General features: G+C 33.1%; 3 protein-coding genes across 3 annotated transcripts in view; 1 reads left to right on the top strand and 2 right to left on the bottom strand.

The window, feature by feature from the left end:
• LOC132732160 (uncharacterized) overlaps positions 1-13,106 on the bottom strand; it is a gene marked incomplete at its 3' end in the record, with an annotated part of 63,234 nt that extends 50,128 nt beyond the window's left edge. The window contains exons 1-8 of the mRNA XM_060718529.1: positions 12,956-13,106; positions 12,511-12,692; positions 12,082-12,205; positions 10,699-10,847; positions 10,330-10,463; positions 9,514-9,667; positions 8,601-8,763; positions 8,204-8,316 (exon numbers count right to left, since the gene is read on the bottom strand). Of these exons, the coding sequence (XP_060574512.1) occupies positions 8,204-8,316; positions 8,601-8,763; positions 9,514-9,667; positions 10,330-10,463; positions 10,699-10,847; positions 12,082-12,205; positions 12,511-12,692; positions 12,956-13,006 (1,070 nt within the window). The remainder of the gene's footprint in view (positions 1-8,203; positions 8,317-8,600; positions 8,764-9,513; positions 9,668-10,329; positions 10,464-10,698; positions 10,848-12,081; positions 12,206-12,510; positions 12,693-12,955) is intronic.
• Positions 13,107-24,456: 11,350 nt separating this feature from the next.
• LOC132732164 (HMG box-containing protein 1-like) lies at positions 24,457-62,998 on the bottom strand. Its single transcript, XM_060718532.1, has 13 exons — positions 62,937-62,998; positions 52,377-52,597; positions 51,187-51,296; positions 49,156-49,330; positions 43,459-43,599; positions 41,776-41,909; positions 40,489-40,600; positions 38,371-38,522; positions 36,984-37,122; positions 33,934-33,988; positions 32,881-33,049; positions 29,569-29,716; positions 24,457-27,092 (listed from the first exon to the last, which is right to left on the bottom strand). The coding sequence occupies exons 1-12, from the start codon at positions 62,949-62,951 to the stop codon at positions 29,571-29,573; spliced, it is 1,569 nt and encodes a 522-aa protein (XP_060574515.1). The 5' UTR covers positions 62,952-62,998; the 3' UTR covers positions 24,457-27,092; positions 29,569-29,570.
• A 4,745-nt stretch (positions 62,999-67,743) lies between these two features.
• On the top strand, positions 67,744-69,645 carry LOC132732159 (uncharacterized). The gene is made up of 2 exons (XM_060718527.1): positions 67,744-67,755; positions 68,308-69,645. Exons 1-2 carry the CDS (start codon positions 67,744-67,746, stop codon positions 69,643-69,645), a joined length of 1,350 nt encoding a protein of 449 aa, XP_060574510.1.
• Positions 69,646-72,089: the final 2,444 nt, after the last annotated feature.

The raw sequence follows: 72,089 nt of genomic DNA, 5'->3' as shown, positions 1-72,089 counted from the left end.
GATTCATGGTAAACGTTTCAGGTTTCAGCTAAACAACAAGTGCCAATCGATAGCACATACCCTAAGCTTCAATACTATATAGGTGTACAAAAATACCCAGGGGGGGTAAGGGGGGTTATGCTAGCCTAGCGTCTATATATTAATACATATTTTATGACTAAGATCTTGCTATGACATCTAAATAAATAGGAGAAACTTGTATATGCTTATGGACAAGATAGTAATTCTGCTTTCTGAAGTTTACCTTCCGGATCACGGCAGAAATCCCTAGAATCCCTAAAGAAAGACCAAAACGGCAAAATTGAAAATGTTGCAGGCTCAGTTTGATTGAGCCTGTTCTAGTGCAAACTACCTTGAACGCCTCCTAGCACCGACTGAAGCAGAATTCAATATTTTAACATAAAATGGTATTTTTTTTTTAATTTAGAAACAATCCGCAGATGTGTTCATGATGCCGTAATGATGCAACCTTCAATGTGACACTTTCGTGCCATTCCATGAAAATCGGGATATGGTCCCCAAGTAATAGAAAGCGTGTGCCCGAAACGAGAAAACAATGGGCGGAACTAAACAAAAGTGGAATTTTGAAAGTGGGTCAGAGGTTATGAAGCCTGTATATCACAGATTAAACGTCAAAAGACAAAGTTGAAAAGCAGGCAACATATCCTAAGGGTGATTCAACATTATTCAAGTAGGAATATTGGAACAACCCAACTAGAAAATGCCAAATAGTTAAAACTAAAAATACTACAAACAACAATAATGTTGTGCTGAACGATCTTTAAGGATCAGAAATATTACATATCTGATTGAATGTACGTACGGGGCGACTTTTTACAGCCTCGACGTGGCACAAAGCCACTTTCAATTTACCAGAGCACATTTCTGCCATCGCATAAATTCTGGACAGGCTGTCAAGCAGTTATCCAGTACTAGATGTTTTTACTTTTTTCATTGAACTGTTATTACTTTTGTGCATCCCATAGTACAGGTCAGGTCAAGTGTGAAAGGCCATAGAAAGTAACCTGCATAGTCCGGGGTTCAAAGTTCGTTCCACCAAGTGAGTTTACCGGATGGATTTTCGGATAAGGTATGTTTGTACATTTATATATAATAGTAACTTTAAACAGCCATAATTTTGTTTTTGAATGATCAAAGAGACATACACATAATATAATACCAGTACTTCAAATAGTTTAACAAAAATAAAAATTATATCCAAATAAGTAATTTTCTTTTCTTTAAAACCTGCCTTTACATAAATAACGCCAATACCACTCATGTTCATCATTTGTACAAAGGTGATATAAAGCCCAATGGAGTTATGCAGTGAGCCAAATATCTATGCTCTGCACGTTGTGCGTTTACAGGAAGACTTTCAAGACATGTTTATGTACATGTGATTTTAGTGCCTTCCCCACGCTCATGGGTAGAGCCATTTTATTACACCAGGGTAATGCTCTATATACGCCCAAAAGATTTCGGCGCATATTGTTCTGCATCTGGGCGTCCACCCATCCGTCTTTTAGCAGTCTGTATTTTTTTAACCAGTGGAAGGACATTTAAATTGCTTGGCAGAATTTTAACCATAATGAGAAAATGTGCAGACCGCAGATTTGGGTTTCCTCGGGACAAGATCAAGGTCATACTGACTCATTCAAAATCCTTATAAAAATAATTATACGTGATTTTGTTACTATACACAAAGAAGAAAAAAAATCGGTGATAAACTGCCAATTACCACTGGTTAGGGGCTACATGTATATGTGGCTGTATATTTTCTCCCTCGTTAATAATTATTTTCAAGTCAACAATAATAACGCATTTTACTGATATTTTCCGTTTTAAAATGTTTTCTTTTCATATTGTTTGATTTTATTAACCTGTCAATTCCATACTCATTATACGGTCAATGCACAGAATATATTAATATTCGATAAATGTTCGGTAAATTCCGTGAGATGTACGCAGTAAGATGTGATAAAATTATCTAGTTGCTATGACTTAGTTACACTGACCGTTATAGCGCAATAGGGTAAACCACGGGTATATAATATCTTGTAAGATCGAGAGAGTGTATGTCCAGGGTTTTTTTCTTATACATAACAATTTACAAATTTTTTGAAGTTATGGTTGTTCTGTTTTTAATATGTTTTGCACTATTTTATAAACACTATATTTTTGTATATAACATTGTTTAAGAATTGATACTGAAAATTCATTCGGATTATAATCAATAAATGTATTTTCAGTGCCGTAAAATACAATACAAAATGTGACAATATTCAGTGTTTCTTAGTTGTTTCATATCCGTGTAAACAATTTTGCAAGCGCTTGACCATTTTCTTTAAAATATACCTAAAAATAAAGACAGAATAAGTCTAAAATGAATGTCAAAAGGAAGGATCGAACCTCGGATCTCTCATACATTAGGTAATCACTTAACCGACTGTGCTATTGCGGAAGTTACGAGAACTAACAGTAAGCTAGTGGGAGTTTTCCAAGCGTTAGTGATATACTCCATATTAATTCTCGTAAAATAAACGGACACAACCGAAGTGGGATCGAATATTTAAATGAGTGCCATAATGTATTCATTATTGACAGGTCAATAAAATCAGACTATATAATGCTATAATAATATCATAACATACACTACAATCTTATTAAATAAAAATAGTGGCCAAATACGAACTCATGTGACATACTCACAGCCTATCATCTGCGAGCTTTCGTGATTTTGAAATCGATGTGGTTTTACCAATACTGAGTAGGTATTTTCGCGATTTCGAGAACAAACATGTAATGGCGTTGTCCGTATAGCCGACAAACAATCTTGCCCATTAAAAATTGACTATTTTCTTCAAGTTTTTTTTGTTAAAGATTACTTCAAACATTTTTTTTTCGAACAAAAATCAACAATTTGTTATTATTTCTTTTGTTCAATATTATTTTTATCTTAGCAACAGCAGGGTGCGAAATCGAACAGCGTTATACGAAAACCGGCACCGGAAGTAATCTGCGCTTGAAAAAATAGCATTAGTGATCTTCCTTATTTTGTCTTGCTAGAATCTAAATGAAGTCGTTTTTGAGGCAAAAACATTAACAACTTTTGTGGTCTTCGCATCAAAATACGCATCAAAACTCAAAATCGGTGTTAAATAGCCAATAACCACCGCTCAGACCGATATTATTTCTTAATTACGATTATATACTACATGTATTGATTTATTAATATATTTCCTCTCAATATATATACAAGTTAAATGTTGATGCTGCACATCAAAGACGCCGCCAAATGATGTGAACAGTCACAGGTAATGTACAAAATCAGAATTGAAAATCGTTCTCTATTACAGTTGAATATCCGAAGCACTAATCAATTTTTTAACCATGTTCTTGGTATGTGTCTGAAATTCTGAAATGTTTGTCTGGTCGAAGCAAAATGAAGTGGATAACAAAAGAAGTTGAAATGATTGGTAAACTTAAAATTAATTCAAGACAATATGTGCCGAGAATGTGTCCATTTAGATCTTCGTGCGAATTGCATAATGTTCAAATGATTTTGAGGACGAACTGTCTGTTATTTTACAAATAGCGAAATTATGTCTGTAATATCAAATAATAGTTATGAATAAATTTATATATATAATCAATTCTTTGTTACGTATTGTTTACTTATGTATAAAAGATTAAACTACTTGAATTTACAAAAAATTGCATATTCGCCTTGTATCTAGGTTTGGGACCACTAAATGTAAAAAAAAAATCTACGCAAAAGAGAAGAATCGTCGGGCACAGAATCCTTTAAAAAATTGTGATACGTTTTAAAATGAACGTACTTTTTTCACTCAGTTGATCTGTTTTATAAATTAAATATTTTCATGTCACACACGTTTTGCCTGTTTTGCAAAAAAATATTTCCGATGGGTCCGTAGCGCCAAAATAATCTCCGTTGCGTATTTTAATGATACCTCTTGTTCCCTGTCCAAATTTGGTTCCCGTCATTAGACTATAGACGGGTATGTGTTGAGTAGAACTGCCGCTCTGATAGTGGGCAAGGTTTAGGCTGTTTGATAATTCGTCAAGTTATATTGATCATAATTGTCCCACCCCGTCAACGAAGACTAAATGCTAGCATATTAAATTTGGCGAGTAAGCAGTATCACTCAAGTCGTCACCTCTCTTTAGAACGATTGACTATAGACTGGCTCATTGGCACGTTATTTATTAGGTAGATAAAAATAGGTAATAAAGAATATGATATTCAAACATGACACTATCACTTCAGTTAAACGTTTATTTTAATCCCTTAAAGCTCTATGACATGTTGTTCACCAGAAAAGCTATTTGTATTAGAAAATTTTGAAAACAATGTACGGAAGAGCATTAGTGCCAGGTGTATGTTTTTTATTAACTCGAAATTTCGAGTTAGTGAAATTTCGAGTTACTAACTCGAAATTTCGACTTACTAACTCGAAATTTCGAGTTAGTGAAATTTCGAGTTACTTATCTCGAAATTTCGAGTTAGTAACTCAAAATTTCGACTTACTAACCCGAAATTTCGACTTATTAACTCGAAATTTCGACATACTAACTCGAAATTTCGAGTTACTTATCTCGAAATTTCGCCTTAGTAACTCGAAATTTCGACTTAGTAACTCGAAATTTCGACTTACATTGCACGACTTTCATTGGTTGCGGGTGAAAGCACGGATTGAATTCAAGATACTTTCTTTCTTGTGTCGCTGTTGCACATTGACAGAGCACCTTAAACATTTATTTAACAGAACAATTTAATAGGGTCAAATTGTCCACACATACTGAACATATCCTTCGCTTTTTTGTGGAGGGGGGTGTAAAATCAAACACATTTCCGTGTTAACCGGGTGTTTCTTTTTCTTAAGCACACATACAACCATCATGTGGAGAAACAACAAGTCCAAAACCCACCCTATTGTAAACTGTGCAATATCATGTGTTAAATAAGTTTTAAATGGCGTATATACGCCAGTTAGTCTGTCACGTTTCTTTATACTTATAATGTTTTTGTAACATTATTCATTATTTACTAATACTTTGATTCATATTGTGTTGATAAAAGTTGATAAAAGTGGAACTTGTTGTTATATATATGTTGGGAATAATATAAAAGCATCCGATTTTACAAGAAATATAGTCAGTCCAACAATTTTGACAAAGGCCTCAGCACGCCCTATTTTGTCCACGCCGCGATACTTTCCTCAGATGTCCCACACGTGAAGTATAGGATCGGTTTTTTTACAGGGATGAGAAGAATATGATTAGTGAAAAGATATGTTCGAACAGATGGGATACAATACATCGTCTGAAGAACGCCTGAACGTACAAATTAAAGGAAGCCTTGTATTTTTTTAGGTCGGATGTGTACATGCCATTACTAAGTTTAAGTTAAAGTTCAATAGTTTTTGTCCAGGCACCCGTTTCTTCATCTCTATCGTTCAAAGGCACTGCCTACTATATCTTATACCATCTAACTAACAACTTTGGCCATTCTTGTAATGTTAATAAGTCGAAATTTCGAGTTACTAAGTCGAAATTTCGAGATAAGTAACTCGAAATTTAGAGTTAGTAAGTCGAAATTTCGAGTTACTAAGTCGAAATTTCGAGTTACTTACTCGAAATTTCGAGATAAGTAAGTCGAAATTTCGAGTTAGTAACTCGAAATTTCGAGTTAGTAACTCGAAATTTCGAGTTAATAAAAAACATACACCTGGTACTAATGCTCTTCCGTAACAATGTGATTTTGTTAAAACAAAAAAAATGCACAAAATCAAGTCTAAAATTTTTACCATTGCTATACGGACAAATGCATATCTACTATACGCGCGTGCACGCGCCGTCTAATAATGTGTAATCAAATGGGCAGACAACCGTTCAACCGTCGACAGTCGTGTACTAGTCGTACTAGTATATACATGTCGGTGTAAAAAACATAATTTACGGACGGTAAATATTCATCTATTTCTAACATATCCCAACTTTGATCGAGTAAATCAATGTTATTGACTCTTAGTCAACATCTAAAGGAGTATGCTAACAAATACATGTATCTGACCCTGTGCTAGCTTTACTTTAGGTGATATTTGAATAATCACACTTTACGATTAGAAGCGGCATTTTTTTAGTCACAAAAACATACATTTTCTCATGATAATAAATCATTTTAAGATACGATTCGTAATCGACAACATTTCGTCATTAAATATTCCAAACCATACCTTCAAAAATGATTTTATTTTAAAGATATAGGGCATTTAAGTTTGAATGTCTTCAAAATTTGAGTAACGTCATCAACCGTTCGCCTCTTTTTAATGATAACATCGACATCCACTCATCAGCAAGAATGAATAACGCTGAAAACCGTTTAACGAGTCAATTTTTCAGGACTTTTGTGCTATAGTAACTAGGAAAGAGTAAAGCTTTTTTGTTCATTTAAAATATTCATTTATTCATGGTACTTTCTAATGGACTTCATGCTTACGAAATCCATCTAATCTTCAATGATTTTTAAATTATCCGCCATATAAAATGATTTATTTTACAGCATATAAATTATTTTACAGCATACAAATTAATTTAAAGTAAGTAAGTAGGTAGGTAGGTACGTAGGTAGGTATCGACCTCGGCAAAACGCGAAAATTTGTATTCGCGAATATAAATTGGGTTACAGTATACCGTGATACGAGCAAGTCAAGATATGCTCTGTGCTGATCTCACTGTGCTGATCTCAGTACAATTAAGTAATAGAAAGAGCACCGAAACACGAGGCTAACTGATGAATGAATTGGCACCAGGACGCTTCCGTAGAAAGAACACCAAAACACTCGGCAATCTGATTTGACAGGCTTTTTTATCTCCTACGTAGGAGTTTATTTTTTTATAGAACATTATGAATTGGCACCAGGACGCTTCCGTATCTTTCTCTTTTGTATCATAGTAAAACATAAAAACACGTTCCCTGTTGTCACAATTTTAAACCCCGGGAAAAAGTAACCAATGATCGAGCATCTGAATATGATATTTCTGCCGCTTTCCCTTTCTCTGCCGTCACAATATGTAAACCCCAGCAAAAATGAGCCAATCAACGGGCATGATCTGGAGTGCGGGTAACTGATACCTGCACTCCAGTTACCGCACTGTGCATGTATATGTATACGATTTAACCCTGACACATTTTCAACAGAAAGGTCTCCAAACTATGATACAATATATATTATCTGTCAAAAAGTTTTGATTTCCGAGATACAGAGCGGACACGAAATTTTCAAATTTATCTATTATGACTAATTGTGGATTTGACTTTGTCCCGAGAAAACCAAAACCTGCGTACTGTATATCGTCTCATAGTGTTTCATCTTTTTTTTTTTGCTAAGTAGTTTGAACTTCTAACAATCGGTTTAAAAATATAGGGACATTCATCTTCTTTCAGACGGACGGGCGGACTGCCAAGTGCATAACACTATACACCACAATTCGAACCTGAAAAAATAAATCAGCTGATATTCAACATCAAACTTTGTCAGAACATCCATATAAACTTTGCACGTTGTAGTAAGGCAGAGCTCTCCTCAGTGATCCTGCTGATGTGAAGGTAATTTTTGTTTCAAATCCAGTTATATCCAGTATATAAATCGTTTGGCCACTTAAGTTCGACATAAGTGAAGGAGTTTTATCAATATCTTATACAGAACTGGTATTTCTATACAATTCATTTCTTAAAGGACCTCCATCTTAAAAACATAAAATTTTAATTTCTCACAGAGATCAACTTGGGTACTTAAAACAGAAAGGTATATAAAAGGTAATAAAAAAAATATAAACTTAGACGTACTTTGACAGGCACATGGTTGTGCTAGTTTCTGAGTCCGATTGAGTGAAAAGCGTTGCAACGCTTTTCAATTTTGGGTTATTTCTTTTTCAGAATGAGAATAATTATATAAGATGCACATTAGTTATTGGTTTAGACATACCTACATGTAATTGGAGAATAATCTCGAAAAATTATTTCCAGTCCAGTCATGTCAAAAAAACTCAGTGGAGTCCCCCTAATATATCCACAATCTTGTTACTTTAATTCTTTAGAGTTAGTTTCTCTATAGCTTATATTCATACGGCTGTACGAAGCTATCACATTAAAATCAAATTATTGTTTTATTCTCACCCATTAGACTGTGCTTTCAAGCAAATTTGTATATGTACATTGCAGCCATTGTGTCCACATGACGTTGAGGGATCATGATAATGTATCGGTCTCAACATAACAAGTATCATCGCCTGAAAAACAAGTTTTTATCATTGAATTTACTGTTTTCCTAAAACTTATTTAGAAACCTTCAAAATTTGAAAATATAGTCAGAGTTTTGAAAATTGTTAAAAACATGTATTAATATTTACATTAATTATCACTATGAATGAAAAAGAATAAAATATAGTATGTTCTATGTTTTGGTTATTCAATATAACTGATTGTTATCTTATTCTTGAGGCTGTGAATTATCTAATATGTTCACTATCAAGGATGTTAATTTTGATCTGATTTATTGAAATGGTGGTCATACCCCTCTTGCTAGTTGTTGATGAACTGTTGGAACAAGTAAAGGAAAGTTCGGAAAATATCTTCTCAAAGCTGTTTTATTTATTAGGCTCAGCAGATAGATATGTGTATTGAACAGTAAGCTGCTTACAGTTTTGTTATCACACTCTGCTTTAAATTCTAATGTCCTGAAATTATCAAATTGATATTGTTAAAATTATAGAATTACTGATTTGTTTAACAGAATGATGCATAACCAAGGCAATTAAACACTGAATATTATACATAAAAGTGTTAACTTTAATTTTTATAAGGCAATAATTAATATGAATTGTTATTTATACAATTAATTATTAATTGACGAATAAAAAGTTTGTCTTTGTCTTGATCATTAATTATCATGACAATGTATGAATTAACTTGAAATGCGGAAAAATTGATCTATTTTATCTATTAAGTTTATAGTCTTAAATCGCAGGAATGTTATGCATATACATTATTTTCCTTTATATGTTTGAATATTATAATATATTTTTGTTTTCTAGCTTATTAAAAGGCTTCATCACATAAACCGCGGCGCAGGGTTGTAATAATATACAATTATTGACTAGTGAGCCATTGAATATGATGTGATATTCACCGGAAGATGACATATTGACCGAGGCTAACCTTGAGGTTAGACAAACTTTAACAACAATATAGGCCAAAACAACCTTATCTGCTGGATAGACTCCAGTAGTTCGAACTCATTTATTCGCCTCTTACGATCACGCAGAGATAAAACCTTAAAGGCAACCCTTCAGTCACAATAATTTTGTCCTAATATATGTGATCAGAATGTATTTAATTAGTTCATTATAGTTACTTGTACTAAAAACAATACAATAAGAAAAAATAGGCTTATGTTTATATTACATAAGAACAATTAAACAACATACCCTTCCATATTAAAACGTAAAATTTCAACATTCACCTCGTGTGCATCTGAACAGATTTCATGGAGAAAAAATTGTGATAAAAGCTGTCGTATGTACGGAGGAGTAAAATTCTCAGGTCCATAAGATCCAGGAGTAAGTTTAAATGTTGATACGTCTTTAATATAAATAAATTATACTTTTATAACAGAGTACATGTAACTACGTAGCAAAGTATCATTTTAAAATCACAAATATATATGTGTCTTAACAGTCATCAGATGGTAATGTATTAAAAAAGTAAACTTGGTTATATCATATACTGTCACGTGGTTTTGTCGTCAATTTATAGTTTAACATCGGATAAATAAATCGTGTTTATGTAGTATTCGAACTTATATAGCTTATAAAAGACTCATTTTAAGACCATTTAAACAATGAGGCTATCAGAGGTTGAATATACAGAAAGAAATATTTTAATGTGAAATACCTATTATGAATTGTAAACAGTACGACACATCGTAGGAACATTTTAAATTAGCAACAAAAAGACTACAAAAGACTAGTGTAGCAAGGCATTTATGGCATAGTTGTTAAATGTTGTATTTTTAGTATTCAATAAGTTGTCGCTTTTTTCTAATAGTGTAATTGATTATGTTGTTCCAGTAATAGACCAGGTTTATGAATTGTAGGATTTGTCAGATTTATTTAACGTAACTTTGTTTATTACAACATGGTATTTTGTTTCAAGTTATGAAACTTGCAAATAATGATATAGTTTTAAATAATCATGGCATGAATAATTTGTTTGAGAAAAAAAGCTTGTCTGTTTTTGCTTACCATTTCTGCTACAAGACTGTAGTAAAGTATGGCCGTTATTCTTTGTACAAATACTATATTGTTGAGTACATTGACTGCTACAGTCAGGACCATAGTACCCGTCTTGACACCATATTCGTATACCAATGTCTAGACTTTATACATAATGTAAACATATACAAGAACACGGTAATTAAGGAATTAGTTTAAATATACCAATAAAAATTGATATGTAAATCCTGTCCCTTTTCAGCAGACCTTTTATAATGTAACGAACTTTTTTTAGTATATGTATAAACAATTGTAAGATATAGATAACAATAAAGAAAATTTGAAAAACGCGAGAGCCTTGAGATGTAAGTCAAAAGAATAGTGAGGAAAATGATATACCTGACATATCTTTTAAATGACAACACTTGGGGAAATGAACTTTCATAGTTGGTATCAGCACGTAAAGCAATAGTTGATGTAAAAGTATCAACAAGCTCGTTATTGTGGCCATCTTTATCCATCACATTTGCAACATATTCTAGAGAGCTCTGTGTGGACAAAATATGTGTTTCAGGTAAATATATCATGAGGAATTCAATAAATTATATTATTACCCCTCACTTTTTTCGTAATGTTAATTTCCCATAGGCCTCTGGGAGTTATTCTTACTGTTAATGCAAGTGTACCACGTGACTAAGAATTTTGTACTGTTACATAAATTATGTAACAGTATTTTTTAACAGTATAAAGTCTGGTCACGTGGTCTATTTTCAAATAAAATGGCCGCCATTTTTTTCTCGGTTCATTGTTATTTTCGACGATAGGGCATCGCCGAAGTAACTATGACTCTCATAAAATAAAGTTCTTTGCACCCTAGAGTTCTTTTCGCGTATAAAATATAGTCAAAAAGTAAACATCCGTTTTCAACGGAACTAATTGTAATGTGAATAATTTTGTGTCAAACTGGAACATGCAGACGATTAAAGCATGCAACAAAAGATTATTTAACAATTTTAACCAGTGAAACGTTACAGATAGAGTTGGTGGACAAACATCTAGGATACCATCGTTATTTTCTAAATGCACTTTGTCAAAAACCATTTGAAGAATATTCTGGATACAAAAAGATCAGATTTCACTGATCATAACCTCATAAATGGGTTAGTGTTTTGTTTTCTAAATAAAACACAGCTTATTGTATGTTTATGACTGGTAGATATTATCACTAGTCTTGAGAAGAACAGCTTCTCAAGTAGACCTACAGTACACTTAAAACTTGCAAGGTAAGGACAGTTTAGTTGTTGCATCTCTTGGTTTATTTTTGTTACAGTTAGATTTAGTTGACAAATTCAGATCATCACAGTATTTTGTTCGGGGTAATAAAATAAATAACACATGGGTTTGTGGGTAACAGACTACGCCTACGCTACGCCTCGGGTAACAGTAGTTTCCTCGGGATAATATTTTTACTGTTACCCACAAACCCATGTGCTATTTATATACTGTTCTTTTAATTGAATTAAATAAAACAAATAGTAAAACGCAGAGATTATTCCTCTCTGGCGTGGGTTCGATCCCCGGGAGATGCTTTGGTAGTTTAGCGCGGAGGAAGGTAGTCTAGTACTGGTGTAACTCTCCAGGAACGATGGTTAGGAAACTACCCGCCTATATGACTGAAATACTGTTGGGAACAGGCGTAAAATAATGAAACAAACAAACAAAGCAGAGATTATATCAGGAAAGAAACAAAGAAAGAATTATTTAATGAGTAAAATATCATACCGATTGCCAATGATCCCATGTTATAAAATGTATAACAGTGTTGTCAAAGGAAGTCCCGAACGAGGCTTTGTTGTTGAGAACACTTGTTGTTATACTTGGACCTATGCATTTTCCACTTCTGATACTGTAAAAAACATATTTTTTCATTATATCAAATTATTGATTTCTCTCAGTTTATTAAACATGACAACATCAAAACTTAATGTAACAACTAGACATAATTATGATGTAAACGATAAATTTGCTTTGCTTTTAACATGAACTTGATTTTATATCGCAACTAACCTAAAATGTGAAATAAACTTTTCTTTTTGAAATCTCTAAATTTTTATTGCACGATGAACAAAGACAAAAAGGCATATTTGTTTTATGACACAATATTTAAAATTAATTATTTTGTTTATTCTAAAGAAATGGTAGAAGTCTTACCCGCCAATGCAAAACACAAAGAGTGAGTCACAAGTATCAGTTGTGCTACATGTAGGGATAGTCCCTCTATCACAACATTTCCTTTGTGAATGTATGTCCATACCATGGAATGATGTCCCCAGTGGATTGTCATATTGTAAAATTTGTACTTGGATATTTACGTGACCATCCGCATTTATTGCCTACAAGTAAACATAAAATGACTATGAAGTAAATTAAAAACATATTGTTATTATAAGTGTTTCAAGAAAATACTAATTGATAAGATGATTTTGTAACCGATTATAATTGTCTTGCGTTTTATCATTAGACATGTAATTCACAGCGTTTAAACTTTTATTGTCATTGAGGAATGTCTGTGTAACTTAGCGTCCGATGTCAGTTTGTTCTTTCATCGCAAACTGGTTTTAAGATTATCTTTATTCTAAAAACTGATTTTCTTTACCTGAACAAGTTGTAAAAGTAAAAATCCTTTTAATATGAAGTTGTTTGCCATGCTATCATCCTTTGTCGGTGAAAGTTGGAAATTAACTTTCAAACATTTGATTGTGCATACAACATGTATTCAACTGCGCTGTTAAAATTATCAAACTGTGATAATAATTGAGATAAAAATTGATAACTGAATTAGATTGTAAAGAGCTGTAATAACCGAGACTCCTTACAACATTTTAATGGGTATTGCACTCACCGACAGAAAAAGACTCTTTTTTCATGTAGAGGCTGTTTATCGAAATACCATGAACCGTAACTGAAATACACATATTTCAGACAGATAAGGCTGCGGATCGGCAATGTGTTGGTAAAATCAGCATATAATTATTTCATATCATTATATAAGATAGACAATATATACATATACATATATATTCCTGGTTGTATTTTGAAAACAATATAATGTCGAAGGATGATGGATTGTAAAGATTACATTATAAATCTTGGGTAAGTATGTATCGGTCTGAATATATCAACATGACAATCAGATTTCCTGCAATAATAACACAATACTGAGTCTCTGTCTTGGAACTGTTCTCTTTATATCCCTTTAAGTGTAAGTGACGAAGCTATCATGTTAAAGAATTTATAATACGCAGAATTGTTTTGTAAGGGTTTATATAACGTATGACTGAATAAATACATAATGAACTTAACAATTGACATTTCAATTATAAATAAACACAGAATTATATTTGAGTATCAACTCAAACAATCAACAAATGTATTTACACAACTATAACATAGAATAAGATAAAATTAAGATTAAATTTTAAATTTCGAATTGCATATTGACCTTATTTGAACTGCACATATTATGCACGTTAATTGACACTAAACGCACGTTTTCTAAGATTGATACATTATCAAGTTTACACATATCTGAGAGATTTAGATTTGTACCAATCATTCAACGATTGTTTTCGTGTACAAAAAATATACAATTGTTCTGTTCTTGTTCTGTTGTTTCAAATATCTATTTCAAGAAATTAACTTTATTTTGCTACACATTTTAAAAAATCGAAATATTCATAATTTTACAAAGAGTTTTTAATATATATCAAATAATCAAAGCTGTAATGCATTGGTGAATATATCATCAAGGTAATAACACTTACTTACAATTAGAATATTTAACTTTATGTAGGAAATCAAAAATGCTTCACAGATGACGTAATAATATTAAAATCTCTAAAAACAATCAGTCGTTAGTATGTAAAGAAATGCTAGGCCTCCTTAAATATTACATAGATATTATACAATCTTTATAGTTATCAAATATATTTCGTCACAATACTTGTATTATGTATGCATGGCTAAATAGATACAAAACATGTATATTAAAGCCTTGGACTTCTTTTTCTATAAGTATCTCGCATACATGGATCCCAGTGAACGCTGATTCCATCCTTTGGAGAAGCTAAACTTTCTCCTTGACAATTGATCTCAATCATTGAATCTAATGATTATCTGTCTCTCACTTACAGAAGCTCGAATTGATGAATTGATCCCCCCGAGATGCCGTGGTCCGTAATAATTTATATGTGGTCATGTTAACATATATTTGTTCGACAAGACGTGTTTTATCATTGTTTTGATGAAGTAAAGTATAGTCTTGACAACATCTGTAAAAATTATTGTTTGGATTTTAAAAAAGAATACTTCCAAAATGTTTGTATGAAATAAAAATGGCAATCAATTGCCTTAAAGCGAGTGGGGCATGATCAAAGTCATTGCTAAACGGATAAAACCCTACTTCAAACAGCAAAATAATATTTTGTTCCGGAACATTTTATTCTGTTTATGTACATTATTCATGTGTGTTAAATAACAGAGATATTATATGTTACAACTTTTTCGGTAATCAGTCATATAATAATGGAGCTAATTTGATTTTACTGTTGATACATTTTTATAAAAATATTTCATAAGATATAGATTTATACCCTTTAATTCGATCTTATAACCCCGATGGTTGGATGGCCAAATACACAGAAAAAACATTGCTGTTAATAATTGAGACACGCCAGTATTACGCTAACCGCCGTTTCATCAGCATTTTAATGGCATGCCAAAAGATGGATTTTTAAATTTATATCAGTTACAGAGCAGGCATAAAATAAGTCAAATAGGCATTGCCCCATAATTGCGACCATGGGCATGAAGTGAAACATGTAAATATTATGCAAGGACATTCCTTGATGTGGTAAATAAATATGCGAAGTTTCTTTGATCTTTTTCAAAAAGACAGTGCAGTCCAGTGAATAATTCGGTAATTAATCAATATATGACGGCATAAAAAGGGAATGATTGCAGTGCACATGACGTCAATAAATCAAAATAAGCAGGGCCTTCCCACCATATCTACGTATTTTCAAAACCTTTCGAATGCAGAATGTCATTTATCTCTTTCTATATGGATACAATGTTATTCAAGCTCGTCTTGTAAAAATGTGTCTATTTCGGATAATAATGTTTTTATTAAAGAATGATACACAATAGAATAAATTATAGATTGCTTTATGAAAGTGATGCGTAATTATGTTGCTATTTTTTACATTATGCATATATATAGATCTCTTCAGCACATATGAATCTCAGATGCAATTTTGAGCACCGATTCCCTATGTTTGTAGCCAAATCTCAATAAATGTTTAAATCAGGATTTGTCTGAATGTTAAGCATCGGTCTGTAGTGAGATTTCGTAAAATCTCTGTTTTTGAGTCCGTTTTGTGACATTTACTTCATTCACATTGCATGTTTTGGACACACCAGAACCCACGACGAAAAGAATATCTCGACGAAGACTGCATAGAAATCCAAAACAAAAATGGGTTATAAATAGGAGAGTAAGGAGGGAAGAATCACATTTCGATTTTCTTAAAAAAAGGATAGAATACCCCCGTGCTATTTACGGTTGTAAAAGTAAAGTATAAATGGGTTCCATCTGAGGCCCGTCTGAGCACATAATTGTGTAAATGACAGTATATCAGTTGAGTTACTTACAGCTTTATTGTATAAGTTTTATACTGAAAGACAACATTTTTAAGATGCCAAGTTAAAGGCGTATAAACATCTGTATAAGGACATTTTAACTTCCATAAATGTCTATACAAAATGAAGTGCATTTAGCACTACCAAACAGTCAAATATTAGTCTCGCGAACAATATTTCTAACAAATCTGATAAATTTTATTATTCATCTTGATTTATTTCGATTTGTATTATTCTAACTGCATATGAACCCCTTTCAAAAAGAAACTATTCAATTTCATATGACTTGTACAATACTAAGGATAAAACAACCATATCTTACTGTCTCATTTAACGAGAGTAAGATGTCAATGTCAGATCTAGTGACAACACAAACATGTCACTGTATCATTGAACGAGAGTAAGATGTCAATGTCAGATCTAGTGACAACACAAACATGTCACTGTATCATTTAACGAGAGTAAGATGTCAATGTCAGATCTAGTGACAACACAAACAGGTTACTGTATCATTTAACAAGCGTAAGATGTCAATGTCAGATCTAGTGACAACACAAACATCAAACATGTCGCTGTATCAGTTAACGAGGGTAAGATGTCAATGTCAGATCTAGTGACAACACAATTATGTCACTGAATCACTTAACAAGAGTAAGATGTCAATGTCAGATCTAGTGACAACACAAACATGTCACTGTATCATTTAACGAGGGTAAGATGTCAATGTCAGATCTAGTGACAACACAAACATGTCACTGTATCATTTAACGAGGGTAAGATGTCAATGTCAGATCTAGTGACAACACAAACATGTCACTGTATCATTTAACGAGGGTAAAATGTCAATGTCAGATCTAGTGACAACACAAACACGTCAGTCTCATTTAACGAGGGTAAGATGTCAATGTCAGATCTAGTGACAACACAAACATGTCACTGTATCATTTAACGTGGGTAAAATGTCAATGTCAGATCTAGTAACAACACAAACACGTCACTGTCTCATTTAACAAAAGTAAGATGTCAATGTCAGATCTAGTGACAACACAAACATGTCACTGTATCATTTAACGTGGGTAAAATGTCAATGTCAGATCTAGTGACAACACAAACACGTCACTGTCTCATTTAACAAAAGTAAGATGTAAATGCCAGGTCTAGATCTAAGGAAAACATGTCACTGTTCCATTCGACGGAGTAATATGTAAATGTTAGACTAGTGATAACACAAACATGTCACTGTCTCATTCAACAAGGGTAAAATGTCAATATCAGGTCTAGATATATAACAATCACGTCACTGTCTCATTCAACGAGGGTAAAATGTCAATACCAGGTCTAGATATATAACAAACACGTCACTGTCTGATTCAACCGAGTAATATGTCAATGTTAGACGTAGTGATAACACAAACATGTCACTGTTTCATTCAACAAGGGAAAAATGTCAATACCAGGTCTAGATATATAACAATTATGTCACTGTCTCATTCAACGAGGGTAAAATGTCAATACCAGGTCTAGATATATAACAAAAACGTCACTGTCTCATTCAACAAGGGTAAAATGTCAATACCAGGTCTAGATATATAACAAACACGTCACTGTCTCATTCAACAAGGGTAAAATGTCAATACCAGGTCTAGATATATAACAAACACGTCACTGTCTCATTCAACAAGGGTAAAATGTCAATACCAGGTCTAGATCTATAACAAACACGCCACTGTCTCATTCAACGAGGGTAACATGTCAATGTCAGACTTTGTGATAACACAAACACATCACCGTCTCATTGAACAAGTGTAAGATGTCAATGTCAGATTTAGTGATAACACAAACACGTCACCGTCTCATTGAACAAGTGTAAGATGTCAATGTCAGATTTAGTGATAACACAAACACGTCACCGTCTCATTGAACAAGTGTAAGATGTCAATGTCAGATTTAGTGATAACACAAACACGTCACCGTCTCATTGAACAAGTGTTAGATGTCAATGTCAGATTAAGTGATAACACAAACACGTCACCGTCTCATTGAACAAGTGTAAGATGTCAATGTCAGATTTAGTTATAACACAAACACGTCACTGTCTCATTGAACAAGTGTAAAATGCCATGTCAGATTTAGTGATAACACAAACACGTCACCGTCTCATTGAACAAGTGTAAGATGTCAATGTCAGATTTAGTTATAACACAAACACGTCACCGTCTCATTGAACAAGTGTAAAATGTCAATGTCAGATTTAGTGATAACACAAACACGTCACCGTCTCATTGAACAATTGTAAGATGTCAATGTCAGATTTAGTGATAACACAAACACGTCACCGTCTCATTGAACAAGTGTAAGATGTCAATGTCAGATTTAGTGATAACACAAACACGTCACCGTCTCATTGAACAAGTGTAAGATGTCAATGTCAGATTTAGTGATAACACAAACACGTCACTGTCTCATTGAACAAGTGTAAGATGTCAATGTCAGATTTAGTTATAACACAAACACGTCACCGTCTCATTGAACAAGTGTAAAATGCCATGTCAGATTTAGTGATAACACAAACACATCACCGTCTCATTGAACAAGTGTAAGATGTCAATGTCAGATTTAGTTATAACACAAACACGTCACCGTCTCATTGAACAAGTGTAAAATGCCATGTCAGATTTAGTGATAACACAAACACATCACCGTCTCATTGGACAAGTGTAAGATGTCAATGTCAGATTTAGTGATAACACAAACACGTCACCGTCTCATTGAACAAGTGTAAGATGTCAATGTCAGATTTAGTGATAACACAAACACGTCACTGTCTCATTGAACAATTCTAAGATGTCAATGTCAGATTTAGTGATAACACAAACACGTCACCGTCTCATTGAACAAGTGCAAGCTATTTGTGCTTATGTGAGCAAAAGATATGGTAAAAATATTTCATTGTACAAAATGAGGATGTACACATAGTAATGAGTAGAATAACATTCTATAGTCGAGCTAAGAAAAAGAGATACTTATAAGTTTGACATTTTATTTCCTTTATTCATATCAGGAGTACAAGAGAAAGCGTTTAGTATTCCTAAAATAGTGTACAGTGTATAATAAAATCATAACTATATAAAAATCAATAGCTTCTTGCTGCCACAAAGTTTTTTTAAATGCTCAAAAAATAATAATAATAAAATGCACCAATATTTAAATAAAATATAGAAATAAAACAAGTATATGTACTATACAAATGGTAAGAGATCAAGTTCTATAATAATCTATGATCATGGAAAAGAACACAGCACATAAAAAACAAAATACCGCTCATTAGAAAAACAAGCGAGAATACTTAAAGGTTGTTTAGAGACATTATTATTTCTAATATGAGCTCTGCTGAACATCTTGTTCAAAGGATAAAGTCAATTTTAGCTTCTCAGTACACAGCTTTAATTACAACTATAGTCCTGATTATAATTAATCCAAGTATCAGTTTTAATAACAATCATAGCCCTGACTATGAGTATTCCGAGTATCAGCTTAATTACAATTATTACCCTGACTATGATTAATCAAAGTATCGACTTTGATTACAATTATAGCCCTGACTATAATTAATCCAAGTATCGGCTTTAATTACAATTATAGCCCTGACTAAGATTAATTCAAGTATCGGCTTTAATTACAATTATAGCCCTGACTATAATTAATCCAAGTATCGGCTTTAATTACAATTATAGCCCTGACTATAATTAATCTAAGTATCGGCTTTAATTACAATTATAGCCCTGACTATAATTAATCTAAGAATCAGCTTTAATTACAATTATAGTCCTGGCTATTATTAATCCAAGTATCGGCTTTAATTACAATTATAGTCCTGACTATAATTAATCCAAGTATCGGCTTTAATTACAATTATAGTCCTGACTATAATAAATCCAAGTATCGGCTTTAATTACAATTATAGCCCTGACTATAATTAATCCAAGTATCGGCTTTAATTACAATTATAGCCCTGACTATAATTAATCCAAGAATCGGCTTTAATTACAATTATAGTCCTGGCTATTATTAATCCAAGTATCGACTTTAATTACAATTATAGTCCTGACTAATTATAATTAATCCAAGTATCAGCTTTAATTACAATTATAGCTCTGACTATAATTAATCTAAGAATCGGCTTTAATTACAATTATAGCCCTGATTATGCTTAAACCAAGCATTAGTTCAGCAAAGTTATCATTTAAAACTTATGTATATCTTAGGCTCCAGTGAACATCATTTAAGTTAATTGGACTAAAAAGATTTTAAAAGCATTTTTCAAACAAAATTCTAAACAAAGATCATTCCAATAAACTTTCAATAAATATCAGTGCAAAAATGTTCAAAACGAGAAGTCATTTAAATCTTAATCTGACAGTCATTTTGCCTGAACAAGAATCATTGAGCAGATGAAATATTTTTGCAACTTTTTTTAATGGTACCATTAAAAGATCATTCTTAACCAGTTAAATGAAGAATGTAAAATGTTTCATAAGAAGATATCATCTAAAATCCTTTTTGCTGGTACAGTATGATCGGAACAATATTCAATATATCTGCATCAAACTTTGTTCTACGGAGCATTTCTGCTTTAACTGTTACAACATTATTGACTTTTCTTGTTTCAGCAAAGACATTGTTTAAAACAAAATTCGATGATGCACCATGCATGATGCATCACAGACAAAAAGTGATCACAGTATCACAAAAATCAATGAATATTTTGCTTAAGTCTTCTCAAATAGCAGAAACTCTTATAATTATAACAAAATGATAAAAAAGTACATGTATTAAAAATGTTGAATAAATCACCTTCACATATAAATAATTGTGTTACATAAAAATCATAAAATCAATCACAAGTGTATTGATCCTACGTACTCAGAATTGATAATATAACATATTTGAAAACAACATTTTGTTTAACAAATAATATATCCCAAACAGTGATTTTATCGCTCAATAAAATCACTGTTTGGGGTTCGGATGCGAGGATTTATATCCCAAGGGCGTCACCCGAGTGATATAATGATGTGCGTCCGAACGATAAACAGTGATTTTATCAAGTGATAAAATCACTGATTGGGATATATTATTTTGATTCTAAAATGACATCAGCAAATAAATGCTGTTGTACCTGATATTAAGCTAAATTGCACCTCACTTTTTAATGTGGCGCATTTTTAGTGGTTAAGTTACATGAAAAATGATTACGTCACATAACGAAATATTGAATGTCAACAGTGATTTTATAGCATAACAGCACACACTTTCGGTTCTTCTATGTCCAATAGGGAAATATACAGGTTGTGTTAGAATAATAGAAAACAAAGCATAAATGCTAATAGTCAATAAGATTGCATAAAATACTTCACCATTTTATGATGAATGTACATTTACAAATTAGAATAACTCACATAGGTAAACGCACACACAGAAACATACATATGTTTAACACATAACGATGTGTCTTAAACACATAACCATATATCTATGATGTACATACAAACACATTGTATGATACATGTATAACAATGTACAGTCAACTTACGTTATCCTGACATCCCTTTTCATGATATTTCGTTACCTCGATGAAATTTTGTAAGTCCCATTTTCTTCCTTCTTTATCTATATTGGATATATTTGTTTATCTCGATATTTTTATTTCGATTTTTTCAGTATCTCGGAGTAAATTTTAGCCAATATAGTTATTTTACACTTTTAACCATTGTTTATCGCGACTAATTTTTCATCTGTCCCCAGCAGAAATGTACGTGAAAAACACAAACCAGACCATAATTGCTCAATAGCATGTGACATAATGACGATTATGTTTGTAACAAGTCGAGCTTATTTATAAAAGTTAATCAAATTAGTGTGTTGATTGACTTATGTCCAAAATGAGTGAATTTTCTGTTATTTATAAAATATTCAAACACTGTATTTCATTCATTATAAATTTTTAATGTAAATGAAATATTGAAAATATGGAAACATTATCATTGCAATATTGTTACACAACATTAAAAAAATCAAACAGCGGTCAAACAACCTCAAGAAGAGTCGGAGGATATCTGGACTGTGCTGAAAACACCTATAGTGGTGTATAACTGAGTAAACCTCACTCATAATGTGTATCTATCACAGACTCCTGTATTTCCACCGGTAACCATCTGCTAATTTAATTTTTTAATAAATAATGACTTTGCGATATAAGGCACAAGGAAACAAGACATGGAAATATCATACTTAGCTTATTTGACTTTAGGTAAAAATCAGTTTCTATCTGGTTCAAACCCTAAAATGCTCATCTCTACATTCCGATATCTCGACATTTTTTGGATGGTCCCGATGACGTCGAGATAACGAGAGTTGACTGTATATATAACATACATAAAAATAACATATGTGTATGGTACACATATTAAACACATAACAATGTAATAATTCTATCATAATCTGGAAAATTTCTCATATACACATACAGTTAACCAACCTACACAAACATTATACTGTAATAAATGTATCTTGTAATTACTTCATGCATGATTGACCTAAGATCATGATGTCATATTTGAATATACACTGTCAGTAACATCAACATGCCAGTGTCAACATGATTTAAGCAAAACTGATACATTATTCCCCTGATTTGCCTTTTTGACGATAATATCATAGTATTGCTGGCAAATTTATTACCTATTTATTTATAACTTATAAACAGTCATATGGAAGAACAATTGTAGCCAAGAAGCCAGTTAATATTAGAATCTTCTTGTTCCCATAGTCATGGAGCATTGTAAATGCTTTTAAAATGTATGGGTGAATACATCTTTTTGGAGTCTATGGTCAACAAGACTTTTTGCATACTTGTGACATCATCAACTAATCTGAGGAACACGTATAAATGAAATATGATAGACTTAAATATATCTAATCACTGATTATAATATTGGCTAGTTATTCTGATAAGAAAAATTCATTCAATTATCAACTATGAATTAGATTTTTTTTTTCAAACTTCCAATTTTCACAGAATGATATTATTCATATACAGTATACAATTTAAGACTTATGTAAAGGTCTACATATATAGCATTTTTTGACCAGAAGAAAGTTATAGAGACCAAGGACAATAGTCTGATATCAATATAACTTTTATCAGGTCCAAAAAATCTACATATTGACAGAATCATAAGTCCATGTTCGTTTTATTGTATTACACTAGCTATAACAGAATATATGATTTTCTCTTTTGAAATAATATCGCGCAGTGATAAAACAAAGAAGTCTTTCTGTCTTTTTGCAGTCTACAAGTTTTTTTACAGACCTATAAGGTCAATGATAATCAGTCATTCAGAATGGCACTTTTATAAATGGTAAACAATGTTATCTATTAAGCAATAAAAAATCTTAGTATGATTCATGTCTTCAATGCATGTTAAAACCTGAACGCACAGTAGATAAATTAAAAATTTCAAAACCATAAGTAACAGTAATATGTTAGGCATGGTATGTATGTATATTACATACCTAATAAACATGCCTAAAAATAAACATAATTTTATATACATGTACACATATGCAGTAGCATATGCACAAAAATAATGAACACAGAAACATAAACTTCAATTAAAATAATGTTAATATAACATGCTCCACATAGTAACAGTTGCATATAATAAAAGTAAATATCGCATATTGAACACAAATGTGGAAATGCTGCCAGTCATAGTGAAAAACAATTGTAAACTTGCTGCCTTTATGATTGCTTTATGACAAAACCAACTATCCTACAATACCATATAAATAAACTACTAACTTAACAAAAGTTATTATGCTTTGAATGTTTAAATTAAAGGGACTCCACTGAAATTTTTTTGACGAGAAGGAACCAAAAATATTTTTTCAACATTTTGAATAACTAGATACAATAACTTGTGTACAAAATTTCAGATAATTCGCTCACTCCATTTCCCAGAAGTAATCAATTTTTTTGTACAAATCGGCCCAAAAAAATTTAAACCGTTGCAACGATTTTCATTCATATTGGCCAAAAATCGCATAAAAATTGATAGTCAATTAAATAACATTGTATAATTATATATCATCTATTGCTTGGTTTCAAATTTAAGTGTACCAGTTGATTTAAAAAATAACTTTAAAATTTATTACTTTAGGCTATTGGACCTCAGTGGAGTTCCTTTAACAGATACTTCTAAAATGAAAGTAATACCAAACTCAAAGATCTCAGAAATGGTTTAATAATGACAAAAATATATTTATTTACTGACTACAGTATGTTTAATTACAAAATGGTCATAATCTGCCTATTACACCCATAAGAATTCCACTGTAAATCTTTATAATTTATACTTGGAAAAAAAGCATTTATATGCCTCCTTTAAAGGGGAGCTAAACGAAAACATTCATATTGTTTTTTTTTTAAAAATGAAAAAAATGACAAGGTCCTAGAAATCTACATGCAAAATACAAAAATATTTATCTAAAATATCTATTGAGAAAAGAGGCAAACAGGAAATACCTGTTTTTGAAACATTGTTCAAAAGAGTGACACAGCACTTCTGTATTTAACCAATAAAATTAATAGTTTTACCTTGTGATTTCTGACGAGACATTTTTCTACGAAAGTTTTAATGTAAAATCATGTGGTAGCTGGGGCGGGGCCAGTTTTGACCACAAGTCTTTCATGCAGCTGCACTACTGTCTGTACTGCCAAGTTAAACAAATCTCAGTCTGACATTCAATTTGAACCCTGGCCAGAAATTCTAAATAACCTTTATCAAGGTGGCCAATGACTTGATAATGCACAATTGATTATATTTTGATATAAGGCAGTAGCTGTTGTATTGGGATAACAGAAACAAGTTTGTAGTTTAATTATTATAATCCATTATGTGCGTACCTGGGTTCTTACTATTTGAACAGCTTATCTAAATCTTTATGCAAAAAAAACCTTAAAAAATGTTTCATTAAAACTTGGCCAACTGGTGTTAGTGAAGATTTCACTTCAAGTAATTGTGGAATGGATGACAGGTCCTACAAGATAGCTCTCTGACAATAAAACAACAGTTTGACAGTTAAAAAAAGAACTTTTTTATAAATTACATGTGTCATTCTTTAAGAACCTTTACTGTCCTGACAACCTTTTTCCTTCACATTTTTCTACATTTTGTAAAAAAAGTTACATCAACCTTATCATTCTGTCCTCTATTATATCATCCCTCAATATTAAAAGATGAAAATTACAACTGTCTACTTGAAATGAATGCAAAAATGTAACTACAGGTAGAAAAAATGATGACATAACTTGATGTTCTAAGTTAACACTTGCCGAATTTGTGTAATGGATTTGCCCTTTTATAAATTTGGAACAGTCCATTCAAATTTAAAGGGATTTCATTATCAAAATACAAACATTTAACTACTAATAGAATAGAGATTGGCCAGGCTGCATGGATAGAAAAGGTTTTTCATTTTTGGGTTCAGCAGGGTGAGGGTCAACACAACAAATAGCTCATTATGTCAGTGTTTGTTCCAATGATTTAATAACACAAAAATGATATCAAAGAAAATGCTGCACACATGTAGTGTATAATGTTCTACCAAGTGTTTAAATAAATAATTAGTAGCTTGATTCATGGCAGAGTTATGGACCAGGCAAGATTTTCTAATTGCTGACCTTTGGACCTTTGAGCTAGGGGTTTAGGACTTGTGCATGACACACTGTCTCATCAAGCTCAACATTTGAGCCAAATTGTTCCAAAATCACAAAATGCATGACATGGTATTTGGCCAGACAAGATTTTCTAACTGCTAACCTTTGACCTCTGTGACCTTGACCTAGCACCTAAGGATCTAAGTCTTGCACATAGCACACTGTTTTATTATGATTCACACTTGTGCAAAGTTATTTCAAAATCCCTTGATGCAAAACAGAATAATGGGTCAGACAATATTTTCTAAATACTGACCTTTGACCTTTCAGTTCCACCTTGACCTAGCCGCTAAGGGTCTAGGTCTTGCACATGACACAATCATATGATGCTACACAAAATGTTATCAAAATCCCTTTATGCATGATAGAGGTATGGACTGGACAAGATTTTCACACACAAGGACACAGGGGTTACACTATATGCCACCCTTATTGTGACTGGGGCATAAAAACGGAGCTGCTTGCTACAGTAATAAAGGTGGACATTTTTATCAGAGACATAGATAACAGAGATAGGCAACTTCCTAACCAGTTAAAATATCACGCGTTCCTGCTAAACTTAAAACTTGTAGCAAGTAAAACTTATTAACCAGATATCAAAATCAGGAAAATAATACATTTTCTGAAAGCTTATGCATTTGTCTATGGCTGCAGGTAAAAATATTTACAATTTCCATTTAAATAAATGATACATCAATTTTGAAAGAGAACTACCAATTAATTTTTGTTACAAAACTATTCATTTGACGACAAAACTGGCTCAGTGGGTATGTTCTGCTATGTTTTTCTAAGTGAAAGGCATGGAAAGTTACCAATATTTTAACATGCAGCAATAGATAAAAGATTTACTTTTCAAATGGTATATAATATTAAAGGATCAAATGTACATCCATTAAGTTTTATTTGCTACAAAATACCTAATTTTTCACTTTTTGATAGGCATGATGGATATTTCAATATAGTTTATAGGAGCTGCCAATCTCTGTTATCTATGTCTCTGTTTTTATACACAATTCTTATACACAAAACATAATGTCAAAACAATTTTCTCTCACTTAAAATATATCTACTCTCTGTAGAAATAAACAATGGAACAATGTAAACACTAAAATAAAAACTGCAATAAAATAAACAAGTGATAAAAAAGGATACATTTTATAATAAATATTTTTAAAATGAGATCATATAATATAAAACAACAAACATTGACAGCAATAAGTTAATCATTCATGGTGTACGTATGTATACCGTTTAGTTATAGAAGACAGCCTGGTTATGAATAGCACTTTACAACTCTACCTCTACACACATCCTGCAATAATAAAGAAAGGAGTAAAACTTTTATCAACGATTAACTAATATATATACTTGTTTGTTTGTTAGATTGGGTTTTACAGTATAGGTCATGTGGCAACGTTCCAGCTTTACTGGTGGAGGAAGACCTCAGGTGCCCTTCTGTGAATCATTTAAGGCACTAACGGGCACCTGAGTAGAACCACTGACATTCCGTACGCTACCTGGATAGCTTCTCAACATGAAGGAATCCAAAGTCCCTGTCGGGAATCAAACCCACAGCAGTAAGGGGCAAGTGGTTTGAAGTCAACAACCTTTGCCACTCTGCCACGGACGCCCCAACTAATATATAGAGGAAATACAGGGTTTTACTTTTTGTTGTTTTAAATTTAATTTTAAAAGTTGATATGTAGCAAAAAACAATTCAAAATCATAAAGCGCACTACACAATTTGTTAATATTACACAGCCCATGTATTTTGAGCCTCTCACTTGTATAGCCTCAGTGACAATGTTACCTAGTTGTTAAAGGGAGTCTACTGAGGTTTTTTTTGACATGATGGGACTGGAAATAAGTTTTTGAAATTCATTTTCCATTTGATGTAGGTCGAGACAAATAACTTGTGTGCAAAATTTCAGATCATTCCCTCTCTCCGTTTTACAAAAATGACTATTCTGATTGTGAAAAATCACGCAATATTGAAAAGCGTACCACTCTGGTTAAAATAGCAAAAAAATACAATTTTCAATTAGTTTCAGCGTGCATTTCTTAATAATCCTTTGCATATCTTTCTGTTTAATTTGCCCTATCTGATCTTCGTAAGAAATTTAAATTTTGTGTTATAGGCTTTTGTACTTCAGCGGAGTTCCTTTAAACCAAGTTAACTCAATATCAACAAGAGCTGTCGGTAGGACAGCACGCTCGACTATTCTAAGTGCTTGATAGTAAAAGAGCCTTGATAATGTTAAATTTTTTAAGTTCACAAAAGGGCTAATTTTTTTTATAAATTCATGTTATAGGCCTTAGAGAAAGTCTAATTATACAGTATTGGCTTGACTATCTGGAAGGTAATGTCACAAGGGTGTTTTATTGAGTAGAACAATACTAATTACCTATGAATACATAAATTTGACAGAAAAGGTACAAAGGCTTGTTATTAAGATGTTTTATCAAGTAAATCACTGCTTTATTATTATGAACGCATAAAATTGTCCCGAAAAAGGCACAAACCCTTCAGTAGTTATTGAGATAACAGCTTACAAGTAAAACTTTACCATGAATTTCTAAGTTGAAAAAGGGGAGTAAAATCAGCCTAAATGCAAGATAGAATTATGGATCTTTGTCAGTGACCTACAATTATGACCCTTAATGCATATGTGAAGTTTTAAATAAATATCTTTAATAGTTATTGAGATATGTAAAACTTGCATGTAAACATTAACCAAGAGACTAAGTAGAAAAGGGGATATGAATCAGCCTTAATGCAAGATAGAGTTATGGAACTTGGTCAGTGACATACAATTATGACCCTCCAATTATGATCCTAAGTGTATGTGTAAAGTTTCAAATAAATATCTTTTAAGACCTTTAACCTATAACCAAAATTTCTAAGTTTCAAAGGGGCAAATAATTCTGCAAATATTGCAGGCAGAGTTATGCAATTTTGCATTTTGCAAACTGATGTACATTGTTACTATAAAAAAGTATTTTAAATTTCAATTGAATATCTCAAGCAATAATTGAGATATATGACTTTACAAAAAAACTTTAACCAAAATTTCTAAGTTCCAAGGGGGCATAATTCTGTCAATATTGTAGGCAGAGTTATCCAACTTGTCAATCTGATGTACCTTGTTACTATAAATAAGTATTGTAAGTTTCAACTGAATATCTCAAGCAATAATTGAGATATTTGACTTTACAAAAAACTTTAACCAAAATTTCTAAGTTAAAAAGGGGCATAATTCTGTCAATATTGTAGGCAGAGTTATTGAACTTGTCAATCTGATGTACCTTGTTACTATAAATAAGTATTGTAAGTTTCAACTGAATATCTCAAGCAATAATTGAGATATTTGACTTTACAAAAAACTTTAACCAAAATTTCTTAGTTAAAAAGGTGCATAATTCTGTCAATATTGTAGGTAGAGTTATCCAACTTGTCAATCTGATGTACCTTGTTACTATAAATAAGTATTGTAAGTTTCAATTGAATATCTCAAGTAATAATTGAGATATTTGACTTTACAAAAAACTTTAACCAACGCAGACGCCGACGCGGACGCTGACGCCAGGGCGACCACCATAGCTCTCATATTCTTCGAATAGTCGAGCTAAAAATAATTGTGTAAGCTATAACTGGAGATGTTAGACAGAGAGTTATCCTAGTATTAATATAAAAAGTTTGTTTGTACAGGGGGAGTAACTGGAATATGCAGTCTTGATAGACATTGAAATTCAACCTGGATCCGAGATACCTGCAACAAGTGTTATACCTTTATGTTTGTTTTTTCCTCTTCCAACAGTCAGGATATATTTTTTTCTGTTTTTCTGCCAACCATCTTGCTTTCTCCTCATACACACGTTTTTTCTCTACAGAAAGTGCCTGCCACTCTTCTCCAAGCATCACACTTATTGCCCTGTATGAAATATACAACTTGATATTTAAATTAGCATATTAAAGTATTACAAATACTGATAGAAATTTTTTTTTGAATTCTGAAGGATTACTTTTTATAAATGATTTTAAGTTTTCAATGAAATAAAATTCCACTCTCCACCTCTCATATGCAAGCCTACAGTAAACAAATTGTAATAATTGCCATAAGGCAAGTGTACCATTTGATTATCATAAAATTGGCTGAGGACATAAATAATGACAAATAAGAAAGGTGCAGCAACCACACTCTGCTTTTTTATTTTGTAATGCTGCCAACAATATGTGTTTTATAAGAACTTTTTTGTTAAGTTGAGATAGATAAAGAAAATAAGAATTTAGAATAAATAATGCCACTATAAAAGTGCAGGAAAGACATGTAACAAAACACAGTGCAGTTGATTTGATTTTATTGGGGTTTACGTCACACCAACACAGTATAGGTCATTTGGCGACATTCCAGCTTTACTGGTGGAGGATGTCCTCAGGTGCCCTTTCGTGCATTATTTCAGGCACGAACGGGCACCTGAGTAGAACCACCAATGTTCTGTAAGCTAGCTGGATAGCTTCCTCACATGAAAGAATCCAAAATCCATGTTGGGATTCGAACCCACACCGGTGAGGGGCAATTGGTTTGAAGTCAACAACCTTAACCACTCAGCCATGGACGCCCCAAGTCACAGTGAAGTACAACACAGTGCAGTACAACATCATGTCAACACAATCATATCTAGTGTAATACCAGTGAAATACAACATCATGTCAACACTATCATATCTAGTGTAATACCAGTGTAATACAACATCATTTCAACACAATCATATCTAGTGTAATGCCAGTGTAATACAATATTATATCAACACAGTCATATCTAGTGTAATACCAGTGTAATACAACATCATGTCAACACAATCATATCTAGTGTAATACCAGTGTAATACAACATCATGTCAACACAATCATATCTAGTGTAATGCCAGTGTAATACACCATCATGTCAACACAATCATATCTAGTGTAATACCAGTGTAATACAACATCATGTCAACACAATCATGTCTAGTGTAATACCAGTGTAATACAACATTATATCAAAACAGTCATACACTTACTGTAATATCATACAATAATGTAATCATACACAGTATTATATCAGTGTTATACAATATATTATATTGAAATACAACACGACATCAACCTAATTATACCTAGCATATCAGTGTAACACAACATCACACCAACACTGTTATACCTAGTATAATATCAGTGTAACAACACATCATACCTTGTGTAATACCAGTGGAAAACAACATCATACCAACATTGTCATACACCTTAAGTAATATCATACCATTCTTGCATATCAGACAGGATTATCTACTGTTTAACCAATGCTAGAAAATCCTGTCTTAACTGACAGGAATGAAATATCTAGCTCTTCGGCAACTGTTAAGCAAAAAACCTCGGCAGAGTCTGGTTACTGCTGTAAACAGTTACCCTCGAGCTAGATATTCCTGTATTTAATCAGTGTAATACAATATCATAGTGTAATACCACACCACATCAACAAAACCATTCCTTGTATTACATCCGTGTAATACAATATCATAGTATAATACAACACCACATCAACAAAGCCATTCCTTGTATTACATCAGTGTAATACAATATCATAGTATAATACAACACCACATCAACAAAGCCATTCCTTGTATTACATACAACACCACATCAACAAAGCCATTCCTTGTATTACATCAGTGTAATACAGTATCATAATGAAATACAACACCACATCAACCTAATCATACCTAGTATTAAATATTTTGGTAAAATACAACACCACATCAACAAAGCCATTCCTTGTATTACTTCAGTGTAATACAGTATCATAGTAAAATACAACACCACATCAACAAAGCCATTCCTTGTATTACTTCAGTGTAATACAGTATCATAGTAAAATACAACACCACATCAACAAAGCCATTCCTTGTAATATATCAGTGTAATACAATATCATAGTGAAATACAACACCACATCAACCTAATCATACCTACTAGTATTAGATATTTTGGTAAAACACAACACAACACAAATATATTTATACCTAGTATAATATCAGACTATCAGTGTCAGTCATGCTGAAAGTAGTATGTATTAATAACGTATATAATTTACCTCTATTATTGTTCATATTTCATTGTAAATATAAAGATCTACTATAAACATATAACATCTTCCTGTAACAACTTTAAATTCTTATGTAAAGTTTGTATTAATTGAAGATTGAATCTTTGTGTTAATGCTATGTATTGTGTCAGCATTTTGAAAGTTTTTAAACCATTTCTGACATGTGGAAACAATTTTGATCCTCTGGTTTATAAATTGGAAAATCTTGCTTGAGCTTCAAAAGGTAATGTCACATGTTATAGCACTAAGATTGTAAGAGCTATCATGCATATGATTTAAAAAAAATTCTTTTTCCCAAGTTAAACCCCCTGATTTTGAAATTTTCTTAAATCTAATTTCTTAAAAACTGAAGAGTGGTTAAGACTAGACTTTGAGATGAACAAGTAAATAGAAGATATTCAAGTTTTTTCTAGACATATAGGATTTTTCTTATCGAGTGGTATGAAAATTAATATTTTAGAAGTCTGGCAAAAAAAAACAGTACAAATAAGTTATGTTTGAGAATTTCTGTGACCGATGTGATAATCACACAGGATATATTTACTATGGACTGGTTTAGTTATCACTATTTCTTTTGTTAAGCCTTTTGTAACTTACTCAAACATGTCAAAGGCTTGAAATTTTGTCATTAAATTGGGACTGCTGCATGAGTCGAAGTCCCGATGTGTCGGAGTTTTTACACATGTCCCTTCAACTTCAACTTATCGAAGTTCTACTGTGAATCAAAGTCACACTTGTTAGTGTATCAGAGACACACCTGTTCAAGTATAAAAGTCACAACTTTCAAGACCATCTGGTATTTTTCACTCAACAATAAAATAAGATAACATAAACTGGGAGAACAAGAGCAATATGTTACAAACATCTTATCATCTAATTATCTATCACTTACTAATATAATAATTAGCATTTAATGTCGTCTATCCTGCCCATCATATGTACAGAAAACTTAACCTGTATCTCTTTTAGGGTACTTATGGGTGTAGTCCATACGAAATTCTTTTGCAAACAACAAGAAAGCATTCATTGGTCTTTTAGCTTTAACCAAGGTATGATCCTTGACATTACTTGTACTTAGTAGACTTGAACCTGCTGGGGGGCTTATATCTGCATCTTTTTTCTGTTGCTGTAATATACATATTATTATGATGTACATAAATGCTTGACACATAAAGTACTCTATTCATATTTACTTTAAAGAACACAACATTTAAACATCTGACTTCCTTATAATTATGGACAGGGTTTTCCCTATGAACTTCTGACAATGGGTCAAGGATTTCAAGTTTGAGATTTTTCTAGTTCATTGTAGTTTGTAAGAGGTTCATATTTTAAAGTAATTTCAGCAACTGAAATCAATAAAATATGTCATGAATTTCATACTTTTCCAATAAAACCTTTCATAAATTGTTCATACATGTCAGAAATTGTTCATACTTTTCCAATAAAACATGTCATAAATTGTTCATACATGTCAGAAATTGTTCATACTTTTCCAATAAAACATGTCATAAATTGTTCATACATGTCAGAACTTGTTCATACTTTTCAGAGCTAGGTTTCTATTTAAAGGATCATAGAGATAACTTATAGAACTTGTAAACTGAGTATCTTGAATTGAAATAGCAACTAAATAATACAGATGATCAAATTTTATTCATCTGAATTTGTGAATTGATATTCGAGGAATGGAAAATATAAAATGGTTCATAAGTTTTGGTGGTCCTAGGAATGTACTCTAGTTGAAATTGTCGGATCAAAATCTGGGTCAAGGATACAGAAAACCTTCATGAAGAAAAACCCTGCATGTACTCATACACTTCCTACATTTGGAGTTGTCCATTATCAAATTTGAGGATTTTAAGTTAAGGTTGGTCAGATTACAGTTTAGAGAAGGGTCAGACTATACAGATAAAGATTTGCAGGGCTGTCCTGGCTCTATACTGGTGGCCAAGGCAAATCAGTTTTGATTTCACATAGTTAAGGGTCAAGGCAATGACAAGATATTACCTTCATACTGCTTAGAGCAAACACTGCTGATGTATCTGCAGGCGTAAATTCAAATCTGAAAACAACAGCAACATCACTTGTAATATAGCAACATTTCCTTACAACACACATAAAAAATCTGATCTGTGTTAATCAAGTAGAGGATATTTGTTTAGTTAGGTATAAGATCAGAATATATTTCATCGATTGAGCACCAACAGGTATATTTCACGAGTGGCGCAGCCACAAGTGAAATGTGAACTTTTAGTGCTCACAAGGTAAAATATATTTCGATCTTATACTAAACTAAACACATTTTTATCATATGCAAAGAAACATTTAAAAAGACATTTTAACCTAATGCTAAATGAAAACCGCACCATGTACTGACACAATGTGACTTCATTTACAACGTCACATCATTAAGTTGGTTTCCAGTACTATGCACGCTGGTATTTCACTGAAACAATGTAACAGGTTTACATTCAAAACAGTGAAAAATATCAAATTGATAATTTCAACTTTTTTAAATGTTACAAAGACCTTTCTAGGTTGCAGCCTCATGTAATTACATGTAGAACAAGAGGGCCATGATGGCCCTGAAATCGCTCACCTGTATATAGGCCCCTGGGGCGGGGCTCCCCAGGGGCTTTTATTTGAACAAACTTGGTAGATCCCCATTTGAAAATGTTTCATGATAAATATCTAAGCTCTAGCTCTAAGAAAATTTTTTAAGTTTTTACTATACACATATAGTGAAAAACAATGACCCCCCCCCCCCCCTCTCTGTGCGGGCCAATTTTGTCCCCAGCTCTTTGGGCTTTTTAACAGAACATTTTTTAAGTTTTTACTATATACATAAAAGGAAAATCAATGATCCCGGGGCGGGGCCAATTTTTTAACACCCAGAGCCCTTAATTTAACAAAAATGGTAGACACCCATTAGAAGATGTTTCATGCTAAATATCTTAGCTCTAGCTCTTAAGATTTTTTAAAAAGAAGATTTTTTATGTTTGAACTATATACATAAAAGGTAAAACAATGACCCCGTGGGGCGGGGCCAATTTTGACCCCAGGGCTTTTATTTGAACAAACTTGTTAGACACCCACTAGAAGAGGTTTCATGCTTAATAGCTAAGCTCTAGCTCTTTGGGTTTTTAAAAAAGATTTTTCAAGTTTTTTACTATATGCATATAGGGTAAATCAATGGACCCCCTGGGGCGGGGCAAATTTTGACCCCAGGGCTTTTATTTTGAACAAACTTGGTAGAAACCCATTAGAGGATGTTTCATGCTAAATATCTTAGCTCTAGCTCTTTGGGTTCTTTAAAAGAAGATTTTTAAGGTTTTACTATATGCATATAGGTAAAATCAATGACCCCCTGGGGCGGGGCCAATTTTGACCCCAGGGCTTTTATTTGAAACAAATTGGTAGACACTAACTAGAAGATGTTTCATGCCAAATATCTAAGCTCTACCTCTTTGGGTTTTAAAAGAAGATTTTTTTAAGGTTTTACTATATGCATATAGGGAAAATCAATGACCCCTGGGGCGGGGCCAATTTTGACCCCAGGGCTTTTATTTGAAACAAACTTGGTAGACACCCATTAGACGATGTTTCATTGCCACATATCTTAGCTCTAGCTCCTTGGGTTCTTTTTAAAAGAAGATTTTTTAAAGGTTTTACTATATGGCATATATGGAAAAACAATGACCCCCTGGGGCGGACCAATTTTGCCCCAGGGCTTTTATTTGAACAAAACTTGTTAGACACCCATTAGAGGATGTTTCATGCTAAATATCTTAGCTCTTAGCTCTTTGGGTTCTTTAAAAGAAGATTTTTAAGGTTTTACTATATGCATATAGGGAAAATCAATGACCCCCTGGGCGGGGCCAATTTTGACCCGAGGGCTTTTATTTGAACAAATTTTGGTAGACACTGACTAGAAGATGTTTCATGCCAAATATCTAAGCTCTACCTCTTTGGGTTTTTTAAAAAGAAAGATTTTTTAAGGTTTTACTTTATGCATATAGGGAAAATCAATGACCCTGGGGCGGGGCCAATTTTGACCCCAGGGCTTTTATTTGAACAAACTTGGTAGACACCCATTAGAGAATGTTTCATGCTAAATATCTTAGCTCTAGCTCCTTGGGTTCTTTAAAAGAAGATTATTTAAGGTTTTACTATATGCATATATGGAAAATCAATGAACCCCTGGGGCGAAGCCCAATTTTTGACCCCAGGGCTTTTATTGAACAAACTTTATAGACACTGACTAGAAGATGTTTCATGCCAAATATCTAAGCTCTACGTCTTTGGGTTTTTTAAAAGAAGATATTTTTAAGTTTTTTCTTTCGGTTGCCATGGCAACCAGAGTTCTGCATGGAATTAAATTCTTTGAACAATTTTTTAAAGGTGACCACCAAAGGAACATTCCTGTGAAGTTTTGGATGAAATTGGCCTAGTGGTTTATGAGGAGATGTCATTTAAAAGTAAAACAGTTTACGGACGACGGACGCCGGACGAAAAGCGATCACAAAAGCTCACCTGTCACTTTGGACAGGTGAGTCTAATAAAAAATTCAGCCTATTCATTAAACTAACCCTGAGTAGTATTGATGCGATTCACTAATTCATCTGCAATAAAAATTAATGGAATCAAAACAAATATTACAATATGAATGTTTGATCATAACTTGGCACATTTCAGATCATTTCCTACCGTTTTTCTAGAATAACATATGTTGTGCAACATGGCCCAAAAAAGATGCTATTTCAATTTTATCCGAGAATTTCTTAATTACCTTCAAATTTTTCTCATTGTAAAGCTTCCAGTAGATTTAGAAGAATTTCAAAAGTGTTATGCTTTTCGGGTTTTTTGACCTAGTGGAGCCCTTTTAAATAATGCCAAGAAAAAAACCATAGTGAAACACTCTCGGGGGATTTTTTTTCTTTTAATTTTTCAGCCAATTTTTATTTTAAATTTAATCCCAAAAACTGACCCAAAAAAAACAACATAAATTCAATACCATTTTTCAATTTCATCAAAGAGGGGTAACAAAACAAACTTACTCTTCGAAACTTTTAAAGATTTCTTCTGATGAAGCTGCTTCAGGGTGAGATGGAGGTAAACATACATCTCCAACAGATAAATCACAGCAAGGTATCCCATAATGCATTACAGTCTCAAAAGGATTAGACGAGCACCATCCTAAAATGCAAAATGAAAACAAACTAAAAATGTGTAACACCACGAATGCCCCCGCATTTGTAGCCGAGATAATGATTGGAAATTATGAATTTTTATATCCTTTACAAGTTCAAGAAGATATCTGTCAAAAAAACATTTGACCATGACCAAATTAGAGGCCTGTGAAAATTTGTTCAACAGATCAACAAATTGAGCTAATTGTGGTTTATGTATTATCATGTATGAAAACATCCTACTTTACAGAGGACACAAGCTTGAAGATTATCCTGGTTTTACATAAGATAACATAAGATAGAAATTAAGAAATGCAACAGGTCTGGTTTTATGCAAGTTACATCTTTTAAATCATTTCTTTTTATTTTTAATTACACTCATTAAAATTTTGTTTCATAATTAAAGACCGTCAGATAACAATATAGTAATAGTTAGATTATTACACCACTCATTTTCAATCAATTAACTTTAACTGCCTTTATCATAATTACAATGTGTTAAAATCACTAATTCAAAGCAAGACAGGTTCTCTAGCAATCCAAGTTGGAGTGAACAAGGTCTAACTGTATTGACCTGAACTATCCTGACAATTTGCAGTCTCATGATTGGAAACTGTCAACATTTGCGATATAATCCCTCAGTTCAAGAATACAAAGTTGCCCAAACACAAATTTTCATATTCTTCATCTTACCTTTGACCTTGGTCAGAGAGACCTGAATTTTGTACATAACAATGTCTCATAATGATGAACATTTAAGCCATGTTACAGTAAAGTCCCTTAACTCATGTAAAAGTTGAGCTTGTGTCAAATAATTTCTTGTGTCCTCAAGTATGACATGGTTTATGCCTGTTGTGGGTCTATGTTACCTGTTGGTCAACATTTAGTTTATACATGTACAAATTTATTTCATTTGATTGTGTTGGAAGCTATAAGCTCTTGAAACACTCTTGAATCCGCTGCTAGTAAGTAAAGAATGGAAATTTTCTTGTTGAAGGAAACAACAGCTTGCTCTGACAGGGTTTAAACCTATGCAGTCAGTAATCCTTAGAATACTAGTCTGACGTGCTAACCATACTGTCAAGCCGCCACTTGCAAATTGTCCACATTTGCATCAACTTATACTAAAACCAATCCATAAATGTAAAACATATTATGTTCTGGGCACCATCTGGACATTTTCATCATCTCTAATGACCTTTCAAGAATGGTCTGGACAAATATTACATGAATACTTGGCTTATTCTAAAATTACCTTTATCTTTAACAAAGAAGGGATGATCTCTCTGACATATCACTGTAATATCCTGCTGACCTGGTACAGCTGGTGTAAAATAAATGCTCATCTCTGGTTCATCAATGTCATCATCTTTCAATTTAACTACCTGAAGTCCATTTGGAGCATAACTGTAATAAAGATTGCATCATCTACAACTAAGAGACTTATGCTAGCTGGGAGTTTTAACAGCTAGTTACTGCTTGTCAGAAAACACTTTGAATAGAAAAGTATATATAAATCAATAAATATTAGAAGAATAGGGATTTTTTTATGCAATTGACTGATATAATTCTTAACTAAAATGGAAATGCCACTAGAAATGTGTCCATAGGACACTGATGTCCCAGCAAAATAGGTTTGAAATTATTAAATATTAGCAGCATCTGTTAAAAGTATTCCATGGTGTTTATAAGTTCTGAATTTTAAGGCAATGCCATCAATCATTACTAAATTTGGACCATATATGAACATGAAATAACAATTTTTTGAATTATAGAATGGGTTTCTAAAATAAAATTGCAGGTTTTAACTGCAGTTAAGAACATATTAGAAAAACGCTAAGTCTAACCCTCTGCTGTGACCTATACCTTTGATATAGTAACATTGGTTTTTGAACCCAACACACCATCATGTGTACTAATCAATGATGAAATCCCATCATTAATGCATATGTTAATGGACAACTGCAATTAAGAATATATTTCATATATACTTGGTTCAATCCCTGCCGAGACCTTGACCTTTGACCTAGGGTCTTCCAGGTCACTTATTTCCTAATTATGGTGGTTACATAATCTAATTTATTTTGAAAATCGCATTTACAGGCCTCCTCCCCACCAAGGATTTTTTTGAAAATCATGCATTTTTCTCCTTGAATTCAATTTCCTCCTGCCATTGCAAAAAATATCATGTAATTTTCCCAAAGTTTTATGGCATCTTCCTTTCCCTATTTCTGCAAAAATATGCCCTGTTAGCATTATTTCCATACCAAAGCCACCATAGTTTGAATATTCAACATGTCAGTGTCATTTGTTCAGAGCAACAGATAAGCTTTTAAAGTGAATTGGGTATTACTGCATCATTTCCTTTGGAATTGGGTATTGGCTCCATTTAATTGGCTATTCCAAAACTCGATACCCTATGATTTCAAGATCAATTGGGTATTCAATTATGAATATATGAATTTATGGTGTTTTAAAAAGATAATATGATTAACAATTTACTAGAACTTTTCACAATTGCTTTATTTTTATATAAAATGCTCAGGTTATATTTCATAAATTTTTAACAAGTTCGTTTTCTGACTGATTTTTGATTATTTATGACTGTTTTGTTTCAAATCATTTTCCCTTTTGTACTATGCCATATAGCTTTCAAAGCGTATATTGATACAGATGGGACCTACTTATTGACGGTCCCTGGAAAATCAACGGTCTCTGCCAGTCTGTAAAGAACGTCGACCTGAGTAGACAATCAACGCTTTATTGATGCTTTATTGATATAGCTTAGTCGGTCTTTGGAGACCAAGGACTGTCCAAGACCGTTGATTAATTAGCATTGATTTGGGAATATTTGGATAGCATGCATATCAATATAATTTGTCCAAAACTACGAGCGTACTACAAATTAATTTTGCGGTGATGAAAATGACAATACGCTCTGGTTTTCAAGACAATTGCGTATTAATTTTTATCTTTTTAAATGAGTTTTGATATGCATTCTTAAAAAATCAATTGCGTATTTTATAAAATTAATTGCATAAATACGTAAATACGCACCTTATCTGTTGCTCTGTTGTTTCTAAAAATTGAAGATTGGGAAAAGAATCGTCCACTTTACTAATTTAAATATAGAGAGCGGACCAAAAGAAGTATTGAGGGGTTTTCTGATTGTTTATGTATTTTATTGTAGGCAAATTTCATTTTCCACCGTAATTCTTTTGATCTGACATTAATATGAAATGATTTATCTAAAAATAAGATATTTAACCTTCAGAAAAGCTGATAACTTTTTAAACAGCATTGCTTATTATGCAATAGAAAGTGGATTTACTTTATTATCTATTATCTATAAGTTGTATAACTATATATTTACTTTAATGAGGTCCTTCTTAAAGATGCTTGCTCATTAAGTTCCTCTTTCTGTGCTATTAGTTCTGCCAACTGCCATCTACTGTCTTCTTGTGACAAAAACTTGACCTTTGTTCCTGTAAGCATAGAATAGTAGAATAATAGCAGCAATAAACAAAGATATGTAAACATGTCTCAATCAAATATGCATAATACCATAAAAAGCACAGCTAGACAATTATAAAGCATTTAATCTATTAAACCTTTAATAAAGCACTTTAGAAAATATACATCAGTTAATATATCAAACCTTAAATAAAGCACTGTTGGACAAATGTTTATCAGTTACTGCAAAATCATTTTTATTCATGGGGCACAAATTTTGTGGTTTTCGTGGGTAAGTCAATTCACGAATTTAAGATCTGACAAAATTTCATCCCAACAAATACTTTTTACCATGTCTCTATCCTTAGCTATGTATTACAAACATGTGTTGGCTTTTTTCAGCCGATTATTATGTTAACAGTTATGAATGTATACAGATAATCAGGTTAGTGACAGATTATACCTATAAATAGTTCAGGCTTGCAATATTAAAGAAACTTGAAAGAGAAGTTGATTATATGTCTTCAATTTGCTGTCACAAATCTCGATCATATATAAACATCACAGGGTAGTACATTGATCATTATCAGCTACTTGATTGTGTCAGCCAGAATACTTGAGATAATCAAGTAACTGCGGGAATCCAGTGTATTTATTAGCACAGATAAAAAATTGTCAGTTTGCACAAAATAACTGCCAATCTAATTGACTTTAAGAAATGTCTTTGATATTAAAGTTGTAAGTAAAGTACACAAAACAATAATAAAAAAAAAAATCACTACAACAGATGAATAGTTCATTCTTTTGTTGCACTTTAACAAGTTTGTAAATCATCCAGTTTACATGAATTTTAATCTGTATTTGTGCGACTGCTATTCCGTAAACATCAAAGATTCCACTGACCTTGTTTTTCTAGATCCACACATTCTCGTGCCATTTACTCGTAATATATGCATGTAAATTTACACGGTAGATGTGACGCTGCATGTAATTTACGTCAAATAAGGTAAGACCGATTCAGGGTGTAAACTTTTTAAACTCCCTGGTTAAAACGTGGCAGGTGCACACCAATTAAGTGTAAGATAACTTTGCGTTCATAAAGAAAAAAAAATCCATGAAATTAAGAACCCACGAAAATCCCCGTTTTAATAAAACCATGAAATTTCATGTCCACGAATATAAGTTAATTCACAGTAAAATATCAAACCTTTTATAAAGCACTGCCAAACAGTTGTAGGCCAGGTATGAGACCATGTGTATGTTTCATATTTATTTGTTTCATTTGGCGAGAACAACAGTGGGGAACTTGAAGATACATGTGGATCACTACCATCTAAGTCCCTGAAAATATATCACAACAGTTTCATATATATATAGAAAATTCTCAATTTGATCTGCGGAGGTGTACTGTCTTAATTAAAAACATTTAAAAGAAAACAAGAAAAAGGCTAGGACGTTTTAAATGTGTTTTTTTTTTATAATCCTATATAAGTTCATACTGAGGGCAAAACAAGTTTTCATCTCAGGGGCTTGATTCATACATATAACTTAAATAGAGTTCTGCTTTACAATGCCACATGACAAACATCTAATGTGTGAGCATTGTAGTTTCCCACAAGAAGATTCAAATGTGTTTAAGAGTCTATGTTAACTAAACAAGCTGATATTCAGTAGAGATTATTTGCAATATCAGTTTCTCTTTCTTCTTATTATACTTTAAGTCACTGTAAAAGTCATATCACCGGTGACTCTTCAGCTTTGCTCATGGAAGAAGACTTCATGTCAGAAGTCCCTTAATACCTGGTACATTATTTCAGGCACGAGGTGGTACCTTAATAGAACCACCAACCTTCCATAAGCTAACTGGATAGCTTCCACACATGAAAGAATCCAAAGTCTCTGACAAGATTCGAACCTATAACAGTGAGGGGCAAGTGATTTGAAGATGGCAATCATAACCACTTGGCCACTGAATTCTCTGTTAGTTTTACTTATGCACAAACTTGGGTGTTTCACTCCAATAATCCAAAATCAGCTCCTCAGAGTGATTTTATCAGTATTCTAAATGGTCACTTGGGTTTTAACACAATTATAAATATGCAAATGATTGGGTGCTTTCATCAGACTGTAAAGAGCACATCTGAAATATTGATGTTATCATTCTAAAAGGAACAAATTATGAACACTAATGCTTAAAACCCTAAAGAGTACATTCAGATACTGAAAAATAAACACATTTTTCGAAACTGATATTTTTTGTTTTGATTAAAGTCACAATGACACAGTAATGGTTATATGGCAACTTTCCAGCTTTAATCCTGCCAAAAAAAAATATAGTATCAGCCAATTTTGTAGCAAATCGGTTATTGCCTGAATGTTATTTTTTCAAATTCTTGGGCATGAGATTATTTCCGATCACTCATCCTTTATCACTATATACTAGATTCAGGTTATAATCAGTAAAAAAATAATTGAATACACAAAATTGTGAATTATAAAATTGCGGATATGACCAATTTATTACAATATTGGCCTATCCTAGTAATTTTTTGTCAGGAAAGCATTACAGTAAAACAACCTTAAATAGTTGAGGAAGACACAAGGTGCACCGGAGTAGAATCACCAATTACATTTTGTGACCTAGCTTAATAGCTTCCTAACATAAAAGAATTCTAACACATAGGCGGGATTTAAATCCACAGTGCTAAGGTGGTCTGTGTCAACAACCTTAACCACTCAAAAATGGACACCCCATGTTTACTGATGTTAGCAAGAAGGAAAGACCATATGGTTGTTTGAAGCCTGTGGAGCAGAATTTAGTATTGAAAATGAATTTAAGAAAACTAAGCTTGTAACAATATCAAAGTCATGCATGAATAGTAAAAGCTACCTGTCATTGAATGAAGTATGCTGATTATCTAATGGTTTGAGATCAGTTATTTTTGAGCTGCCCTGTATTTCAGGTGAGATACATGTATGAAAACTTTCACAATTTCCTAACATCTTCTCTAGCGACCTTTTCACATGTCCACTGAAACAAAAATAAAATCACATGCTCTTTTAAAATGTATCTAAAATCTTAATAAACTTATAAACAAAAAATTTAAATATACACAATTTTAAATTGCCAGTGTTTAATCATCTTTTCTAATCAGGGCTACAGATAACATTTTGTGTATATTGGGTAATTACCTCTTGTTTTGTGAAATATTGTTTTTTTTTCTATTTTCTTAGAGTTATTTCTGTATTTTTTACCCTACCCTCTCTAACAAATTTGGGTTATAAAGCCCAAGTTCATGTATTTTACCCAAATTTCTGACCTTTATTGTAGACTGTTGTAGGTGTTGTATGGTAATAAAAAAGCTACTTACTACTATGCTTTATGGTTTATTGGCCTAAGAGATTTCTAAGCTGACTGAAACAGTATGATCTGCCTGATGTACAGCGTTCAGTATAATTTACGTCATTACGCACCTGCACCCAATTGTATAAACGTTGGTTAAATTAACCCTGGGTTAAACGCTAACCCTGGGTTAAATTTAACCAACTTTGGTTAACTAACCAATTTGGTTAGTCTCTTGTATAAACCGGGATAACCAAAAGGTTAACTAACCAAAATGGTTAAAGTTAACCGCTGGTTAAACTAACCAATACTAATCCCGACATGCAATAAATTCTATATCCGGTCATGTTGTTTTCGCGGAATATGTCAAAATTGACACATGGTTTACGCTCCCATCTTTATTACAATCGAAAATTTTGATAGTAGAGTTAAAATCGGTTCAAATTTTCAATTAAGATGTTAATTGTCACCACACTAATTACATATTATCATTAAACAAATGTACAGAATATAACTTTTACGTAGGATGAACTTGTTTATGACCTCGGAACTGGTGTTTAGGTACGAATAACTTGCATGGTTGCTATGGGCTTTGTTTACAAATTAAAAAGTACTGCAAATGAGCAAATATTCGCTGATATAATGTTATAAATCAAAATCATCCGTCAACTGGGACAGAAAATGGTTAGAATGTAACTAATTTCATACAAGAACCACTCAATGCAGAAGTATTGACGCATATATTTTCTATCAGATTCGTACCTAAAACGTTCGAACCCAAATTATTTTGTGTAACAGCAGATGCAATTTTTGAATGATTTTGCCCCAAACTACTCTCTGTAGTTTCACTATATAATATATGAAACTTCTGTTTCAGTTACTAAATACCATATCAATCACTTGGGAAAATCTTGTTGCATTTGCCAAAGCTATGTTTCATGATAGAAGAGCTTTTAAAATACTGAAAGTTTACCATATTATAGCAAAATAAATAATAAAATAAAAGTCTACTTATTGCTAATTACCCCCCCCCCCCAAAAAAAAAAAATAAAAAAAATAAAAAACAAAACAACAACAAAACAAACAAACAAAATATATGAAAAACACATAAATGAAAACAAAATCATTTTGCTTTCTTGTGACTGTATGGCTGACATCCTTTATTTTAAACATTCAACATGTTTTAACTTTAATTCTCACTAGTCACAACACTCAAATGCAAAATTGACTTGGTTCCCAGCAGTAAATTTACTAAACAGAGGAGAAACTAAATGAAAAATAATTATAAAAAAAAATGTCATCTTGAATATACCATAATTAATTAATTTATGAACAATCAAAAGTGATTTTTAATTTACCTCTACTTCAATTTTGAATTATTTTTATTGATGTTGTTTAGGAATTCTTAGATCTTATATATTTATTACTTATACATGGATCTTGTAAATAAAAATACTTAACACTTAATGAATGATTGGAACCTGTCACTGGCCAACATTATACTAGTCCAGTACCTTTAGGAATAGGCTATATGTCATTGAAGTAGGTAAACCAGGGTCTCAATATATATACATAATGTAATGAATAGTGTATGACTGTTACCATAAACAATAAGTTATATAATATAGTTTAATAAGTGCATAGTCTATAACTGGTTAAAAATGAAAAAGTGTCCAAATATGTTTTCTAGAGTTCTATATATTGTTAAGATATTATAATTTTGTAAAATATTTTCATATACATTGAAAGTCTGAATAAATTATTTAATAAATAAAATACATCATCATTGAACAATGGAATAATGGTCTAAATCTCTCTCTCCCTCCCTCTATTTATTGCTTATTTATTAACCCCCTCCCTCCCCATCTAAGAAATATCAAGAGTAACAATGGGGATGAGATATTGAATATCTCCACATGGCCATTTCCAAGGTATAATGCTAAATATGCTTTAATAATGCTTTCATTCATCTGAGTTCAATCATAAATATATTTACTTTCATAGTTTACATTGTGTAAAGAAGAAGTATTTTAGAGACAAAGCAGTTTAATTCAATATAATAATAATACAAGAAATGGACAAAAGTACATGTAATTGTAAAATCAAAATGTATTTCTGTTTGAGTACATATAGAATATAAATATTAATGTTAAGAATTGCCTTTTTCCCATTCAGTACTATATTGTGTCACATTAAAGCAGACCTAAAGCAGCTTCCTATCCAAAATATTTTCAATACTTTATTAGTGAGAACAAATATCCTGTTGTTCAGTTTAATTCTGAAGAATGTGTCAGTGTTGTTATAAAATATATGAGACTAAATTTAGTTAATTTGAGAAAAGACCTTTATTGGGAAAACATTGAGGCTATTTTTGGACATTTTAAAAGTTGAAAGTTAAAAGGTTGATAAAATAACTTTATAATTAAATATATGACTTCATGATCATGAAGCCTGTATAACTTTCTTTAAAAACTAAATAAAAACAGTTTGATTTTCATCAGAAGATGACATTGTTTCTTTTCCATGCTACTAGAAATAAACAAGCCCTTTATCAACCTTTGATGAGAAGACAAATTGCCTAAGTCATCATTTTGGAAATTTTGCTGATAAAATTAGGAAAAAGCAAGTTTTTCAACAGGGAAATCTTCCTAAATTATTGAAAAAAAATTATTGTACTCTACCAAAAAAAACAACAACACACTGTGACACATATATCTTTAACAAAATCGGAATGAACTTAATCAATAACTAACTTTATTGCATTTGATATTCCAAATTTCAGTTTGATTAGGATTTTTTTTAAAGATTGTGAAAAATAAGCATGATTATATGTCTTACAGTATTTTCATTTTGGAATCTGCTTGATAGAGCTAAAATGATTATCAATGTATCTGGAAACTATTTAATACACATTAAAAATCTTTTTGACTAATTTTACACAAAATGAGCCAAAATATTTTAAGGACACAAGCTTAGCAAAATGTACATTGTCCTAGGATTTAAAGAAAAGTAAAATTCAAGTTTTTAGTAATATTTTTTATGACAGTTTTGAACAACTGATGATTGATTTTTCAGTATCATCACCATATTTCACTATATTTCTACTGTATGACTAATGCAGTAAAGCTACAGTCTCACTAACATCCCGGCAGAGCCCCGGTAGACAACTTGGGTACAACCGTAACTCTGCCGGGAACATCCTGGATGATCCGGGAACATTCGACCCCGGATAGAATAAAATATTTAATATCACTGGGGTGGTTCGGGATGATCCGGGAAGAATAGCTTTGCCGGCTTTATCCTTAGCTCTGCTCTGTAAGTGTGACCACAACAATAATTTCACCCCGGATTATCCCGGTAACTTACCGGGATCATGGTCCTGGGCTCTGCCGGGAGTAAGTGAGACCGCAGCTTAAGGACTTTTTGCATATTTTGACCTCTTTCTAGTGTGGTGGCCGATATGTTACACTTTTGCATGTTGCGTTGTTGTTAATCGCCTTTTTTCCTGGGCGCTACAAAACATGCCAGACTGTGGCATGTTATCCCCATGTCTCTTGGCTTATAACGAGGGAATGACTTCTTACTGTGTTATCACATGGCTTAATTGAGTCGTTGTCGCCAGCAACAAAGCAGATTTAAGCCTCAATAAGCTAATTTTTCAATTTGAGCCAAGCGACAATGTGTCATGGTGCCACATACTGCGAAACAACCTGCCATGATTTGGCTTGTTTTTGCTAGTGACATGACAACAAGATATCAAGGCCTGAGCAATCTTGACTTTTTGGTTTAGGAAAAATAATTGTTAAAAAGCAGAACAGTGCATGAAATATGGAATGAACAAAATACATTCTTTTATATGACTTCGTTCCTTTGTTTTGCCAATTTTCATATCAGATAATGGTTTTATACACAAAACACAACAAAAACACAAAAAGTCATGCAAACTGTTTAACTGACAGTGGCACAAAAAGTTAAATGCATTATCATACCTTCTTCATCATGATAAGTTCAGCAAGAGAATTCTCTAAGGTGATATATCCTTTCAGTCTGTAAATCTTTAATAAGTCATGTGGTTATTGACAATTACACGAAAACGCACACATATGTGTTGATCGAAATAAAATTCACTGATCAATCACAAAGTATACAGCCTCATGTTTGTCTTTCCAGGGATCTCCCGCTGCGTACTGGTCCAGAATGACTTCGTAATTTTATCTATAATTGTCCTTCAAGTTTATTCTCAGTATTAACCTAAGCATGATCTTCATTCAATCGGTTTAAAATGACATTTTGTATCATGCCTTATCCGAATTATCGACACTGACAGCTGATTTTTAAAACTGTTTATTTCCGGCTCTGGAAAAGTTTGTTTCCGTTTCCCGTCACAACGCAACATAAAGAAATATCGTTGCCATCATACACAACCGATAATAGTCTATTTCGAAGCAAAAATGAACAAAAGTTGAGACGAAACGTACAAACGGCAGCCATTTTATTTCTGGTTAACATTTGGTTAAAATTTAACCCACCTCCTATACGTGGGTTAATTTAACCAGAAATTTACGCTGGTTAAATTTAACAAAACTTTTATACAATCGGTTAACCAAAGTTTAATCCAAGAAGTTAACTTAACCTTGAATTAATCCTAATGGTTAAAGTTTACCAACGTTTATAGAATTGGGTGCAGTTCAAAAGTAGTTTGCATAAATAAGAATTTATTTACTTTTTCTTAACCTTAATTATTATTTCTATTGCATTTGACATTTTAATCAGGTAATATTATGCAAATATGCATGTTATCTGCAGCCCTGTCTAATAGCTAATATTCTTCTCCATTAATTAAGTTTTTCTTCATTACAACATTTAAACATCACAAGAATTAAGCCTACTGGCAAACATACGTTAAATATCATATAACAAGAGCTGTCAGTAGGACAGCATACTTCACTATTCTCAGTACTTGATAGTAAAATAAGAGCCTGGATAATGTGGGAATTAACAAAAAGGATAATTTCATTTTCATGATAAGGGACTGACAGACAATTTGGACACCAGTATATCATAAAAGAAGTCTCAGGCACTTACTTTATCATATTTATAAAAGGTTGTGCCTCATTCCAGATTATACAATAAAATAACCTTTCAACAACATGTTAACACTGGAACTATTTTCATCTCTGTACTGCCAAAAATCATGCGCAACTTTTGAAAGAAAATCCTAAAAAAGAAATATCAAGGCAATACCTAGGTTTGGTATCCCACGGTGGTTTCCATTTGTCTAGTAATGGACTCTGTGGACCTGTTGCTATTATGGCTAGTTCTGTTAGTTTATCTATACCCTCAGAAGAACTGTGGGGAATACTGTATGTCCTGAGGTTCGATGGAGAGCCTATAGTTTCACCATGCTGAGAATCGCTATCTGAAATGTATAATGTAAAGCCTTAAGTCAACTGAATTTGTGTTATTGATTTTGCCAGGTTTGAATTTGGAACAGTCCATTAACTATTAACTATAAATGACAGTCATTGACTAGACACTACCATCTATTCACAATTATATTATCACTTTGGATATAACTAGAAATGTGTCCATAGGACACGGATGCCCCCACACGCCACTGTTCTGTCAATCTTATGACTCTAGGTCAAATATTTTTTGGACTACATGTGCCACAAGTTGAAAACTAAAAATCAACAAAGGGCCATAATTCTGTTAAATTTGGTCGCAGCAAAAATTCCTTACTTTAAAACCATCTACACATTAAGGTTGTTCATCCCTGGAAGTTTAAGCAAAATCTGCCATTTGGTTTAAGAGGAGTTGCATTCACAAAATTTCTACATAGTATATAGTGAAAAAATCAACAAAGGGCCATAATTCTGTAAAATTTGGTCGCAGCGAAAATTCCTTCCTTTATTACCATCTACACCTTAAGATTGTTCATCCCTGTAAGTTTAAGCAAAATCTGCCACCCGGTTTAAGAGGAGTTGCGTTCACAAAATTTCTACATAGTATATAGTGAAAAAATCAACAAAGGGCCATAATTCTGTAAAATTTGGTCGCATCAAAAATTCCTTCCTTTACTACCATCTACACCTTAAGGTTGTTCATCCCTGTAAGTTTAAGCAAAATCTGCCATCCGGTTTAAGAGGAGTTGCGGTCACAAAATTTCTACATAGTATATAGTGAAAAAATCAACAAAGGGCCATAATTCTGTTAAATTTGGTTGCAGCAAAAATTCCTTCCTTTACTACCATCTACACATTAAGGTTGTTCATCCCTGTAAGTTTAAGCAAAATCTGTCATCCGGTTTAAGAGGAGTTGCGTTCACAAAATTTCTATATAGTATCTAGTAAAAAATCAACAAAGGGCCATAATTCTGTTAAATTTGGTCACAGCAAAAATTCCTTCCTTTACTACCATCTACATATTAAGGTTGTTCATCCCTGTAAGTTTAAGCAAAATCTGCCATCCGGTTTAAGAGGAGTTGCGTTCACAAGATTTCGGGACGTACGGACGGACGGACTGACGGACTGACAGACGGACAAGTGCAACGCTATATGCACCCACATTGTGGGGGCATAAAAATGTTACCTTGACCTTTGAGCTGGAAACCTGATTTTGTAAAAAACAAATGAAAAGTTATTTTATTTCCTCCCATTAATGACAGATTTGTTAACCAGACATGATCATCAATGCATCTCTATAAAAAATTCCTATCATTACTTTTGACATAAAAATGTGACTTTGAACGCCAAGCTGGAGACCTGCTACACGTTGTAATCCTTGTATAGAACACATATGAGCCGTGTCATGACAAAACCAACATAATGGGTATGCGACCAGCATGGATCCAGACCAGCCTGCCCATCCTCGCAGTCTGATCAGGATCCATGCTGTTCGCTTATCAACCCTATTACAAGTATAGAAACTGATAGCGAACAGCATGGATCCTGATCAGACTGCGCGGATGCGCAGGCTGGTCTGGATCCATGCTGGTCGCAAACCCACTATGTTGGTTTTGTCATGACGCGGCTCATATATGCCAAGTTCTTTTAATCTATCCAGGATGACCAGGAATGACATATTTGTTGATCGGACACAACCATCAATGCATTTTTTGGCATTTTTTTGTTTCATCAATTATGGGGATATCCTGATGAAAATATAGTCAACAAGTCTGACTGGCTTGACTCTATACTGATGGAAAAGTCTGATCACTTTCAGCTTATCAGATTAAGGATTGAAATAATCTAGACAGAATATGAATTACAATACCACAGAGAGTGTCTTCAGTGTTGATGAGGAAACTGTCTGGTAGATAAGATGGTTCTATATCAGAGTCATCACATCGTGTCTTTTCCCTGTGGTATTTTAACCCATTAGCACTGAAAAAAACATGAACCTAATAAATATCCTCTTACATATATACAACTTTACTAAATATCTATAAAATTTCTCCCTAAAATAAACGTAAATCTTGAAGCACTAATATGATTCACCAGATAGAAAAATTGGTATAATGTTAGTGACAAATATGGCACCATATATAGAACTCACTTAGTTCTGGACATTTTTTTCTTAACTGTCTAAATGGGAACCAAAACTTTTGAAGGTGTGGTCTCATTTGCATAATTTAGTAAATTTACATATTAATCTGTCATTTGTGAACTGTATTTTTTTTTTGACAGCTCTAGTTATGTTTCTCAAATAACTAATACAAGTTCAGTTTATTAAAATTCTTTTCTTGTCTTTTCATGTATAGATATGTAATAAAAAGAAAATTATGATGTTGCAGCTTTCCGAGGCTATGTATTTTGCTTCTCACAGCATCTCGCGAGATATCAATTATCCAACACTACTCATAGCAAAATACAAAGTCTCTACAACATAATATTCCATATATATTGACTTATTGTCTAGTAGTACTGATCCATAACATTCAAACATTCAGTGGCCTTTACTAAGCTACTGTTGGTTTCAAATGTAGTACATACAATCTTTAATGCAACAATATAAGTTTATAAAATTGTATACATATAAGCCGTGTTCTTAAAGTTGAACCCTATAAAGGTTGTAGTCTTAGTCTTGCCCGACATATACTTCTTTTTAGTTGTTTTTAAAGACCACTGTACATGTTCATAATTTACATGTAAATCACACTTTGTACAATTTTATTGTCATACCATTATTATTTACACAGTGAGCGATTGAGTGCTCAACTGCATGTATAGAATTAAACATGTGTCAAAACATTAATTAAATGAAAAGGTGCTATAAACAAGAAAAGTAGGACTCCATCTTTGTAAAATTTCAGTTCATCACATTTTCACATTTCATAAGCAGGTGTTTTGGTAAATTCAATTTCATAACATTTCTCTCTAACCTTTTCTCCTCTTATTATCGTCGATAACATTTTCCCCTTTTTTACCCTTACATAAATCAAATTAAATTCATCAAGGTTTTACCTTTTGAACACTTTTTGGCATTTTCTACAGCAGAAGCGAGGTTGTTTCTCAGTATGTGTATGCAAGTGATATTTAAGACCAGGAGAGCTTGTAAACACCTTGTTGCAGTTCACCTCAGGACATTTAAGCTTTTTTGTAGGACTGTTTAATTCATCCTGTGCCCTTATGAACTCTTGCATTCGCTCTGTTTTCACATGTGGTCGCTTCGAATGGACTACATCCTGAAATGTACAACAATTACATATCATATTTGATTATATATTTTTTAAGCAAGGCATTAAGATTGGGGGGGGGGGGGTCCAGGGGGGAGGTTTCCAAGCTACATGTAATCAGGAGGTACAAACAACCTTTTACACTAACAACTGCAAAAATTGTGCAAATACATGTAGATATACACTATGCGTACCTGAAATCTATTCTTTTATTTATTAAATGTTTAGTAGTTTTATTAGCTAGTCTAAAACTCCTTTAGAAATTGAATTTTTTTAATTTACAACAATTTTTTCTCCAATTCCAACTGTGTTGGTGGCATTCTTTAAATGTATGATGTTTTACAAACGGTCATACTGAAGCTAATGCCCCAGTAAGTAGTACTGCTATATCATTTATTGAAAAGAAGAGCTAAAAATTAAACAAGAGGGCCATGATGGCCCTGAGGTCGCTCACCTGTATATAGGCCCCCACCCCCCCCCCCCCCAACGTTGCAGGGCCAATTTAACCCAAGGGCTTTTATTTGCACAAACTTGGTAGACACCCATAAGAAGATGTTTCATGCTAAACATCTAAGCTCTAGCTCATTGGGCTTTTTAAAAGAAGATTTTTTTTAAGTTTTTACTATACACATATAGTTAAAAACAATGACACCCCTGGGGCCGGGCCAGTTTTGACCCCAGGGCTTTTATTTGAACAAACTTTGTAGACACTTACTAGAAGATGTTTCATGCTTAATATCTAAACTCTAGCTATTTGGGTTTTTTCAAAGAAGATTTAAAGTTTTTGCTAAACACATATAAAGAAAATCAATGACCCCCGGGGCGGGGCCAATTTTGACCCCAGGTCTTTTATTTGAACAAACTTTGTAGACACTCACTAAAAGATGTTTCATGCTTAATATCTTAACTCTAGCTATTTGGGTTTTTTTCAAAGAAGATTTTTTAAGTTTTTGCTATACACATATAAGGAAAATCAATGACCCCCGGGGCAGTGCCAATTTTGACCCCAGGGCTTTTATTTGAACAAACTTGGTAGACACCTATTAGAACATGTTTGATGCTAAATATCTTAGCCATAGCTCTTTGAGTTCTTTAAAAGAAGATTTTTTAAGTTTTTACTATATGCATATAGGGAAAATCAATGACCCCCCGGGGCGGGGCCAATTTTGACCCCAGGGCTTTTATTTGAACAAACTTGGTAGACACCCATTAGAACATGTTTCATGCTAAATATCTTAGCTCTAGCTCTTTGGGTTCTTTAAAAGAAGATATTTTAAGTTTTTACTATATGCATATAGGGAAAATCAATGACCCCCGGTGCAGGGCCAATTTTGACCCCAGGGCTTTTATTTGAACAAACTTGGTAGACACTCACTAGAAGATGTTTCATGCCAAATATCTAAGCTCTAGCTCTTTCAGTTCTTTAAAAGAAGATTTTTTAAGTTTTTACTATATGCATATAAAGAAAATCAATGACCCCCCGGGGCGGGGCCAATTTTGACCCCAGGGCTATAATTTGAACAAACTTGATAGACACTCTCTAGAAGATGTTTCATGCCAAATATCTAAGCTCTAGCTCTTTGAGTTCTTTAAAAGAAGATTTTTTTAAGTTTTTACTATATGCATATAGGGAAAATCAATGACCCCCCGGGGCAGGGCCAATTTTTCACCCCAGGGCTTTTATTTGAACAAACTTGGTAGACACCCATTAGAACATGTTTCATGCTAAATATCTTAGCTCTAGCTCTTTGGGTTCTTTAACAGAAGATTTTTTTAAGTTTTTACTATATGCATATAGGGAAAATCAATGACCCCCAGGGCGGGGCCAATTTTGACCCAGGGCTTTTATTTGAACAAAATTGGTAAACACTCACTAGAAGATGTTTCATGCCAAATATCTAAGCTCTAGCTCTTATGGTTTTTTAAAAGAAGATATTTAAAGTTTTTTCTTTCGGTTGCCATGGCAACCAGAGTTCTGCATGGAATTAAATTCTTTGAACAATTTTTAAAGGTGACCACCAAAGGAACATTCCTGTGAAGTTTGGATGAAATTGGCTTAGTGGTTTATGAGGAGATGTCATTTAAAGTAAAAGTTTACGGACGGACGGACGACGGACGGACGACGGACGGACGGACGCCGGACGAAAAGCGATCACAAAAGCTCACCCTGTCACTTTGTGACAGGTGAGCTAAAAACTATTAAAGCAAAGTTCAAACTGGCTGAGGGGATCATTGAAATAAATGATAGCAGCTGAAAGCATTGAAATTTGGCATATGTAAGAAGATAATGGGCATCGGACAAGAAACAACTATTATTTATTTAACCCTTTTGCTGCCAGAGGGTTATTGTTTAATTGATCACCTATTTGCCACAGGGTTTTCTAAGAAATTACTATATCATTAATTAATATAATTATTATTATTATTTGTTATTAGTATTATAATAATTATATATGTTTCCAAATATGCTAGTATAATAATAATTATTGTTGATGGTATAATTTTCTTTATATTTATTACTATTTTTATTATTATCATTAATTTATTATTATCATTATGATTATTATAAAAACGGCTAAAGACGTCCATATGGGAAATACGCCGAAAATAACAGGGACGGCTTAAGCCGTCCCTATGGCAGTGAAAGGGTTAAACTTATCCCTTACACAATGAAGACAATACTATAGTAGGAATTTAATATATTTCATGAAGAAGCTTAAGCTCAAAGGGGAGGCAATGATTATGAAACAATTTCCACAATCAAGCAATTTTGATTCATAATCAACATATATACAGATGACTGAGCAAAAAATAAGATATTTATACATGTGTCCAGACCTCCCTGTCATATGTTTACTACTAATTAAAACCTTGAACCTATTTAATGCTGCATAAGATACATCATCATCTGACCCTGGTGAAGACATCTGGGAAATGTTTTGGCATTATTGAAAAAGATAGTTCACCTATAAAACTGAGAGGAAAAGGGATACATGTTTGCATGACACGTTCAATTGCAACCTTAGGGCATGAGTCTTGTACTCATCACATCAACTAGATATGGTTATAAACCTTAATCTTGAGGCACTAATATGATTCAACAGATAGAAAAATTGATACAAATTTCATATTATTTGTTCTGAAATCCTATTATGGATGAAGAAGTAATGGATCAGATACAAACACCAGCTGCTCTTCTTAATTATGTGCTAATTTAAAAAGTTCAATACATTGTTTGAGTATTCATCATCAACATAATAGATAGAATCTAGTTTTGCAAACCTAGTATTTAACAAAGTCTCAATCCACATGTATATATCATTATAATTATGCTGTTTTAAACTAGCAATAAAATTATTTTGGACAATTTAATTTTCTTTTTTAACTCATTCGACCCGTACGCCGAGTATAGTCGTCGTCTTTATCTGTTATCGTGTACCGCGCGCCGAGTATAGTCGTCGTATAAAATTTATCGGCTATCCCGCATGACGAGAGTAGTCGTCGCGTATTTAACTACTACTGTATACCGCGTGACGAGTTATGACGGCGCATTTCATTGGTTGCTTCGACGGGTTATATTTAGATTTGAGGTATTTTGACCAATCAGGAAACGCGTTATATCTATAGTATAAAGGTTTACCTATACGAAAGTGAAAATTTTATCGAAATATCTCTATCTGAAAAAAAGTAATATTGCGTTAAAAAAATGGAAAATCGGAAGAATTTATTTGACATTATATTTGATACGGACACGGAATATGGCGTAAATTCGGATTGTGACATTAGTCTCGATAGTGAAAGTGAGATAGAATCAATCCCATAGATCGAGTGACAGTCAAAGTGAAAATGAAAGTGCGGACGAAAAAGTGGAATATTCTCAGTGGAAGACAAACGATCGGTCAGAATTGCCTAAGAGACCATTCACAGGCCCAAATCCAGATCTTGATTCGGACTCAAATGAATTTGATTTCTTTGAACTGTTCTTTTCTGTGTTTCTGATTGAGCTACTTTGTAAACTTTTGATTTTGTTTACAAAAATATTTAGTTGATGACCTTTTTTTCATTCCTTTTTATCAGCAAAGTAACATAATTGAAAGCTCTAGAAAATAAGAGTCACTGTTCTAATGTAAGAAATACAAAAATGTAAACACCTTACAGTTTTTGTATTTATTTTGTAATTATTTTTATATTATCATTATTATATAGATCTATAATTTTTATAATTATTATATATAACTTTGAAATTATCTAAAATTAATCCACACATATAACAATTTTCATTCATATTTATTTTTTCCGGCTAATATTTTCTTACTTTTAGACACAGTAGTAAAGATAAATTATTTATTGTTTCCTTTGAAATTTTCTTTAAAAAAAAATCAACAGGAAAATAAAAGTTTTTTTAAATGAATATGAATTTCTGATGTATATACACCTCTGCACCATAAATGTTACATTTCTTGTCTGTTTTTATGAGCTCCATAACATAATACTTATATTTGCTCATTAGTCATTACTACTTATTTATTTGCATAATGCTTCCAAAGTATTCATTTCTAATTTGTAAATTTCTCAATATATTTTTTAACTTATTATATTATGGAGAAGAATGTTTTAATAGAAATTTATACAGTAAATAAAGTTCTTTTATTACAAATAAACTGATTTTATGTTGAAAATCTTCTTTATTTTATTGATAATAAATCAGTCCAACATGTTGCCATAGTGATGGAAGTTACACCACTGATTAGGTAATTTTATTGCCAACATTTATGTGTCATTTCAGCTTGATTGGATTAAAAATGAGATTGCCAGAGGCAAATTACATAATGCACCCCCTATTATTTATGACCTGTCAATAAAACAGTGCAATATCCCTCAGGGAGACAGTTTAGATAAAATCAATAAGGTACCTAGGAGTTGGCTTATCAGTTATCAGTAGGGTTTAAGTGGTAGATAGTGTACAGGGTTGAATGAGTTAACAAGCCAATGCCAAGGCCATTTCAAAAGTAACATGTGCATGTAACATAACTCTTCCAAGTGGTAATGTACTGCTGATGATTAACCTTTTATCCCATGAGCATATTGCGAAAATTGGATGTTTTCATTGAAAAGCCTCCTGTTACAAGTTCAAACTGCTATGAAACTATGAAAAATGCTTCAATACTGATGAAACTTGGCACAAATGTTGACTAGGCCATAGCCTATGTAACAGCATGCTTAAACGTAAACTTCCTGTTACAATGACAATGGGGGGACATCTCAAAATTGCCAAAAATCACTATTTTGCATTGTTTTTTTCCATCAAAACTGATTTCAAAGCGCTGCAACTTCTCAATGAATTCAGATAGAGTAAAAGGCTTTTCAGTGTCTGTTACTTGTTACGCTAAGATCGACCTGAGGCCATTTTTAGCCTGTCACATGTCCAAAATTTTCTTGGCGATGAGGGGGACTATCGCCCCTCTTCAAACCCCCAAAACATAAGGAGGCACATCCTCCTTCTGGCAACCCCCTGATGTAACCTTTGGATGGGGGGCGGCACAGAAAAAGTGGTCACTTTTTTTAACAACATTTCTCAAACGAAAAACAGTGTTTGGGGGGGGGGGACAAAAACCCGTCGAAACACGTCTATATCAGGGAAAAGGTTAATATGTAAAGAATGTATAAGTGTTGTAAATTTGATTAAGTTTTCATTTTGATCTAAATAAGGCCAACACCAATTTGTGTCTGTGTCCAACGTTACTGACAAACTTGTAAGTTGTTGCCCTCCACCTGTTGCAACCATCTCATCTACTTCCAACCACTGGCATTTGGCTAATTTGTCTTGTCAAATATATTACCTGATATATTGACCTGCCAAAGCTTGATTCTGATATTTTTGTTCTGGGTCAGAAATTTTGCCTCTAGAGGCGAGATATTGCTTTGCAAAAGATACTTCAGCAAACAGGTTGGTAAATAGTCAACTCTGCCCTATACTTACTTGGCACAGCTCAACTCGGCACAGGACAACTCGGCCCTCAATAAAAAATCAAAGGGCTGCAAGCTCTGAGGTATTTTCTGATCTTTGCAATCTAAATCATACTGACTATCTGCATGTATTTTCCTATATAAGTTTATTTTTATAAACTATAATTCATCTTACGCAGCGACTGCGTTAAGATTTTTTTCTATTACAGTTTGAGATTGATTATGTAACATAGATACATACTAGAGTTGCATCAAAAATCATTTTTTATGACAGCCACACTTTATCCTTGCATATCGTGGCTACTTCCTTAAAAAAGACACTTCAAAAAAAATTTGCACGACTAGGATTTGAACCTTAGGCCTCTCACACCCTAAACGAGCGCGATACGAGCGCGATACCCCTGCACCACGGTGAAGTATTAAGTAATAATTATGTAGCCTGAATAAAAAACAAATACATTGTAACTCTAAATTGAGAATTTCCATTTCGTGTTTGTAATCCTTATCAATTTCGAGGTATTTTGTTCATGATAAACCTGTTTAACACTGATAAAAATAATTTAGCGAAAATCTTCTCGCCCAAACAGTCCGACATGTATATATTCCACTACTCGGCAGTCAGATTTATTTGTGTACTACGCCCTGGAGTATTCAGTAATCGACGTAGCTAAACATAGCATTTTCATTGATTAAAATGATATTCATCCGCGAAATTTGTGATTGTAACCTCATATTTCTATTGACTAATCTGAACTTTTAATGCACTGTAATTCGTTAAATGCCTACATTAAAAATTATTCTGTCTTTTAAATTGCTGGTTTATAAGCAGTTTTGAGTGAGAACTACTTTGCGTTGTTAGGTCTGTTAGGAAATTTTGTGTTAGACCGTGGATGTTAGCTATGTATTTACTGATCTTGCGATCAGAAAATACAACAATATTAAACATATTAACTTCTTTGATTACTTGCATGTTGTAAAAGCCAACAAAATGTTATCAATGATAAAATAAGAGATATCTGGTTTATTATTATATAATTGTACATTGTACTTCTGCAGAATTTAAGTATATTTAAAAGAAATTTGTTTTTCTTGCAGATTCATTAAACATTGATATAATACAAATGTGTTTCCTTTGATGCTTTTTGTTTGTTAAGTAATCTTTAATAAAATATGAAATAAAAAAGCTTCTAATTAGTTGCAGGAGGTCATTTATCAAATTTGAACGATTGTGTCAAACATAATTATCCCCTGATTAATCGGTACTGTACCCTTTCCTGAACATACACATTAGTACATGATGAACTTGAACTGACCCTATGTAAGTCCTATTAAAATGATGTCGCTTTGAGATATTTTTGCTTCTGGGCTTGACCGAAGCCTGTAACGTCTAATATATTGGACTAGAAAAGGGCTGAACTGACTCAGGGGCCGAGTAATTTTTAGAGCTGAGCTGACCCTGATTCTACAGGTTTTATAGTACTTTTGCAAACAGGACGTTTCGGCCCCAAACCAAATCGGCCACTTTGCAAAAATTGGCCCCTAGACGTTTCGGCCCTTTTCTGCAAGACGTTTCAGCCCTTTTCTATAACAGTTTAATTAAAGTATTAAAAGAATTTTTATACAGAAAAATTGTTACAAATAGTAGTATATTGATTGATTGATGGCACTCAAATGATTAATTAAGACACTAAAATCCTTAATTAACAAGCATTTATCATAGTATTGCAAGCAATCCATAAGTCCCCTACCGGTTAGAACCTCATCAACATTCTGAAGGGCCATTGGCCATTCACTTATGTTTCAATTTTTCTCTATTTTAAGTAAATTTGTTGGAAAAGTTCTTTAAAAGTGATCACAGGAAACAGTTTTTATGAACAGACAGACAGACGGACTGAAGGACACTCAAAAGTTAATATTTGAAACATCCCTGTTACCAAAATATAACATTTTAAAAGCAAAATTCTTAAAGAGGAGATAACTCTTGAATTAAAGATGCAATTTCATAAACATTTTCAGCTCTTTTTGACTAATCACAAATATTGTTATATTTGCCATGTTTTAAGCCTATTTGTTGCCAAGGCAACAGATATTTTTTCAAAATAGGAAGAACAGATAAGACATGCATAATCTCAAGACTGCTATCTACCCATACATGTATGTCAAGTTTCATAAAAATATTTCCAGTACCTTTTGAGTTATCACTGGATTCAGTTTATGTGTAAAATTTGCCATATTTTCAGTCTATGTGTTGCCATAGCAACCAGAATTTTCAACATAGGAAGAAAAGAAAAAGATGTGCATAATCTCAAGACTGCCATCTACCCATATGTCAAGTTTCATAAAAATATTTCCAGTACTTTTAGCGTTATCACTGGATCCAGTTTATGTGTAAAATTTGCCATATTTTCAGCCTATTTGTTGCCATAGCAACCAGAATTTTCAACATAGGAAGAAAAGAAAAAGACGTGCATAATCTCAAGACTGCCATCTACCTATATGTCAAGTTTCATAAAAATATTTCCAGTACTTTTTGTGTTATCACTGGATCCAGTTTATGTATAAAATTTGACATATTTTCAGCCTATTTGTTGCCATAGCAACCAGAATTTTCAACGTAGGAAGAAAATAAAATAACGTGCATAATCTCCATACTGCCATCTATCCATATACCAAGTTTCATAAAAATATTTTCAGTACTTTTCAAGTTACCGTGGGATCCAGTTTTGTGGACGGACGGACTGGCGGACGTTCTAACAGGAGAGTAATTATGTGGCTACTCTATTGTTCTCTCTATTGTTCTTTTTAGCCACACAAAAGAAAATAGCCATATAAAAGCATTACGGAATGAATGACATCAAAGAGAAAGAACAGTTACCTATTGTCCCTCTAGCCACATAATTACTCTCCTGTGAGTGCGGACTGACAGACGGACGGACGGACAGAGGGTAAACCTAAAGTCCCCTCCGGTAAACCGGTAGGGGACTAATAATCCTTTATAGATTTATTGATCTCTTAATTTAACTATTGAGATAAATGCTATTTTTTTCAATGTGTAACAATAAAAGACACTTATTCCTTAATTTAATTTACAGTTGACAAACTGCAAAATCGTTTTGATTAACAAAGTTAATCACACTTACACCTCAAAAATCATTATCTTTTGATCTCTATTTACCATATAACAGCTATTTAACTATTTAGATATATAACGGATAAATCCGTGGATATATGTTTTTTTTCAAGGTGCAACAAATTAATCATTTATAGCTTATTGCTAACAAGCGGTTAGCAATATCAAAGATTTTTTTTTAAATTATGATTTGTTATAATTTCTTGAAAATATTCTGAGTTATTGTTGTACCATTCTGATTGAAAATCTATCACTTTAAAAGTAATATGAAATTAGGCAAGGCCTATGAACGGGGAAGTCGTTAAAAATTCCTTTCATTCTTTCTGTTTTAAAGGTGTTATTCGGTATTACATGCACCGCTTCCGTTTTCACTCGGAACACTCGACGATTATCATTTATCCGAAAAGTTGAGATTTGTTCCGTTATCGGAATACCCCGCCTATTATCATTGAGTTACATTGTAAATGGCGGCGCCCGACTAGAATTGACACTGAAAATTTCATTGATAGGTATAGAATTCTATATATTTTTTAATTGTTTTTTATTTGATTTTCTTTTACATATACACGTGTAGTCTATAGCCGGGCAAGCCAAAGCCCGGACCCGCTTCGCGGGCCTGGTCTTTGACTTCCCCGTATAAAAATGTAATTTATAAAAAAATGTCTGTTTTATTTCATGACAGTACAAGTATAATTTTTCAACTGTTAATGTTATGTGTTGTATATGCTAAAACTCGTCACTTACTATTAATTTAATAAATGTTTGTTCCATGTATTGTTCTATGTCTTGCTTTTAAATCGTTCAAATTAAAAAAAAACTTTTAGATGATAAAAAGATAAAATTCTGTTTCAGTGTTCGTGTACTAAATATGGGGCCGATTTGGCTATGGGCCGAAACGTCCGGGGCCGAAACGTCTTGGGTAATTTGGGGCCGATACGTCTTGGGGCCGAAATGTCTCGAAATCAGTACTTTAACTATTAAAGATCTACAATACTATAGGCCTAATCGTTACTAACAAGAATGAGAAATTAGATAATCTACTTTTGTAGAAGAAATGTTTAAAGAAAAAAATGCAAATTATTCTCAGAATCTTAAATTATTGCGATAAATTAAAAAGACAGTCATGGCAGCGCAACATTTCGATACAGGATTGTCCTTTTAAGCAAATGAAATCATTTCTCAGTAAATCTACACTGTGATAAAATCGGCTAAACAATTACAAAGTTATTGTTTTGATAATGCACAACTTACGCTACACGACGCCATATTTCAAGGCCATTTCACAGTTGTAAATTTTGATTGGTTTATCGGTTTATAGAATTGTATAAACTTACCGTTGATTGGATGACGTGTGTTTATATTTTGAAAAGTAAATGGGTCATAAAAATATGTACGCCACTAAATTATTTCCTCACCATCGGTTGTAGGCAGTTGAGTACTAAATTATCGTAGACATATTCAAAGTTAGTTCCATTTTAATAAAGTAAGTACTGTGAATAAAGTATATGTTTACAAATATGAGTAAAACAGAATTAAAATTATTAAGTGAAAAAATAATTATTAAGAAAAGATAGCCAACTGTTTACCGTTATAAACAAACTGGTACCAAATAATCTCTCTTTTGCCCAAAATGCATGCACGTTGATGAGAGGCACGATACTTTAGCAGAAGATATACAGAACTCGGTGTAGTAAGCAAGTCCACTGTCCGTAATACAGAGTAGATCCAGTATTCCATGTTTTATTCCATTCATTCAGTAATGGTTTATCATTTAATAATGTTTTTCTTTTATTCATCACATATAGATCTATTTATGAAAACAAAAAAAAATAAACAACAACATATGAGAAGTGGATCTACTATTGTATTACAAGCATTGGTCAGAATAAAAACGCTTCCCACAAAATAGAGTAAGCCACGCCTTTAATATATCAAATATCGTTATTTTTACTGTACGTTTACTTGATGCTTGTGAGTATATACTTATATATATAGATGCAACACATATAATAAAATATTCATAAACCATCCTTCGGGTCTTGTTAAGTGCTAGTAAGCCATCCAAATATATTACATAAATGTTTCACTTGGAACGGCGAGACAAAAAAAGCTCCCAATCAAAATAACAAAAAAAAAACCCAACTGTGTGTCTTGTGGACCATGCACCTGCCAATGTATGAATGGCCCTATACTACCGGCTGGGACGACGAGGATGTGTACCAGCTAGGGTGTGTGAGCCTTGTTATGGTATCAAGAACGATAATTTTTTATGCAATATTTTAAACTGGTATTTGTGTTACTTTCCTTTATTTGTTATATCTAAGTAACTTGCTTGTATATGTACCTCTCTGACACCAGCATTTTCTTTTCATCTCTGGTCATAATAACGTCTGTGTAAACATATTCACGAATGAAATAAATAAATAAATAGCTATATAGAATCTTGTTATCCCCCATGATACATAATGGTAATAGCCATTACTTATTATATACCTATAAATTTTCTTCCTAAAATAAATACGGAATATTATGTTGTAGTAGCTTTCTGAGGCTCTGTATTTTGCTACGAGCAGCGGTGGAAAATTAATATCTCGCGAGACCGAAGGTCGAGCGAGATATCAATTTTCCAACGTTGCGAGTAGAAAAATACATAGTCCCAGAAAGCTACTACAACATAATTTTCATTTTATTATATACCTTTTCGTTTTATTCAGAAAATGAAATGTAGTTGTCAAGAAATAAATTCATGACTGACGGATGAATATGTAATTCTTGCAAATAGGCCACGCCTTTAATAATTTTGGTTCCCGTTTCCAAATGCAACGTTATACAAAGCTAAGATCGGAACCAACGTCAAAAATAGTCCGGCACTTCCATATATGGTACCGTATTTGTCACTAACATAATACGGAAATTTCTATCCGTTGAAGAGTATTTGCGCTTCAATATTTGCGTGTATTTTAGGCAGAAAATTTATAGGTATATAATAAACGCCAATATTAAAGCGCAAATACGTTTCATCGGATAGAAATTTCCGTATTATGTTAGTGACAAATACGGTACCATATATGGAAGTGACGGACTGTTTTTGACGTTGGCTCCGATCTTAGCTTTGTATGACGTTGCATTTGGAAACGGGAAGCAAGATTATTAAATTAAGGCGTGGCCGGTTTTCAAGAATTACTTGGGTATTCATCTGTCAGTCATGAATTTATTTCATAACAACTCCATTTCATTTTCTGAATAAAACGAAAAGGTACGTATATAATAAAAGGAAAATTATGTTGTAGTAGCTTTCTGAGACTATGTATTTTTCTACTCGCAACGTTGGAAAATTGATTCGGTCTCGCGAGATATCAATTTTCCACCGCTGCTCGTAGCAAAATACAGAGCATCAGAAAGCTACTACAACATAATACTCCGTATATATCAGTCCAACTACGGAATGCCGTTAGGGCCATCGCCTATGAATGTGTTGATCTAAAACGCGATAGTCGATAGTACGATGGTGAAAACGCGAAATCACGAAACTACGATGGTGAAAACGCGAAAGCACGATGATGAAAACGCGATAGTACGATGATGAAATCGCGACAGTACGATACTACGATGATGAAAACGCGATAAACTATCGTGTTTTCACCATCGTACTGTCGCGTTTTCACCATCGTAGTTTCGTGATTTCGCGTTTTGAGGGACTCTGTAGACTTTATAACACGAAATAAACGTGCGTTGATGCTATTATAGCGTAACATTTTAAAACAGATTCATGTAAAGATGATGTTGTATATTTAATACAAAACACAATTACATTAAATCCTTGTGCTTAGACGGTATTTATCCAATGCCACATATTTTACGTATGCGTTTTATTTTTCCGGGGCCAACAACTTGGGAAATTCTCAGAACCAAACGAAATTTTGAATTTTAATTGATTTAACAAAGCTTGACACTGGAGATTTATTATCTCAAATAAAAAACAACGTTACATTACTCAACCCTCTACCCAAGACAAAACATGACCCTCAGAAATTTTTAGAATGATTTCATATTGACGGTAGAAAAAAGATTACTGACATCAGAATCGGTTTTTTTCAAGCACACAAGTTTATAAAAAAAATCAGGAACTAAACATTATTCTCTCAAAGAAATATAAAGAGCAGAAACATCAATGAAACAACATTTTCTCATATTTATTGGCTGCAAGCCATTTGTTTTGAATAACTTGTTCCGGTAAGGTGGTTTCCTGTTTCCTGTTTCCAATTGTTAGTGCATGATTGAACGGGAAACCAGCTGCAATCGTGTCAATCGCAACTTTTCGGCCTTTTCCGTCACTCTTCGGATTACTGATAATAGCCGATGTAGTTCCGATTGCAATCGTGACAATTCGGGCGATTCTGTCATATTGCGGAATCAGACAAAGTAATATTACGGAAACCTAAGCTATTTTAGTTACTTCGGTAATACCAGTTTGTTTATATAAATAGGATTTCTATTTTTACTTGATTTATCGGTTTAAACCGTAATAAATTATAAACGAAATTGTTCCGTTTCAATTGTTTTTCAAGACGCAAAAGTTAGTTTCTTTTATAATTGTTTTTTGTCTGCATTAGTTTTATACAATAGAGAATGGTGACTGTAGTAGTATTCCGTCTTCAAAGGGTGGTCTTGCTTACCAAATCACGCATGATCGAGTTATATTTAGATCTACTGAACGCAATTCAACTTCTTGGTGAGGTAATCTAAAAATTGCCCATGCATATCATTAACCATGCCACGTGCTGATCTACAGATAGCGAGCGCATCGTATTTGTGATCGTGTAACATAGTTGATACATGCTTATTAATTGGTACCACGGAACGAATTATTTTAGTGCATTTACTTGTCTATAAAGCAAACGAATGATTTCTCTGCGAAAAATGGGAAATGAAATGTGCACACTTGTTTCCTTTCAGTATGATAGATAGCTCTCCACGTTAATATTTTTACGATTGATCATTTTCTTTATTAGTTTTATACAATAGAGAATAGATTTCAAATCGTTTTGACAAAAAATATTCGTTTTTCCAAAAAAAAACCCCAACTAAATAAACCCTTTATGATATACAAATACCGTAATTCAAAAAAATTGTGATAATAAATTGAAACAAAAAAAAAACAACAAAAACACAACAATTTTAAAGGGTTGGGATAAAGGCACAACTGTACAAGCCTTTCCTTTTAAAAGGAAACTTTATTTTGTGTTATCTTGTTTTGTAAGCTATGTTTTGTTCCCAATTAGATGTGCCTTGTTTTATAATTACCTGTCCCATATGAGCCAACACAATGTTGTCCCATATGAGCCAACACAATGTTGGACAAATTAAGGCCAATAAGGATAAATACTAGTTCCCTCAACACAACCCCATATGAGCCATACAATATGGACACACTCAGACCCCGTAACAAAACATACAGTTATATGAGCTAATCTCAGGTTATATGTGAAGAATGATATAGAAGGGAACAGGCCCAAACAAAAATAAAGCAGCCCATCAATTAAACGGTACACATTTTAGTTTGTTCTGTTCTATATCATTTGCTGAGTCTCACGTTCTTTGTTTAAATGTATTTTTTGTAAACTTTTATATATCTTTATTTTTGGAAATAAAGGCAAATCGCCAATAAAAATTTGCTCTAAGAGTGGGTCGTTGATAAACAGAAGATCAAGTACACAAATTTTATATAACATTTATTAAATATCAAAATTGGACTGAAAAAAGGCTACCTTATCATTTAGGCATTTTATCAAAATTCAAAATTGACCGTGGCAACCAATGTCTGTGGCACCGTTAAGCTGCTAGTGCTTTGTGACGGCCTTAGCAACAACACTTCACTGACTGAAAATAAATTTCTTAGTAAATTTAATTAAAACAATAAAATGCGTCTGTGGCTTTCCATATTTTAACAAAACAAAATTCAAAATTGGACCGATATAGGCAGAATTTATCTTTGGGAAATCATTTCATATTTTATAAATTACTAAATTGTCTGTGGCTTACCGGCAGCCGGATCGATATGCGAGTGATGGTAACATATGAGGCGGTTATCTCGATATATCTGAGACATCTGGAAGAACTACATGACGGGATGAAGAAGACCACTCTGAGGGGATGAGAAGTCCATGACCAAGCCCAAAAATGTCGCACTCTCAAAGTAGGCATTAAGGGGGGAGGTCAAAGAAGACATCTTCGAAGACCGAAGACGTGGAAGAGTTCTTCTAGACCCACCAGATGAGGGAAGCAGTCCATGGTCCTCAGTGAATTACTGAATTTCAATCAAATAGGTCACCACTTTAGAATTATAACATACTTTAAGGGCATGACTGGTGACATGTCCGGGGTCCGTACTCGATAGCGAAAGCTGCTTTTTTTAAATGCAATAAACAATAATTATAAATGTCATGCTACAGCCGACTTTGACTTATCTCGCCCGAGCAGACGAAAAGTTGGTAAAGGGGGTGTGGCAATTCTGTGGCATAAGAGACTTGATAATTGTATTACGCCTTTAGCTATAGATGATGATCATATCATAGGTATTCAGATACAGATACAACCACAATCATATGTGTTTCTATTTCAGATATATTTACCATGTTCTAATCACCCTATAAATGTTTTCAGAGATTATATTGATAAACTTTATAACCTGTGGTATATGTATGCTGAAATTGGTATACCCATATTTGTTGGAGACTTTAATACTAATTTGCGTAGTAATTTAAGTGCTAGAGAACATATTCTATCTGGATTTTTAAATGATACAAACTTGGTCGCAATTGACATGTTAGAAAGTTGTCAGGGTGCTAGGAACACGTTTGTTTCATATGATAATTGTCAAGAATCATTTATTGATCATATTTGCATGCCAATTGAATTTGAATATTGCTCTGTAAAATGTGAAATTATTGATGATGAATGTCTAAACGTCTCCCGACACAGACCCATTATTTGTTCATTGAAATTTCCTTTAACCCCTACTGACGGCACACGTACGCTTGATAATGACTGTTCTCCTAAAGTCAACTGGAGTAAAGTTACAGCAGAGGATAAGCAACATTATACTTCCCAATTAGCAGAGCGCGTCGCCATAGAAGTCTTCAGATTGATCCCAACAGATACACACGGCATTGACAGGGCATATCAGACTCTCGTAGATAGCATTAATGTTGCATCGTCATGCCTACCCGTACCAAAATTTAAACGTCACGTCAAGCCGTACTGGAACGAGGAGCTAAACAAACTTCACAAAATAATGGAAAGGAAACGCGCTTCATGGTGTATGGAAGGCCGCCCGCGTAACAATGACAATAATGTTTATCGTGAATATAAAGACGCGAAACGCTTATTTCGACGAGCGCATAGACATTACACAGAACTATTTATGTCGAAAATGGATAGCGAAATTGACCAAGCAGCTGAAGTCGATTCTAAATCATTCTGGAAAATGGTGAACTTGCGGCGAAAAAATATTAATTCTAGTGCAGGTGCAGGAATCAAGTTTAACGGAGATGTATACAGAGATCAGCAGGCGTTGACTGAACAATGGGCTATATACTTTCAAGACTTATATACGCCAACAGAGAATCCAGAGTATGATAATCAATGGCGAGATTCCGTTAACAGTTACGTGTCAAATGTTATCAACACCAGTGTTCCGGATACGAATGCAACTGTGTCTGCTACAACTATCGCTGACCTTATAAAATCTTGCCCCAAAGGAAAAGCATGTGGTCCAGACAAAATAACTTACGAACATCTCATAATAGCTAATGAGATACTTTCGCCTCTACTCGCAAACCTATTTACGGGTATGTTACGACTTTGTTATATCCCAAAAACAATGAAAATGGGTTCAATTATTACCTTACATAAAGGCGGGAAAAACGTAGAGATAACCCGAACAATTTTAGAGCAATAACTCTTACATCCGTCGTTTTAAAACTGTATGAAATGGTCTTACTGCAACGATGTAAAGAAACAATATTGGACACCATACGTACTCAGCAAGGCGGATTCCAGGAACAGCTAGGGTGTCTCATGACGTCATTTGTGGTACGTGAAAGTGTTCTCTACGCTGCTGAACAAGACAGCAAGTTATACATATGCTTTCTAGATGGACGCCAAGCCTTTGACCGTGTATGGCATCAGGGCTTGCTATATAGACTACATGAAACAGGCATCGACAGCACTTCTTTTCTTAACTTTGTTGAAATGTATAGGGAAATTTCAAGTACCGTCAGAAATAGAGGTTACGTATCCAATCCGATTTCAATTCGCCAAGGCACACGTCAAGGCAGCAAAAGTTCGCCGTTATTATATTTATGCTTCATAAATGGACTAATCAAAGAGCTTGAGTCTTGTCAAGCTGGTTTTTGTATGTACAATATGAACATTTGTGCACCGACTGTAGCAGACGACATGATACTTGTAGCTTTCTCGAAACGAGGACTTGAACATATGTTAACTATTTGCAGCGAATATTCACGTAAGTGGCGCTACGATTACAATTCAGAAAAGTCTGGCATCATTGTGTTTAACAACCGTAACAAACACCCAGCAGAAAGAGTGTGGACATTAGGGTCACAGCACGTGAATGAAGTTGACGAATATACACACCTTGGAATTACTTGTGATAAAAATTTATCTTCAAAGAAATTCATACAAGAAGCTTGTTCAAAACTCAGAGGAACCTACTTAGGCATCGTGAACAGTGGTCTACACCCGGAAGGTCTTAATCCGTTGACATACAGAACTATATATGCATCGGTAGTTATACCCAAGGCTATGTTTGGCTGCGAATTACTAAATAGTTATTCCAAAACTGAAATGAACTTACTTGAGCGTTCGCATAGATTCTGCATTAAGTCAATATTGGGACTCAAAGGAAACACAAACACGAACTACAGTCTAGCTACAATAGATATGGACTCATGTGAAACTATAATAGACAGTAGAAAATTAACATTCTTTGGACAGCTCTGTCGACTACCGACTCGATATATGGCTAAGACTGTCTTCTTGAATCGTCTTACTAGATATTTGAACTGCGACGAACAAATAATGGGGTTTATTCCAGATATCTACAGAATTTTAGTGAAATACAACCTATTACATGTGTTACAAACATACACCTCAACCGGAATATTTCCATCTAAATGTCAGTGGAAAAATGTGATACAAAGATGTGTAGCAATGCCTGCTAAATATGAAAGACTTAACGCCCTTTTGGAACTTCGACCATCAGCTCCAGAGTTCCTTCCAAAGGTCAACAATCCATGTGCACTTTTCTCTCGTGAAATATATTCAAAAGATGTGCGGCTATGGATTATGTCCCTTGTATCGGTCGTCGGGAACTTGTTCTCTAGACAATACATTCAGAGTTGTTCTCTGTGCAACGCCACGTGCATTAATATCGTGGATCATGTTCTAAACTTTTGTATTAAAAGGACAGATATTCGACAATTACTTTGGTCCTACATGTTTGAAACTATGGGGATTAATGCGTATGTAGAATGGATAATGTGTGCTCGAGAAAGACAGACAGATCAGCTGATAGCGTTGGCGTTTTATCAAGCGACTTGCCGTCAGTACACATTCTTGAAAATGCTCCATAAAATGTTTAGAAATACATTTACTTGATTTTCTATGCTATAATTTGGAACTGTGTAATGTATATTTATGAACTTATTTGTTGGCATTTAACACTCGTATGCTAAGGTTACTTGTACAAGATTTAAGACAAACAATATTGTATAAGCATTTGTATCAAAGTGTCAAATACCTTATGTCATTTCAGAAGCCTATACTTTTTTCGATTCGACCAGCATAGGCTATTGTTTAATATGGCAGACCCGATAGCATAAAATGTGCCTCACATAGACCAAGTTCTTTAAGTAATTTCGTTTTCGGCTTTAAGATATTGAATCTATATAAGACACAATGTTGTATTTTAAAGAAGTATACGAACCTATATGAAAAAAAAAATCGTAACAGTTATTCAAAGTCAAAATGCAATAATAGTAGCAGCATTAGTAATATTTCTTTACTTGCAGTAATTTATATTGTTCAATTCTCTTGAATGAAGTCATAATGACTCTAATATGACAATGTTAATATCGTTATATGGTACATTATTACTACTTATTGGTATACTAAGAAAGATACAGCTATTTTCCAAAATTGTCTCTCTAATTCTAAAATAACACAAAGCATAATGTTTTCAATTTTGATAATAAATGACTGCTAAAGAACTAACCCAAAGTTCTATTACCATTTAAAATGTATTGTTAAAAATATTTGTTGAACACATTTTATTATTCTATTCTTAAACTTTAACAACGAGTTATATGCGTCCTTTTGTGG

The sequence above is a fragment of the Ruditapes philippinarum genome, unplaced genomic scaffold, assembly GCF_026571515.1.
Source record: "Ruditapes philippinarum isolate M1 unplaced genomic scaffold, ASM2657151v2 ctg325_1_1_1_1, whole genome shotgun sequence".
NCBI classification, from domain to species: Eukaryota; Metazoa; Mollusca; class Bivalvia; order Venerida; family Veneridae; genus Ruditapes; species Ruditapes philippinarum.
This window is presented reverse-complemented; position numbering and strand designations above follow the sequence as displayed.

Coding starts and splice junctions, on each gene's coding strand:
- LOC132732164 (XM_060718532.1), bottom strand. Junction 51,297..52,376: donor TGCCAAAAAGTGTTCAAAAG/GTAAAACCTTGA, acceptor TGTTTTTTTCAG/TGCTAATGGGTTAAAATACC. Junction 33,050..33,933: donor TTGCTCTAAGCAGTATGAAG/GTAATATCTTGT, acceptor TGTATATTACAG/CAACAGAAAAAAGATGCAGA.